The sequence below is a fragment of the Hyposmocoma kahamanoa genome, unplaced genomic scaffold (assembly GCF_003589595.1).
Source record: "Hyposmocoma kahamanoa isolate Upper Pololo Valley unplaced genomic scaffold, ASM358959v1 92, whole genome shotgun sequence".
In the NCBI taxonomy this organism is placed as follows: Eukaryota; Metazoa; Arthropoda; class Insecta; order Lepidoptera; family Cosmopterigidae; genus Hyposmocoma; species Hyposmocoma kahamanoa.
In genome coordinates this window covers 17,413,189-17,485,277 of record NW_020654748.1, presented here as the reverse complement: position 1 = coordinate 17,485,277, position 72,089 = coordinate 17,413,189, and the positions used below count along the sequence as shown (strand labels likewise).

General features: G+C 35.1%; 2 protein-coding genes across 2 annotated transcripts; one reads left to right on the top strand and one right to left on the bottom strand.

Annotated features, from left to right (window-relative positions):
- Positions 1-27,374: 27,374 nt before the first annotated feature.
- LOC113236837 (small proline-rich protein 2H-like) lies at positions 27,375-33,814 on the bottom strand. The gene is made up of 3 exons (XM_026473036.1): positions 33,790-33,814; positions 31,868-32,068; positions 27,375-27,746 (listed from the first exon to the last, which is right to left on the bottom strand). The coding sequence occupies exons 2-3, from the start codon at positions 32,064-32,066 to the stop codon at positions 27,526-27,528; spliced, it is 420 nt and encodes a 139-aa protein (XP_026328821.1). The 5' UTR covers positions 32,067-32,068; positions 33,790-33,814; the 3' UTR covers positions 27,375-27,525.
- Positions 33,815-37,839: 4,025 nt separating this feature from the next.
- LOC113236585 lies at positions 37,840-41,328 on the top strand. Its single transcript, XM_026472724.1, has 5 exons — positions 37,840-37,921; positions 38,042-38,716; positions 38,818-40,011; positions 40,114-40,338; positions 40,575-41,328. The coding sequence occupies exons 1-5, from the start codon at positions 37,870-37,872 to the stop codon at positions 40,622-40,624; spliced, it is 2,196 nt and encodes a 731-aa protein (XP_026328509.1). The 5' UTR covers positions 37,840-37,869; the 3' UTR covers positions 40,625-41,328.
- Positions 41,329-72,089: the final 30,761 nt, after the last annotated feature.

Sequence of the window (72,089 nt, the reverse complement as noted above, 5' to 3'; positions counted from 1 at the left end):
ATTTTATTTTATTCGACAAGCAGTAGTTATACTACTTTATTTTATATTCATTATTATTATTATAATTTTATTACTGACGATCATAGTTATCCCTTGACATTGTATTTCCAATTGCAATATTGTGACATTGATAACATGAAATAAACGATTCTATTCTATTCTATTCTATTGAGAATGTAGCATTAATTTCTAAATCCAAGATGGTTGACAATAATTTTCAAAAATGTATTTTTGGTAAACCATAAGGAAATGGCATGTATATCTGAATACAAGATGGCGGACAAGACTTCTAATTCTTCGCCATCTTGGATTTAGAAATATGTGCTATATTCGGAATGAGCAGCCCCAAATACCTTGAAAACGACACCCAATTTGCCATTATTCGAAAAATCGTGCCCGCCATCTTAGATTTAGAAATTAGTGCCATGTTCTTAATGAGCACCCCCAAATACCTCGAAAATGATACCCATATTGCATTTATTTCAAAAGTCGTGTCCGCCATCTTGGATTTAGAGATAAATGCCATATTCGTGATGAGCACCTCGAATACCTCGAAAACGTTTCCCATTTTGCATTTATTTGAAAAGACGTGTCCGCCATCTTGGATTCAGAAATGAGAAAAGTCGTGTCCGCCTTCGTGTATTCAGATATAAATGCCATTTCCATAAGGATTACCAAAAATAAATTTTTGAATATTCCTGTCACTTGACGTTGTCGATCAACAGTAACGATCGACAAAATCGAGCATATCTGTAGACACCTGATCGACAGTAACGATCGACAAAATCGAGCAAATCTGTAGGCACCTCTAACTAAACGATGAGTTAAGCAACATACAATTTGCCCTACTTTTGAGGGAAATGTTATTCCATGGCATCATTATTTGTATATTTGTGTGCGTGCCGACGAGCGTAAATACAAGTTGCTTACGCCTACATGAATTTGATTTTTGCCTCACTTGTGACAGTTCGTTTTTTATGAAACTATCATTCTATGCGTTATTATTCTAAGGTAAATACACATTGTCTTCAAATAACAGTAAACGAAAAAAAATGATATAAATACTGTCAAGGCAGGTACGTGGGTAGGTAAAATGGGGAAGAACAAATTATCAAATGCCCAAAATGTTAATTAAATTTGTATGTTTTTATGTACAAGGAACAATCTAAAAAACACTGTAACATTAATTATGTAAGCACATGAATTGTCACATCTTCTTTCACTACCGATATTAAATAAAAATCAGTGAATTACGCGGAACTTTGGCGACTCGTCGAATACGCAGCGAGCCGCCTGTTTACTTCGTTTATATAGAATGCCTGTGCAACTTATTTTTTCCATTCTCTAAGGTAACATGGCGGCGCTAACCATCGACAATACGCTCCGTTGACAGCTATCAGACTAGTTCCAACGTGTTGACATAGATGGCGTTCAACGATGCGCTAAGCATAAAAATACTTACTAACATAATTTATGATTATTTGTGAAAAACCGCTGCACTTAACTTTTTCTTTCGATGAAAAAAAAAATAATCACATGTTCAACTACGCGATTTGTCGTACCTACATTACTTATGTAACATAAATCCGTTGGTGTATTACATTCCTATTATTGTTAACATTAAATTGGCTACTATAACTAATTTTATTTTTCTTTCATCTATTTTCGTATACATACAACTTTTCACCTCACTATAGCGATATAGTGAGGTGAAAAGTTATATGTTTCGCTCGGTATCAAAGTTGTTTTGCGTCTCGTGGCTTGAAACCCTCGCTACGCTCAGGATTTTATTTTTCAATCTAAGGTTCCTTCGCTTGCTCAGGGGGTCTACTCTTGATCTCCGTCTGACATCCGTCCGAAACAATTACTGCCAAATAAGCAATACTTGACCAAATGAAAAGACGCGTGATGAGAATGAAGCTTCATTCTTGATACTAGTTTTTTAATTTTGTCGAATATTACTTATTTGACAGTAATTGTTACGGACGGATGTCGGACGGAGATCGAGAGTAGACCCCCAGGTTTCAGTACAAGCACTCTCGAGCCTTGCATAGCAAATAACTATTTCATACCCATACAAATATATCAACATCATATATAAATATATAACATTAATATATAGATGTCTTACTGGTCTATTCTAATTAGACCCCTAGGTCACAGTACAATCAAAATTAGTAAGAGACTTAAAAGATCTTCATTGAGTTCTGCCGTGTTTATTTGTATAACATAATATGACAATAAATTATTTTGCTAATAATATAAATTCCAGTCTCAGGCCTATTAAATAAAATAAATAAATAAATATAAGACAACATCATATTACGTTGCTTTGATCCCAAAGGTAAGTATTTAAAATACTTGTGTTATAGAAATTGGAAATAACGACGGCACCACAAACACCCAGACCCGAGACAATGTACGAGTAGAAAAGTTAGTTGTTCTACACTGACCTGGATCTCGACTCAGAACACATCGATATTTTAACAGAATCGTTCGATTAGATATCGTTCTCGAATCGAAAGGCGCTTTCCGAGCTATTCAGAACATTCCGAGCTAAACGTTCGATTCGGATTCGAATACCATATCGTTATCCAACAGCGTTTACGGAGTTAGTCGGTGAAATAGATTATAAGAAAAATGAAAATTCATTTATATACATTTTTAAGACTTTAAAGGCCTAAAATATAGGAAAGCATTAGTCTTGCATTAAAATAAATTAATAAAGTTGAACAAGATCCAGACTTTATATAAAATAATAAGAGATTTCCATATTGCATTCTTATTTTGTAAACAGTGGAACGTTCGGTAACTTTCATTCGTAACTGTATTCTGAATAACGTTTGTAGCCTTTGCCTGTCGAGAAGTTCGAGTAATCGTGCGGGCGTGACGTCCGTCGGTTCGGTTTCACATACGGCAGTTTGACGTTCGATTCCGGTATTGTGAATAAAAATGAAAAGAAATCGGTCCACAACTGAGTTATCCTAAGGTTCTGATTCGACCCCAGGCCGGGGATCAAACCCGAGACTTCAGAGTTGGCGTCATGAAAACGGGTATGCAAACCATTCGACTACGGAGGCCGGCAAATATACTATCAGAGGACATTTCACTTTGAACTTGGCAAAAATGCAATATAACATTTGAGTGCAATTTAATGAGATTTCAGACTAAACGATTGGGACATAATATTAATTTTACAGTACATTAACTCCTCTGCCAGTGATTGATACTACAATAACATTATTGTTAACAATTGACTAAGCAGCAATTGACGCGAATATTACGCTTTAATATAAATAATTTTCTAGAATTTCCGCCTGTTCAGAACTGCCCTGTGTAGGGTCCACCACTCTACCTAACTGTGCTTACCACAAAGCCACTTGCTGCTCATATAGGAGGGAAGAGAGAGACAACGCAATCACAGTAAAACATTTGCGATATTAAGAAAAGTTTTTAATGAGTTGTAGATACAACTTTGACCACATACTCGCCTGATGTTAAGCGACGATGTGGTCGAAGATTTTACACGTCCCACTACTGCGCACGGATCTTCTCTGAAGAGAGAATTTAGATCTTAATCTGCCATGCTGGATCATTGCCGGTTTGGAACTTTAACGTTTTCCAAGGCTTGTGAACCTTCAGATTTCATCGTGATTTTCTTTGGATGTCGCTTGTGCACTAAGTCCGAATCAAATTCTAGAAAATACGAATATCCCTTGTACACCTAGAGATAAAATGGATCCTGTGATATTTCGGACCATCATTTCTCGGAATAGGACGTAGTTTGCAAACGCTGTTACGTAACTTAGAAATTAATGTCATAGAATATTCCACCACAAGAGTTTAAACTAGGCTACCATCGCTCCATACGTGGTTTTTGTGAAACACTGTTGCCGATGGTGTTTTACTTCCTTAGCATGGCGTATATCCATCAAATGTACCTGATAATTTATCGAATGCCGAGTCTCCTAATAAGCAAATGTAATAAAATGAAAATGTAAAAAATACCTAATCTTTATATTTCTTTTTTGTTTTATTTTATCTTACCGCCTGCTTGGACGAGGCGCCATCTTTCTTTTTGTCCATTTATGGTGCCACTGAAAACCAGCGTAATGAGGCGTTCTTCAACATCTCACTACACAAAGCAGAGTGGTGACCGTTTTGGTACCATATAATGTATGATTGTGTTTGTTTTGTATTATTTATTGTAAAATGTTGCCAAATAAATTATTTTTCTTTCTTTTCTTTCTTTCTTTCTTTCAAATGAACATCAAAATTTTACTGAAAGTAATTTTTAGAAAAGATGCAAATTGATGAGCGTAAAGTCCAAATGGAAAAACTCCATCATCACTAACCTTCATGACTTTTTTATTGCGGATAAAGCAACTGTTTTCATCGTCTATTTTTAGGATATAAAATAACATACCGGAGAATTTTATAAGGCAACTCTCCTTCAGGCTCTCACCTACGTACGAATTCATTAAATGAGAAAAAGCTCAATACCAAACACGTGTATCATAAAATCCACATTTTACGGGGATCAAGTCAAAATGTTTCTGAAAACCTCTTATAAATAGATTAATAAATAAACAAACTAATACAATATTCCAAGAAACCTCACGAAAAGCTCAAGTAAATCAACGTAAGCAGTGATTCAACCCGAACGTGTGTAACAAATAGAACGCGTTTAGGGTAGATGAATTAATAAAACACCGCAGACGCGACGTGATGAATGGAACGATACGGGAAGTGTGCTCGCAGGTATATTGGAGCCATAGAGTAAGCGTTTGTTTTATTAGAAATACGAAATTGACCAGGGCATCATCTCTGTTGTCAAAATATTGCAACTATTGGTGGTCTGATGAGCCAATGGTTTATTGTGTCAGGAGTTGTGCTTATATTGACAAGATTCTTTTTGATAAAATTGGTATTGGTGAAAGTCCAGTCATTGTTGATCTACAGAACCACGACTATACCTGGCAGCATCATACCATATCCAGCAAGATAAAACATATAAATATACAAAACTCTTCCAACTACAGCGGCAGTCAAACAACAAGATGAGAGTAGGAGAAATTCTTCACCATACTCAAAAATTGCCATGCGTAGCGATAAAACGCATTACAGTTTTTTTCACATGCCACATGTAATGGTACTACAAGGTACATCAGTCTTTTATTTTATTGATGCTTACCACAATATATAATAATCTTTGTTACACCCAAGAAACTAATCTTTTTTTTTGTGTGATAGTAGTATAGTTAAGAAACTAAATAGTTGTAAGTGAGCGATAGTGGTAAGTGGGTAAACGGGAGCGTTTACCCCCTTACCTTACCCGTAAAGCGGCGCCTGGGCGCAGACCGCGCCGTTTGATCATCGTTTTTAGTAAGGTGCAATCGTCGTAATGAACGTGGTAATGGAAACGTGAATTGAGCCTTATTATTAATAATACGGAGGCATAGCTCTTAGTTTAAATGCTTTTTATCACAGTTGCTCGTAAAGACTAGTCCCAGATAAAACCCCTCGGGCCTTTTTTCTTTCCATTACAGCCAAGGTTGGTCAGGAGTTTTTTTATTATTATTTGTAGCACGACCAGAAAACAAAAAAGTAACGAAAATTGACACTCTCCGCCCCTCCCGAGCTTAAGATACCGCACCACGCCCCGTACATTGACAGAACGGCAGCAAGTCTGTCGGCGAGCCGTTTTCGAGCTATGATGGCTTTGATATTCGAATACAGTTATCATTTATTCATTACGAAACACCATTGTACGTTACTATTTATAATGGTCGTAAAGTAGGCTGTTTATCATCATCTAAACAGGATCAAGAAAGGATTTTCATTCGTTTTCCGAAAGATAATAATAATAATTGAATATGGAAAAAGCTTATGCCTGAGACTCATTCAATTATTGTTTTCTTAATTTATTTAGTGCAGAGTAATATATAATACAGATTTATTTAATCAATATAATGAGACGCTGTAACTTCATGAGCTACTTGAAAAGGGTTCTCGAATTTTCAATTTGTACTGCCGCTAAATATTACGTAGTGAAAGTATCTAATTATTAAGTAGGTAATGATAAACTTGGACTTGCAATTTTTAATCCCTTGGTTACCTTATTTAACATTTTAAGTGTTTTTAATATATTTTTAAATAAACCTTCAACGAACGAAAATTTAACGAAAAATATAACATTATATCGATATAATTATTGTCTGTATAAAAATATTGCAAGGGTTTTTTACACTTTTTACAACATTTTAATTCGAGTTGTATTATATAAGGAAGAATTAAAAAAACCCTCCATTTGCAAAATACATAATGTTTGTGTTGTGACCCATATTTATATTCTATTTATTTCCCCGCAAATGTGATGACACACAGAAATATAGTATGTATCACAGACGGTAAAGAAATACAAAACTCGAATTATTAAGACATTCAATCTTCGACTTCAGGCTTCTGCTATCAGGAGGGTCTATACCCTCGTTAGTAATTTCTTATTTACCGTCCTTAACACACAATGTACTATTATGGTCATGTAAGTACGTCATGTGAGCATGTATAAACGTACAAAAAGTAGTCGTCCTTCTCGTGGCCACACTACTGACAGCTAGCTGGTTTGTGATGCCGCAGATTTCTGTGTTATTCATTTATTTCATATGTTCCAGTTTACATCATCGCTGCATAGATATTGTTCCCCGTAATGAAACTGTATTTTATAAAATCTTAACAGATTCATAAGGCGCATTAAAGTATGAGTGTGCAACAATAGACATTGAAACGGAATTTCATATTGCAAAAGTAAACGCGAGTAAAAAAACCACTTTATGAGATGAAGTTCATATAACACAAAAAGTTCAAAATTTAAAATTAAAATCTTCTCTACTACACAGAAGAACTAGGTTTATTTTTATCTATCTATATGTACAAACGTTGCTTTGATCCCAAAGTAATTAAAGTCTTGTGTTATGAAAATCGGAAATATCACAAACACCCAGGCCCAAGACAATATAGAAAATTTTGAAGTTACTATTGAATGTCACGATGTTTTCCTACCATGATATTCAATTATTTCTTGTGATATTACTCCACTAGTTTGTTATAATTATTAATAACAAAGAGTGTGAATATAATAATTTTTAAATAATTATTAGTTCTTAGGTCTTTGCAATTGTTACACATAGGAAATGAAACTATTTTTTCCTGATTTAAATCGCGTATATTTGTTTTTTCAAACAAACCAAAGTTTCGGGCCCTTTACAGGTCCCATGGTCATGGTTGACCAAGGTGGTACAGTCATCAACCAGTTATGTCTAATATTAATGCAAACCACCCTATTTTTTCCACTATTGTTACAAAAGTTATTAATTAAATACCTTATGTTTAATGTTACAAAGAAACATTCATGTTCGATCTTTGTTATTAATAATTATAACAATAATTAAAAGTTACTTTTTTACATTGACACGGCGATCGAACCCGGAACCTCAGAGATGACGACACCATGGAAACCGGTGTGCAAGCCACTAAACCACGGAGGCCATCAAGTATATGATTTCGGATTGACTATCCTACATTTTTCTGAGGATATCTTGAAAAAACCATACAGACTATGTATCCTGGAGATGAAGAACAACACTCTCCGGCCATGAATTCTTCACTAGATATAAATGCGTACCGAAATTATATAGGTACATCGCATTTAAATAGCATTCTGCAAAGATACTTAAAACAAAAGACGATCCAAAATGACAAATGCTCAAGAACGCCTCTCGGCATAACACGTGACTTATATAACGAGGAATGAAGTCACGTTTTCTCATTTTGTTCAAAGCCCTATAAAATTTCCCGAGGTGATAATTTACTTAATTCTGTCACATCTAATTAATTCTCGTCCCTTATTTACGAAATCTTTGTGAGCTAACTCGTTTCAAATTTTCCACTCAACAACAAGGGACAGTAACTTCGGTCATGTTTCGGGGCTCCTCGTTGTGTGGATTACAAAGCTCCGTTGGCCACAATTTTGTTGTGAAACAAGACCTGATAATTTAGTTTTATCTGTTTAATTTGATATACTGTATCAACCCTTGGATCTCTTACCCATAGACGTTCTAATAAATAAGGACCAAAATCCAACTCACCGTGTTTATCGTTGCTGCCTAACGGTGCAAGTGCAAAAAATAGACCGATAGTATTGACATCATAAATTTCCGACTCAGTGACAGGTAATTACATAACAGGCAACACTGTCAAAAGGTTGACAGAAAGAGTGCCATAAGACCACACTGATTTACTCGGTTAGCCTGTTAGCGCATTTGACCTCCATCTCACCCGATGGCAACTGACGATGAGGTCGAGGATGTAGCATGCACACCTAAATAATGCCTATTCACTCTCGCCTCGAAAAGATCCAAGTTATTGTATTCGGGGAACTAGTCTGCTGGCAGGGAATTCCACTCCCTAGCCGCACGCCACATGAATGTGGAAGCGAAACGCCTCATGCGAATATCCCGAAAAATCCTGGGGATATCTACAACATAAGGGTGGAACCTCAACACACGTCTAGTCCCCCGATGATGTAAAGGGGTAGGCGGAATCAAATTATGCAATTCCATCGCACACTCTCCATCTTCTATAATTAACTTTTGACGTTATCGAGTATTAATAAGTCAGAGACGTTCTAAAGCGTTACCGATACGATTTCTTATAACAATCGACTTTATTTACAAAGAACCGTGAATGTGTGCGGGTTCACATTCACAATTTAATATTACTGAGGATTCCAGTAACGATTCTATGATCTTGTTCATATGAGGAAGAATCAGGCGATATATAATATTAACAATTTATCTATTTTCATTATAATTTATTAGATAGCAAAACCTATAGGTACAACGAAGAAATCAACTTGAATAATCTTTGTTACATAATCTGTCGGCTCGATGAACATCGGACAACACGTTTCTTCATTATAGTAAAGAAAAAACAGCGTCCATAAAATATTGCATTTTTTTGTCCATAGTTGCCTGTCAGCAATTAAGGAACTTCATTGCTGACTTAATAATAATAAATTATCTTAATAATAATATGACGAAGATTATGAAAAGCGATTTACGAAAATTTCTTTTTAGTATGACTGGTAAATTTAAAGAGAAACAAGTGTAGAGTAGAATCAGTTTTTAAGCAAATTCAAGAATATTCCGATTTCATTAGTTAGTATGAAGTAATAATTTAGACTTTTGCCATTAAACTTGACCAAGAGGCGAAGCGGGGAGCTGCGGTGCGTAAGTAAGCGACGTTACTTTGTGACACCGCATAGTGACGTGCGACTGCGAATGATTTCAATATTCGACTCGTTAGTAATAAAATTACTAATCCTGTCATTCGAATGACAAATTAACCTACGAATTATCGTATTCGAATGATCTGAATGATTATTCAGTACTAATCCGTAGATTCCATAGAACATATCTGCCTATCCCAACTTTTAGTTTCCCCAGCAGCCTACCTTTCAAAACAGAAACGCAGTGGTGCTCACATTACTGCTTGGCGCAGAAATAAGTAAGGTGGCAGTACTACCCTGAACGAATTCTTTCACAAGGAGCCCTACTGCTACAGAAAAGCACGTTTGAGGACAGTCCATACGTCTCGTTTTATGTCTTAAATAAAATCACAAACCATAATTAAAATCGTACAACTTCTACTAAACACGAAAAAAGAATACTCTACATTTTTGTTCTCTAATATTACAATATTGTGTGAAACATTCGCAACGTTAATACTTGGACATGTTCATTTCTTAAACCCATATCAACAAGGAACAGTACAGCGATTTTCAAGGATATGTACAAAGGTCTGTTGGGAAATCACCCATAAACATTGACGCATTGAAGCTAAACGAGAATTTTTTGTAGAAAAAAGTAAAGGCGCTCGGGGAATAGCATTGCATGCCATGTTTCTCTTGATTTTATTTTCAGTTTTAGGTATCGACTAGGATTGGGTAATATATTTGTTCATGTCAAAACAAAGTGGTTCGCCTTTTTGTGAAAATACACTCAGAAGTAAAAATATTTCTTATGCTCATAATACATAATGTAGGTATATCGTACAGGGTCAAGAGCATGTCAAGCTAGTTATATGATGACGGTACTCGAAAATCTAAGATGTAGCAATATGTCGCAATAATTAACATGAATCGTAAAAACTTTGGAATATTGTAAAAATCGCGTCCGTGTAATTATGCACACATTACTCAGAATCATATCATTTTTACGAGTTGTTATCGAAAATCCGAGCCGAGAAAACCAGGTTACAAAGTAACCACCGCCAATATTCCATTGTCCAATTCTTTAGTATATAAGGACAGGAGCTGCGACTCCAGATCATTCGATTGCTGATCGCTCAATTGCTCGACACCTTTCCAGTCTGGTGGACCATTGTCGTATAAGTTCTTTATAACAATATATTCTCGTCTTAATTGGAAAAAGTACTTAAATCCACTGAATCCTTCTCCAAAACGTAACCAAAGTCGTTAATTCAGCTCTACAAACCTTAAACCCTATCATCTCCGCAAGAAGAAGAGGAGAGAACACACCCATATAAAAAATATTACTAGCTCGAAACTTAAGATTTCAATCCAAGTCTATGCCGCTTACGACAAGAACGGTCCAAAGTACAAAGTGCCAAGCTTGACGTGCTCTTGACGTACCATTGGTATAATAAAGCTACATGATTAAACGTCAAAAGTGCTTTTATCATATATTATTTGTAGCGAATTGTGACATTAATTTATTTTTCACTTCACTAGCTTGGAAAGGTTTTCTTTTTCATTAGAAATCTGCGCGCAAAAGCGTTTTTCCGCGCTAGCGTGAATTTGTGCCTTTATTCGTTACAAGGACGGTTTCATTTACTAAATTATTGAAATTCGTCGAAGAATTAAAATGGTTTCAATAATCACACAAAATTATAGGTATGTACAAGCAAGAATAATAATTGGTGAGGTGCAAATTCAGAACGCATCCGAACATAAACTTTTTCTTTTGATTAAAAAAACTGATGTTTTATAGTTCAATTCTTTTTCTTTCATCTACCATTTTTAGTTAGGTGAAAAGTTGTTTTGCTTTTCATGAAACTCTCACGACGTTCAGGATTCAGGAATCTTAGCATCCTTCGCTTGCTCATTTTCCAAATAAAAGCACACGCGTTAAACAATAACTTTGCAGCCTTGAATAACAAAACATTATTTTGTAAAAAAAATTACAAGTAATAATTACTAGATTTATGACGCGAATGTGGATGGAAGGATTTTATAAGAACGACGCAGAGGGCTTACATTGACCGGATCATTGATGTCTTCAAAAATACTGGGATCCGAAGTGACAAGAATAAAAGAGCTCGAGTGTTGTGACAGGATAGAGTAAAGTGTCGTTCCGTGGTCTCTACCCACCCCTCTTGTGGGACAAGGGCGTAAACTTATGATGTGTGTAAAATTTCTTTGTTTAATTAAGAATTATGTTATTGAAATAAGAAATAAAAAAGGATATTAAAACAACGCTGACGGGAGGCCGCCATCGCCATTGCGAAAAACATCTTTGACTAGAAAGGACGTGGCTTTGTTTGGTTTGGATTTAGTGAAAATATATCATAATAATTTATAACAGTTACTGGAGTCTCATTTGTATGTTCACCATGAAGATCTATCTATTACATGACAGTCATAAAAATCGTACGAACTACATGAAACAAATCATGTTTATCGTCGGGTATAGCGCAATAACGCGTACCTAGCAATATTAGCGTCTTGCCAACGAAATTAGCGCGATTTATGGGAATTTATTATTATCATTCTGTAGACAACTATAAATTAATGCTTGTTGTGCAAAATTTCAAGTCGTAGCCATTGAAATAACAAAGTAAAGACGTTTAATCATTCTATTGTAAAATTTGGTTTAATGCAGATACGCACCTTTTACCAACGCTACATAGGTGGATTTGCAATATATAGAGCGCAAACGTTTTTATCGACAAATTTCATTCGTAGCATCTTTAAACATTTAAAATTTATGAAAACTTATTCTTTATAACACTAAGAGTATCATATAATAAGTAATTAATTAATAGGGAATGAAAACCGAATTTCGCCTTCTCTTTAAAATCGTACATGAAACTATAGTTTTGATGAAACTTTTTATAAAATGTGGAGTATAAAATATTCCACCGTAATAGTTATTTGAGTTACCTTTGTCTTAACTTAAGATGCTCGTGTCAGTAAAAGAACATTACATAATATCGTCGTTACTCAAAACTTTTTATTTAATTTTAGGCAACTAAGACAAAAATGGAATGGTCCTTTTAAAACTGCACACCATATTTACGAATATCTTAAATAGCACCCTTGATTCTATTTACCCAATCTTCCATAGAACATGCAAACAAGCAATTTTGTCAACAAAAACAAAATAAAATATGCTTCTTACTTGCATAATAAAATAAAACAGTTCAAATATCGATTACGAAAAACAAAGTGATCGTTAAATTTGCATAAAATGAATGAGCAACATTACAGACCAGTGGCGGCTATTTTAAACAAAATTGTGCAAACACCACCTGTCACAATGTACGTGGAACGTCCAATTTCCTACCTAGCGGTGAGAGGCAAACAAACAAACTGAACAAAAAGCTTTTGACACGGACCAAACGGACGGTCAGCCACAAAAGTCAATCTCGCTAGTTTTCATATAAATTAAAAATAGATATTCAAGAAAAGATGCGATTTGTAACAGCCTCAACATCTCAATCATTTATCAGATTATTGATCGAGCATAGAGCCAATGTATTAATACAACAAAAAATTTGTTTTTTATAACTACCTTGTATACTTATTATAAATCAAATTATTTTTATTTCACCAATTTAGAGATAAAAATAAATTATACAGCCACTTTTATATTGTACCCAATATAACAATTCAGCATTATATCAACAAAGTTTGTATACCAATAATACCGTACCAAAAAAAATAAAATATCGTATTGCGATGCAATTTTAATTGTAGAAACTTGATGCCTTTGTGTAGTCTCCACATAGCTTAAACCTAAAATGTGAATGTTCATACAAATATGAACTTTAATATCATACAGTAAGAATTTACAACGCTATTTCTGTTCAGCATAGTTTGTTTTTCAACCAAGCGGAGTTCAGGATAGTATATCCTTTTCATTCTGCACGTGAATATTAAGTTTCCATATCCGTTAGATTAGTCTGAATACAAGTTTAATTCTATTTTTGTATATCGTTTGGTTTCATCCTTTTTATTAGTTTTGAATATTGTTAAGTAGGTACTTTTATGTTCCGGGCTACGTGTAACGTATAACTTTGTACCTATAACCGCTATTTAAAGGGTTACTTAGAGAAAAACAAAGGACAATTGCGATCCAAAATACGAAAAAATATACGCAGAAAGAACAGGAACATCAGACCGCTTAAACTCTTTTGAACAAAATAACGAGATGGGCTGAAAGCGTGTCAGCCGGCAATGAAAGCTCTCTCGTAAACAAGTTGGGGATCCAAACTTGTCTCAAACTCAGTGTCGAGTACGTACTCATTTCCAACAGTTGTTTCAAAGTCGTAGATTCGCTTACCTTAAGGCCAATTATCTTTCAAAGAAGAACGGAGACAGGCTGTAGCGACCAAAACTATACATACAACATATTAAGATATGAGCTGATTATCTAACAATGTAGTTGTGTTACTATATTCGATTTTCAACAATAGTAACATTGGGGATAGCGGGGTATAAATATACCAACCGTTCTGAACGAGCTCTTTCTTCGGCCGAGTGTCGAGCAATCAACAGCCTCTGAGGATACCTCGTAGAAAGACGAAAAACGTGACGTGTATTTTTGGTGGTAGTGTTTGTGACTGTAGTTGCACTGGTGTTATTTATTTTATTAATTTTATGCGGAGAAAGGGTGGAAAAATTAACCACGGCTATTTTGCACGAGTTAACCTTCACTGGGTTCGCGAAGTCGCAAATTAATTTACTTCCATTTTTATTATTAACAAATGTCTATTTATTGCTTGTAGTTACTGATATACCCACATTCTTTTTCTTGATTCGGTGGCAAATACTTTAAAAAGGCTCATTTATAAATTCTATTTCAATACTTCGATTTAAACTTTCACGATGTTTTACACATTATTTGATTTTTAATTCTATGGCAATATTCAATAATTCATAAATTACGAAATGCTAGTTGGCCAGCTTAGTCCTTACCAAGCGAGGAAGTAACTTGGAAGTAACATAGCAGTTTTAATTGTTTTAGTATTAATAAAATTTTTATTGAATTAATATTCAATTATTTTTTGTGAAATTACTCCACTAGTTTGTTATAATTATTAATTTTATATTATTTTATATTTATATTGTTTTAGTATTTTTGTAATATTCCTTCCTTACCTTTATACTCTTTATTGCATTCCGATTTGAATTATAATTATGTTGTGGACGTTAATGAAATGGTACAACAACCTTAGGTGGATATTAAGTTTGGACAATAGCTCATACCAATAAAAAAACATAAATGTTTTATTTAGAACTTCAATCATTACCTGTATAGGTATAGTTACATAGTTCGTTACTCCCTTTTAAGCATAGACACTAGTGGTAGGATTCACACTCTTTCTTATGCTGCAGTAACTATGTTAGTTTGAGGTTACGCATCAAAAAATATTTATAGTGCAATGCATGCAAAATTTTTTAACCAATTTTAAACAATAGGCGTTTAGTCAAAAATGCAAAACACTCTTGGTTATCGAAAGGCAACTCCGCTTCTTTCCTTTTAAATACATAACGCGTCTAACTCTTGCGACATGGTGACGTTCTTAGAAACTGACTATTCCGTTTTCTTCCTGGAGTGTTTTGAAAAGGTAGCCAGTCTTTTTACAAGTACATTTGTAAATTATTAACTGACAAGACTGACAAATCAGAAAGGTTCCTCTGGTAGTTTTAAGCAATTCTTATACGTAAGTAATAGGAAGAAAGAGACGTTATAAGTTTGAAACATTACTTAATAGTCGTAATGCCAAGTATACTTACAAAATAACAATCGTAGTGTTCTTTCTACGCTCGTTGATTTATTTGAAATATCTTTTTCTGGGAAATTCTTTTTTCGGGAAATTGGCCCACGAAATAAGTTATCATCGGCATCAGCCCATTAATCGTCCCACGAATCTGCGAGTTGGGGGCTGCGTACGTCTTCCTAAGATTGCGAACACTCTCCGACATAGTATAGGTTTCATTACAACGTTTTCTTTCACTGTTAACGAGAGTTACATATTGCTAGTAAATATTCACAACTGTTTTAACTTATAAAGTAAAGCTTAACTCAAAGAGAAACAAAACAAACATTGACGAAATCTCATCGTTGGCTCCAGTATGAGAAGTTAGTAGCAGTAGAGCTCCTTGTGAAAAAGTTCGACCAGGGAATACTGTCACCTTACCTATTTCTACTGCCAAGTAATAATGTCAGTATTACTGTGTTCCGGTTTTGAAGGGAAATCGTGCTGGTCAAATTACAGGTACTTACATAGGACTTGTCAACTTATGTCTCCGGGTGACGGGCGCAGTGGCAGTGCCCCTCAGATCTTAGTGATTTGCTCGTCCCGTCACTTTATTTTATTAAAAAATAAGTCCCAAAACCTGGAAACTTGCAAATGTACAGCGTGTGCCTGAGAGAGGCTGTTGTGCGACTCAACGATTTATTGGAATGACCTCCATTTTCTGTAAGATTATAGCCTGTATTAAATAGCTGACTTCTTGGATAGCTATCGAAGGAGTCAGATATTCATTAAAGCTTCGAGGTCGAAGCTAATGATTTTGTCAACTGTCGATAGTATGGTTTCCGTCTTGTTAGATCTACTGGAGATCATCTTGCGTAAAATTTATGTACGAGGTTAAAACGTAATATAAGCTTCTCAAATATTTACAAGCGTATTATTTTTGTTTTTTAAATGAAATACCAAATACACTCCTTCATTGTTAATTTTTATTTTTTTCTCTTCCTTGTCTCTCATTACTTTATCAGCATTTGTATAATGGTTCACTTTAACGTTCATTCTTATCGCGTGTATAATGGATATTACAATTTGATCCCCGCTTATTTATATCTGTTCTACCAAGAAACGGTAACCTCTGGGATTTGAAGGCTTGCGTTAATACCTTTTTATTACCTTACAACTGTACTAAATTCCTTAAGGGCTTCGGCTTAATACTGTGTAGTAAATTATTTGCGGCTAGCCCCGTTTTATTTTGGAGATCGTAATCGAAACAAAAACAAAAAGAAAGTATCTTCTAATAAATAACTTTGAAATCAGCGATTGTTGTGACCTTTTTTGTGCCAGCTTGCTCGAGGTGTCTGTCCAGATGACGTACTGACGCACGCGGACTGATGGATGGTGGGTTCGAGTTTCGTTTAGCGGATATGTCACTTGTTGTGAACGACTTGACCAGTCTGGTCCAATAAAGAAAGCCTCGTGCTGGATCTACTTTTTTTTTAGCTATCTAACACTTTCGTTAATATACATGTTTAAGCAAACATGATTCACGCCAGAAAACAGGCGACAATGAGAATATTCAATACGATAATCATGCTGGTAAAATTTGTTCAGTGTTATTTATTTATTAACTTTAAAATTAAAATGCCTAAAAATTTACCACAGAGCTTGATAAGAAGGTGAGCGGTAAATAAGTTAACTGAAACAGATCCAATAAATCCCAAAGAGTGGGATATAAATAAAAAAAGTCGAAGCATACGAATTACGTAATAAATAACAAGCAAAAGAGTGCGAAAGGGTTAACTTATCCAATCTCCGTCCCAGGGGTCATAGAGAATTCATTATCCTTTATTTTGCAGACCTTTGACCCTCGAGAGGCATTCCCGAGAGACCCTTATCTCAATAAAGTGTTGAAAAACTAAACACCCACCGGCTGTTCTTTGTCAGATATACGGGCTCTTTACACTCCGTGTTTACTCTTTCTATTTTTATTACGACTGTACTTCTGATTCAATCTTGTCCACCATTGGTTTTAGTTCGTTGACTCATACCTACTATAGTTTGTTAGCAAGACATAAATTTGCACTTCAGTTTGTATCGGGTTCGATTCCCTAGTTTTATTTTCCCTAAGAGGGTGGAAAATTAAAGAAAGAAATCCGAAAATTGAAATAATTATAACACCTAAAAAAAATGGTACATAAATTTATTTTTATACGGGTCGTGGTAACGGGCCTTAAGATTTATGGTTTTCCGCTTCCGAGTAGTACTCCCCTGTATAATTGCCGGCGCAGAAGGAAGGCCACAGGACGAGGAGCAGTTGGTAGCCGTGCAGCGAAGGCGGGAATACTTCGTCCGAATCCGGTAGGTAATTGTGCTCCATCGCAACTCCAAGTGAAGTACAACCCGAAGGTGACTCGTACTAAGTATCCCGAAGGTGACTTAGTCCGAAGGTAGCTCCTGCAATGGACAACCAAACTGGTAGTAACGATCCTTTTCCTTCCGTTCTATTATTATAGAGAATTAGGGGAGCACCTACGTAGTAGCAAATGCCGGCGACGCGATCAGAATGGAGCTGCAGGTTAAAATTTGTCTAAATATAAAAAAAGAGTATAGGTAATAAGGCTGAAGGCCGAAACGTTTACTTGTTGTTGGAAGGAGGGAGTTTGTTAAAAGCAGCGATTTCGAGCACTGTTGGACTTCTAATGGCAAGATATACGTCCGCAAACGAGAAGGATTTTCTAATCGACTTATCAGCTCGGAAGAGGACCTGGCCAACATACGTAGGGAGAAATGACTAGATGCCATTCCCTTAATAATCGTGGTTTAGTTGTTATTTAACGATTTCATTCATTACGTGCGAATATATGCTTAATAATACTAATAATTTGTACTAAAAAATTATTTACACTAACACAATTCATTGCATAATATAAAACAATTATCAACACATACAAATTTTTATTGATGTCTGCTATTTACACTTTCACATTACAACAAAAAAGCTATTAGCTTTCTTTTTCTCTTCTTTTCTCTTGAGTTACATCATTTTTACTTACCCCTGGTGTCTTGTGGTTGAGATAATGAGTAATCAACTTTTATATAAGCAAATAATTGTAACCTATCACAATGTAAATATCAAAACTGAAATAAATATCAATAAAATTTGATGATATTTATCTTGCATTACATAATATTGATTCTGTCTCCGTGTCCGATGCGCTACATATGACCTTGAAAAAACTGTGTTCCTTCTAACTTCATTTCTAACCAATTTCTAAAGGTCAAAACATTAGATGCACCTTTAAAAATATACATGGCTTTTATACTGTACTTGTAAGGTCACGGATTCAATGGAACATAATTACCTTAACAGAGTGCTGACTGCGTGATAATGACAACATCCCGGACCTGGATGCCTATAACAGTTATAAATCCAGTGCTAATATTACACAAAAGGAGGGTGTAGTAGTATCTGTGCATAAGGGTCTTACCGTCTCGGTAGATGAGCCCAATTTCTTACATGCAAATTGTCTCCAGGTACAAATTGAACAAGATACAATTATTTTAGCCATATATCGTCCTCCTGGTTATAAGGATACAACGAATTTTTTAAATTCGTTTCAATACAGTTCTAATGCGTTTATCTCATTTTAACAATATCATAATAAGGGAAGACATTAACATTAATATTAACGATAAATATCGAGACCCAAATAAGGATAACTACCGAAATTTATTGGCATCATTCGGTCTTCTGCCAGCACACACACTTTCTACACGACTAAATTCCTGTCTAGATCATATTATACTGAAAACGATACTGCCGGCTAAAACATTTGTGGCGCACTCTGCCCTTACTGTTCACGAAAAAGTTCTACTATTTCTTTAAAAAAAAATGCCTCAAATAAAATCTCATTAGACTATAATGCGCATAAATCGAGAACAATTCGACCTCGACATAAACAACTAGATTTTAGTCAATACAATTCAAGATCCTCATCATGCTGCAGACCTAATGATAAAACTTATAAGACAGGCAATAGAGTTGAACACTAAAACCTCAAAAGTACCTAACCGCAAAAAGACCATAAAACCATGGTTTACACCAGGCCTTCTAAGATGTATACGTCATAGAAATAGAATGCATAAAAAGCTGAAAATTTCCTATATACGATACAGGACTTTCTGTAACTCCCCTCTAAAAAAATTTAAAAGAGAATATGAAAAGCTAGAGATTAATAAGGCCGGTAAAAACAATAAACAGCTATGGGAAGTTATTAATAATTTAACTAACAGAGCAAAGAAAAAAGTAAACTCATCTGATCTACTAGCTGTGTCTAATACTCCTAAACAATCGGTGAACACAGTTAATGATTTCTTCGGTAACGTGGGCAAGAATCTTGCAGAAAAGATGATAAATGGGTCTGCACAATTAGGAAGTGGTACGACCACTACCCGGAATCCTCAGTCCATGGTTATGTTGCAGACGGATGAAAAAGAAATCGAATGATTGATTTTGTCACTTCGTAACGACTGTGTCATAGGATGAGATAAGACATCCAGTAAGATCCTCAAAGCCCACAGAGATGTAATTGTCCTTCCTTTAACATTTGTCTGCAACTTAGCCCTATCTATGGGCGTTTACCTTCGTGTCTTCAAAAGGTCTATAATTCACCCGATCTTTAAAGCAAAAACTGAAAATGTTCAAATAATTACAGACCTATAACTGTGTTGCCTGCTTTGTCCAATATACTTGAACGACTCTTGAACAACACACTTGTGGCCTTCCTGGAACAGCATAATGTACTCTCTTCGTTACAATACGGGTTTCGCTCCGGAAAGTCCGCGTCTGATGCAGGTCATGAATTAATAAATTACATCGTCAAAAAAATGGATGGTGGACAAAAGGTTTTAAGTATATTTCTGGATCTGGCTAAGGCTTTTAACACGGTATCCATACCTATCCTAATTCAAAAGCTGGAAGCATCTGGAATTAGGGGGACACAACTAAGGCTTTTTGAGGACTATCTTTATGACCGCACCCAGCGTATTAAAATAAACGAGTTTGTTAGTGATGAGCGGGAGATCACGTACGGCGTTCCGCAGGGTGTACTCGGTCCGACCCTTTTTATCATTTATGTTAACGATCTTGATATACTGACAATTCCGAATGGCAAAATTATATCTTTTGCTGATGACACCGCTCTCCTATTCAGCGCAGAGACGTGGCATGGGGTATTCGCTAGTGAACAAGCGGGATTGAATGTGGTAACAAAATGGCTATTAAATAACTTAATGACCTAAAACGTTAATAAAACCCAATGCATTACCTTCTCCACAATTAAAGAAGCATCTACTCGAAGTGAAATTACGTATAGCATCGTGGCCCACTCGTGTTCTGGACTAGACAATAGTGCCTGCCATTGCGGTCGACTTGAAAATGTTGAGAACATAAAATACTTAGGAATAATTGTTGACCCCTACCTTAGATTTCATTCTCATATTCACTCTCTGAACAACAGACTACGGAAACTCATTTATGTCTTAAGCACCTTAAGACATGTGGCGGATGAAAGTCTAATAAAAAAAGTATACTTTGCCTTAGTCCAATCTTTGCTGATGTACTGTATTACCTCCTGGGTCGGTGCAGCCAAATCAAATCTCCTTGAGTTGGAGAGAACCCAGAGAGTAATTCAAATTCATTTATTCCAAAATTTACAAAATGCATTTATGAACAATAATAAAATGTATAACCTAAAGATCAGCACAAGGCTTCGTCAATAGGTAATCTAATACAAAAAAAGTGAGATTCACGTGAAATATACTTAATTTAAAAAGAAATCCCGCCCTGTATCGTGCCCGGGGCAAAAGTTCCCATTATACTGGCAGCATTGCCTCGCTGGACAGCAATGGACACCTGCTGAACCAACCACGACCCAGAGCGGTGATCGCAACCCCTGTCTCTGAGTCGGCGACCCAACTCTTTAAAGAGGTCCCGAGCTTCCGAACCCCAAGGCCCCGCCGTCTCGACCGCGACCGGTACAAAGTCGTACACAGGCTCCAAGGCAGAATATTTCGCGTGTTTTAGTTTCGCGGCACTTTCCGCCGCGGAACCCGCCATCTGCGAAGTTTGTCTTATGTGGGACGCAGCAAAAGTACTTACGCATGTTGCGTCCCACAGAAGACAACGACCTTTCCGCCAAGGAACCAATGTCAAACCGTCCGGCCTTTTACCGTCTATTCGACCCAGAGAGTAATTCTCAAAGTATCCCATTTCCTACCTTATCGGTATCCCACAACTGAACTATATAGGAAAACTAATGTTTTTACTGTGCGCCATCTCTTCATTCTTGACACGTTTCAGAAGCAACATACTTTACTCACCTATTGCCCGTCAGCGAACTTTGATAAACGGCGTTTTAATCCAGTAGAACGATGCTATCGACATTCAAAGAATTTTTCTGGCCGTTTCTTTTGCTTTCTAGGTGGCTACCTTTACAATAATATAAATAGAACTTTGACTATATTCCCTTTAAACAAAAACGTTATGAAGTGGTTGCAGGAGCTAAGTTATGCTGAGACTGAAAAATTACTGACTACTCCTGTTTAGTTTAGTTACATATAGAAATTTAATTTGTAAATAAATCGAACTATAACATCCACACACAGACTTTGACACACACGCACAAACACACACAAACAGAAAACTAACCCTACTAATACTAGATTCTAACACTTTTCTTTTTCCTTTAAAATGAATTAAACTTGATTAAGTGTTTATCTCACTGTTACCGCATTGGAGAGTTCTAGTAATTTAATAAATATTATTGGAAATGTTATCCTCAAGGGGTGGAGACCTCGTGTCCTGAAACACATGCCTTGAGCCTAGCTTGGGCATCAGTCTCTCACAATATCTATAGAATAGTTCATAACTTTTATCTTATTACGTTTATTGCCTTGTATTGTGGAGAGAAATAAATAAAATTATTGTTATTAACTGGCTTAGCGATTTCTGTATCGAATAAATTAAATTAAAAGCATTTAAAAAAAATTAATACACAAAACTGGGTCGCAGACTGAGTAGCGGTAGAGCTCCTTGTGAAAGATGTGTCTAAGGTAGTTCTGCCTTACTATATATATTGCCACCTTACCTATTTCTACCGCCAAGTAGTAATGTGAGCATAACTGCGTTCCGATTTGGAAGGGTAAGGGTGCTGGTGAAACTACAGGCATATGGTATTTGTCACCTTATAAAGATAAAGATAAATTTATATCTAATACAAAACAATAAAACAAATATAAAATAAAGCTATTATAGTATTAAAATAAGCATTAAGAAGGGAACCTAAATTATAGAATATTCATAGTAAAGTTCATTCTTCATTTTAATAATACAACCTAATGTGTAATTGCGATGCCTAAACTAAATAAATGTGTACTTGTATTTTAGGTATCATTTTGGTCAAATTTCCTCATATTACAGCTTAAAAATGATCGTACTTAGATCATTTTTCTTTGACAAAAAATAATTAGTAGTTATATAAACTAATGGTTACCTATATAAAAATAATTATGAAACAGGTGAACGGACACAGTGGCAGTGCCCCAAGACGGACACAATGGCAGTGCCCCAAAGGTTACGATTAAAAGCTCTACGTGGCACTGCAACTACTATGGATTGGCCTCTCGCTTACCACCAGGCGCATTACTTGTTCGTTCCATCACTATGTGTTATAAAAAAAAGAAGTGTTATTCAAAGTTCTTTGAATTTAAGAAAATAAAAATCGTTATTATTCTACCAAAAATACAAGGAAAATGTAATTCATTATACTTTCGTTACATTTGAGTAAATTTGAACAAAAACAAAAGGTAATAATCTCATTGTAACATTATATACGCAATTTAACTTTACACAAAGCAATTGAATAAAGCAATACATTACATTGTTTACTTTACCAGAAAACCTTTGGACTGTTTGTATACATACATACCAACTACTTTAGGTAAACAGTACAGTGTGTTGCTTTGTAAAAGTATTGAACTTCAAGAAGGTCAATCTGTATAAAGAACTATGGTTGTTGTCTGCATTATTCTATACATTTTGGTCGAGAAGACGTGACCAATGATTTCATATAAAACAAATAATTTGCTTAATCGATTTTACCGTTGAAATTAATAAGCAGATTGAACTTCCGTAATTACATATTTTTCTTATATTCAACTATGTCAACAATTAGTATTCACAAAAGCTAGCAAATACACGTCTATCTGTAAGAAATTATTTATAATAATCTCAGTACAGATTATTATAAACAACCAACCTCAAAAGTTCGTGGAATTACATCTATTTTACATATTTTTAAACTGCCTCCGTGGCCGAGCGGTTACCATGCCGGACTGCCACGCAGAGGTCCCAGGTTCGATTCCCGGGCCGGGAGAAATAGTTGTATGGCCTACAATTATTTCTCTCGTGAGTTTGGGTGTAATTTGTGGTTGTCTATGTGTGTGTCCATGGCACCCGCGATACAGGGTTTCCCTAGTGCGGGGCTATGTTGAGTGTGTGCGTTATTTATTTGTCAAGTTTTATTGAAATCGGTTACCGGAAAGTGCGCGGAACCGGATTCATGCCCTAGTTTGCCACAATTTGAGGTGGAATATTTTCTTCAAATTTAAATGAGACCAATACTGAGGTATCCTCTTTCCAACAAAAAAGAATCATCAATATCGGTTCTCAAATTCCGGAGTTTGTTGACATTATTTTGTAAACCGACTTTTATGTAGATTTTGGTGCTGATTAAAAAAAAATACATCATATTTGTCATCGAATTTCGACCTCAGTGGCCATTCTGTGAACGTTGGATGAGGAGGACCCGGGTTCGATCCCCGGCCAGGTCAATGTGGAAAACTAACTTTTCTATGTTGTCTCGGGTCTGGGTGTTTGTGGTACCGCCGTTGTTTCCGATTTCCATAACACAAGTGCTTTAGTACTTTTGGGATCAGAGCAACGTTTGTGATATTGTCTGACATTAATTAATTAATTAATTTATTATTGTAACTTAATTATAATTTATCGAGTTCTTAGGTTTTCGCGATTGTTACACATAGGAAATGAAACTAGTTTTCCGGATTTAAATCGTATGTTTGTTTTTTCAAACAAACCGACGGGCAACCGTGACCATGGGACCTGTAAAGGGCTCGAAACGTCGGTTTGTTTGAAAAAACAAATATACGCGATTTAAATCCGGAAAAATAGTACTTTCATTTCTTAATTATAATAATAATTAAGTTCAAGTACCTCTCTATAGCTATAATTTACTTATCTAATCTAACAAATTTACTAATCTAAAAATTTACTAATCTAACAAAGTCAAAGAACCACACGTATTCCATAGGTAAAAAAAAAATTACACTTGATAATGTCACATTTAAGCTACTGCTCGTTCACTACGCTGATTTCCTTGAGAAGAGCGATTAAGAAACTTTAGGGATTGCTCTTTTCAAATAAACTTAAATGCTATGGAGTACACTTTGAATCAAATTTGTGTGAAATCTAGAGCCGTGTCCTCTTTCCATACATCTTTATCTAACGCTTAGTCTTCAATTTTGTAATATGACTTTCAATCTAAATATTTTTAACGTAGTTTTTAAGCTTAGGAAATAATGATCTTAACATTTGCTCCGGAATCTTATTGTAACAACGTATACAGTTCCCCATGAAAGAGTCGTTTACCTGATCCAATTCCACACATGAAATCTTAATAGTTCATTGAGTAGAAAGATCTGTGATATCCTTAATAATCATAGATCCACCTCTACTTAAGTTCTTTCTTATGAATGAACTGATTATTACATCATATTCTACGTTGTTAATTGTTTCGTAGTCTTTCAACCAGTGTTCTGTAACACAAAACACGTCAACAGAAATATCATGTAAAAAATGACTTATTTCTAATGTTCAGCCAATAAAGTCTTGAATATTTTTTTTTAGATTTTTCTGTTATCGTGTTCTTCAGTTTAAATTGAGGTTAGTAATAAGTATACTGTTGCTACTTAAATTAGGAGCATTGTCGTGGAACTTTGTTATCTTCTATAATAATAATAACGCACACACTCAACATAGCCCCGCACTAGGGAAACCCTGTGTTACCGGTGCCATGGACACACGCATAGACAACCACAAATGACACCCAAACTCACAAGAGAAATAAATGTAGGCCATACAAATATTTCTCCTGACCCGGTAATCGAACCAGAGACCTCTGGGTGGCAGAGCAGCATAGTAACCGTTCGGCCACGGAGGCAGTTTCTATAACAGCAACCTTAATATTAAAAGATAGCAAACTAGCTATGTGTGCTAGATACCTTATGAGTGAATATAAATTATTCTCAAAAAATTTGAAGTTCCTTACGAACTTAATAATGTCATGCCAAATTATGAATATGCGAATTTATGTTATATACATACTTAATATGAGCGGTGCCTAGGTTAGAGCAGTAAGGGAATGCACTTAATATGAATTTACACCCACGCTTCTCATGTATTCTCAAGAACACGGTAATGCTACTATTTATTTCTTTTTTTACTAATATTATTATAATTTTTTTTTTTTTTGCGCACACATTCAACATATCTATATATTAAAATCACCTATTATAAGAATCACAGTTGTATATTTAGTATAAAGTTGTAAACCACTTAACAGTGTAATAATTTGACTTTAAAAGAATGAATGAATGGATTTGAATTTGAAAAATGAATTTTTTAAAAGTAGCTCCATAGAGATAGCTTTAGTTAACTACCTTTTGTTTTAAGTGGTTACTTAGGTGGTGACCTAGTTCTACAACTATTTTATCAGAAAAAACTACAGGTCTTCTGGATGGACTGGTAGGAGTTCTAATAGTCTTGGCTGACTGTTGAGTATGTCGAACTTCAACAGGTTTAGTGGAGTAGATACGTTTTCCGACAACAACGCTGGCATACGATGCACGTGCTAGTTGCGTTTATGATGTAGGTGGTGGGGATGGAGTCATCATCATCAATCATCTCTACTTGTGCATCTGTTTCACTAATCTGAAGAAGGATTTGAGTAAGTTCTATATTATTATTTAATTTTAGGAAGACCAACGGCTATCTTACATAACATAAACTTAAATAAAAACGGAGAGCCAATTATAGGTCCTCACCGGTAGACACACATTAAGTTAATTAAAGAGCTATAAATTATAACTATATAACTAATAATTATACTATATAGGTAGTGACATAATCGCACACACAACAATTAGCTACTCACCAAAAAACAAACCACTAATAAGACGCTTTACCGATGCAACACTAGTGTTAAAAAGGTCAATATCAACCTGCTTGGACAATGCATTGAAACTTTTACTCGCACGCATGAGATATGCATTCCGCCGAAAGTTTGAAGAGGCCAGAGGTACGCACAGAGGTGAATAAAACCTAAGGGTCTTTGCAGGGGCTCCAAGAGAAATCTTGGATACGAGTTCCGGGGAGTCAACGGCACCACAAGCAATTTTTTTCAAAAACACTAGATCAGCAATCTGACGCCGCATCTCCAGTGGCAAAAGATGATGTTTCTTATGATGTTTCTTTCTATATACTCAGTACCCAGCTTTTAAAGCTCATTAGTTGCAGCTGAAAATTGTTCTAGTTGTTTCTGAGTAAAATGAATGTCTTTAGTTCGCGATTGAAGATCTAACTCCAGATCTTTTCACTCGTTATAACAATACTCAACTTTAAACGTAAGTGTAGATAGTAACTTAATAAGCAATCCAATTCAGGGATCACACAATACATAATATTCCGGATGTTGTTGCGGCTGCCGCGATTCTGTAGCGCGTCAGGAATGTTCGCCGATGCTCATGTAGACGGATTTGCCGCCATAATGAGAAAAAGAGCGGCATCCTTGATGCGCAGAGTTCGTGGTAGCGGTAATAGCATTGTGGGTATTGTTGCTGGCAGGGTCCAGGGTTCATTTTTTGAACACTGGACTAAATTACATGTATGTCCTAAACCCAGCACGTATTTATAAATTTGTTTATTTCTAACACTAGTATATAACGAGTTCTTAGGTTTTCGCGATTGTTATACATAGGAATGAAACTATTTTTCCGGATTTAAATCGCGTATATTTGTTTTTTCAAACAAACCGACCAACCGTGACCATGGGACCTGTAAAGGGCCCGAAACGTCGGTTTGTTTGAAAAAACAAATATACGCGATTTAAATCCGGAAAAATAGTTTCATTACTAGTATATAAGTTTTAGTTTGTTATACTAACCAATATGGATGAAATCTGAATTAAAGTATTTGAATTTGAATTTGAATACTCGCATTTGGGTTCATTTGGGTTCCGTTGTAACTTTAACTGAACTCGGGTTCAGACAAATCCCAAGTACTCCAGATACTTTTCTAGAATACCCTAAAATGTTTTTTTTTTCTGTTTAATTGTTTATTTCCGTTAAACAGTATTTGTAAGGAACACAAGTTCCATTTTTTCTCCCAAATCCTGGAACACATCTGCAAGATGGTGAGCAATATCTTAAAATAGTAATCGGAGGTATGTTATTAAAGTCACTGGCCACAACATCTTTGCAATCATCAGTGGGCACGTAAGGTGGACAGCTCTGGTACTTCTCATTTGGTCGAGTGCATGGAAATGGCGCTGAAAATAATAGCAGATTCTAATTATTCACAATTTACATAGTTACTCACAGAACAATAAATACAGTAGAAGTGTTAGTTAGCGTCCGACACGTGCCAACTATAGGTCTCGTAAGACCTACTTAAGCTCAGTCCACCAATTTCGCTTTGTATGGTACGGTTGTGTCATTCTTTCGTGCGAATTCTCTAAAATCCTAGAAAAATGCCTTATTGTACTGTTTTAGAGTGCAAAAATGGTAGCCGCACCAAAATTTTTACCCGTGGTGTTATTTCGTATCATCGGAAAGTATAATTTTTAGAAATATTCAAGTTTCTGTTTATCGAAATAGTTTTTTTGTTACAAGAAACGAAAGCAAAGCCCTGCAATATGGTCACTTCTTTTTTGGAGAACTAAGTTAATAATTCCAATACGGCAGCACATTGATTGAAATCTCAATACAATATCAAAACAGTACCTTACAATAATAGGTATTGATGGTATCGAATCAACGATAGACGGACAGAGTAAAGTTTAAATAATATTAACAATCAGGAATTTGATATTTGTTTTTAAATTTGAAACTACGACCAATCAATATCAAGATTTTGTAGTGTTTCAAATTATGAGTGTGTGTGTTTTGGCAACATAGACTCATGTTAAAAGGCTTTTATCACATGAAAGTCACAAAAATAATACAAACTTTATTTGCGATAACGTAACAATGTTTAATGATTGAATTAATAACATTATTTAATTTTGTTTTTTTAATTGTTTATAATATAGATATAATTCCACGCCAAACTCATAATTATCGGGCTCCAATTTATATTGAAATTCCACATTAACATTTTAATAGAGGTCACGGACTTTTTAATGAATGTATGAAAAATTCTTTATCACACAGTCATTAGGTTAATGCAAATATGAATACAATTAATCTACCTACATTTAAAAAATTATATATAAATATACAGTCGCAGTAGAGCTCCCTGTGAAACAGTTAATCCGGGAAAGTACTGCCACCTTACCTATTTCTACCGCCAAGCGGTAATATGAACATTACAGTGTGTTGTCAACTTATAGTGTCAGAGTGACGCGTGCAATGCAGTGCCCCTCAAATCTTTGCTACCTAAAGCTCTGATTGGCACTAGAACTGCTATGAACAAGCATGTCGCTTGATATCATATCAAATATGACTCTCCTAATTGCGGTCGTAAACCTCTCTCCTAAAGAGTTTTGTATATGTGGCCTTATTACATTAAGGATGCAATATCAACCCTCGATGCTAAGAGGACATTCTCAATTAATCATTTTATGTTTACATGTGAATATGACTCATCGACATAACGAGATTAATGCGTGCTATCGCTCAAGATACTGATTTAAAAATACATTGCCCTGAAAAATTCTAGTGATAATGTTAACGCATTTGGATAGGAGTGGGACAATATAAGTCAGTAAACAATAATTGTAGGTCCTCGTTGTAGGACAGTCATTTTGTAGAAAAAATATCGTCCAAATTAATTTCAGAGTATTAAATTTAGAGCCCTGCATTGGCCTGAGTAAGCCACAACATAATGAGAAAATGTAAGGGTGGTTACACACGGTGACTTTTAGCAGCGTATTTGCAGTGATTCAGTCAGTCATTGATTGTGATTCAGTGAGTCAGTCAGTCTTTTAGCAGCAATAGAGCTTGTGAACGAGTTCGTCCAGAGAAGTACTGCCACCCTACTATTTCTGCCACCAAGCAGTAATGTTAGCATTACTGCATTATGGTTTTGAATGGTAAGGGTGCTGGTAACATAACAGACACATGGGATTTGTCAACTTATGTCTCAGGATGGCGGGTGCAGTGGCAGTGCCCCTCAGATCTTTGCTATTTAAAGCTCTAAGTGGCACTGCAACTGTTATGGACAGGCGTGTAGCTTGCCATCAGCCGTACGACTTGTTCATCCTGTCACTTGATATTATAAAAAATAAATAATAAAGGGACTAATCTGTAAATGCGTGCAACTTAAGCAGCGATACAAATGCGATGCAAACGCGATACAGCCGCGATACCTTTTTATGGTATTGGAGATTCACACGCGTGTTTCCATCGGTTCAAACGTGCATGTAAGCATCGATTCAACAGCGCGTTAGCATCAATAATTTCTTCCGTATACAAAGGAACAGATGGCTATAGCGTGCTCATATTTGTGTATAACTTAAAATCAAATCACACTTTGTTCATCTTCAATTAACAATTAACGCACTTTAATAAATACACCTTTAGTACGAAATTTTACATTCCATTCGCTCAATAATTACGGAGTTGATACAAAAATATTAAACAAAAATTATTTCGTTTTTTTTCTATCTAGAAAATCTGCAACAAGCGTGTTTTCACTTCGATAAAATAGAAGATTGAATTCGAGTTCATATGTGGCTAGACATTAGAAATAAAACTATTTTTTCCGTATGATCCGCGCCGCGACCATATGATCTGTAAAGAGCACGAAACGATGCTTTGGTTGGAAAAACAAGTATACGCGATATAGACACAGAAAGTTTCATTTTCAAAAGATTGAATTATCAACAAACAGTATCAAGATCAGCACATTGAATAAGGAATAATCCGAAAAGTAAAGCGCACACAATAGAGACCCTTAAAAAAAGGCTTACGCAGTCATTTCACCTTTACAGAGGAAATGCTTGTCGATACGAATATAACACAGGTCACACGGAGGCATATTTTTTAATATTCATTGTCGTTAATAGCTTATACGAAACTAGGTTACACACACAGAACAATAAATACAGTAGAAGTGGTTAGCGTCTGACGCATGCCACCATTAGGTCTCGAAAAACCTACTGACTGACGGACTGAGCTCGATGGACGATTTTCACTTTGTATGGTATTGTTGTGTCATTCTTTCGCGCAAATTTTCCAAAATTACAGAAAAATGCCTTATTGTTCTGTTCTGGAGTGCAACAATAATAGCACAGCACCAAAAATATTACCGGTAGCAGTATTTCATATTATCGGTAATTCTTATTTTAATAAATTTTTAATTTTCTGTTTATCGAATTGATGCAAAATCGTTCGTCGTAGTCCAGCTACTAGCCGCAAGATGGCAGCACGTTGAATAAAATTTCAATATAAAATCAAAACGTCGTAACTTGCAATAAAGGTATTGAACTTAGAACGATATAGCAACTGGGTACAGTTTAAATAATATTAACAATACAGAATTTGTCACATCTTTTTAAATTAGAAACTATTACCAATCATTATTAAAAACATATGATTTATAAACTATTATAAATCATATGTTTGTGTTCACTTTGGCGACAGCGGTTCCGAAGTAATCCAGGCTTAAAGCACTTCCATTGTTTTTTTCTTCCGTGTTTACACAGCACTTCTCAAATTCAGCAGTACTTCGTAAGTTTACATTGTCAAGTTGGTAGAGACCTTTTACAATATAAGTCGAAACTCACTGTCCCTAAGGACTCACCACACTTATTAACTGGCAACATCTTTCCGTGTCAATAAGTATCGTGTCTTTCTATAGATAGATAATAGATATTATTAGATAATAGATATTTACTGTCCCTGATGATTAATAATAACGCACACACTCATAGCCCCGCACTAGGGAAACCCTGTATCGTGGGTGATATGGATTCGCACATAGGCAACCACAAATTATACTCAAACTCACGAGAAAAATAAATATAGGCCATACAAATATTAGAGGCAGTAAATCAGTAAATCTGGTATATCTGATAATTATCTATGCTGATACATAGTTTTGTTTCTTTATTTTTTGACTACAATATAAAAAACACAGAAAACAAATTTAATAGACTCGAAAAAATCTTTGGGCAAACAATTTGGTATGAGACCTTTTTTTTAGATTGACATTTGACATATTTGGGTCTGTGATACACAAATACATGCACGACCCTTATTTTTTCATATCTTTGGGCACGACATTGCTAGCGGGGTGGTATTTTGTTGCTCTAATTCATTTCATAAATATGAAGACTGTTATAAAGGTACATTATCGTGATAGGTAAATTATCACTGAAAATTATCACTTTGAACCCTGCTTACTTATACAATTTTTTGTGTGTAAATAGTTCAAAAATTTACTTACGGCATTTATCAATACTAACACAGGTTCCAAATCGATTTCGCCTTTCATTGAACGGACACTTGCACGCCGGTTTTGGGCAGACAGACGGTCTATCCGGTTTCTCACACGGTATGTGATCCGATAGTTCATTTGTTGGGCAAAAGTCGTAGGAACAGAACGATGGACATTGGTCAGGTATCTCGCCCGGAGGACATTCCATAGCTAAATTATAAAAATAACTCATTAAAAATGGCATCATCTTCATTATTTACGAAGACCCGATCGGTATGGAAGCAAAAGTTCAAATACTACGTTCGATTTGTTTCATTACCGGTTCTGCAGACGTAAACAAAGTAACCCATATTTAGAATTTTTTCTAAATAAACCCTATTGTACAACTATAATTAACTTACTGGTACCATAAATACGGCTATTGTAAGATTGATTGAACAGTTAAATACGAGTAATTGTTTTTACATCTACATTCCTTTCCTAATCAAAGCAATTGTACTTGCACATTTTATTAGTTTTTTTTTATCAACAATTTAGAAATAACACAAGCTTGTTAAGATCTTACGTCACGATCGATGCACATCCCTTGTTCGGTTATAGGACAAATTCTGGTTTCGACAGGTTCGTGATTCGGTACATTCACTATACGACAGACAGGTGGATCGTGCATATTAAAATAATTAATGTTTTCTTATAGTGAAATATTAATGTGGTATTACAATTTATATACTACATTTGCGATAATGTAACAATATTTATAAAACTATACACAAAATTACGGTACAAAGAGTGGAGCGGTCTGGTTTGGGCATTTGGAAAAACGACGAAAAACAGATAAGTTGATGTCATGAGTGCTATCACCACGGGGTTAAGGTGGACATGAACAGGACATTTGGCTAGAATGGACCAAAGCAGTCACGGAACGGTGACCAAGGGGTGTGACGATTCAGTCAGATTTGCAGGATAGCGCTGGATGCGAATGGCCTAGGATGGGGATGAAACAGGACTGTGAAAGTCGGCACAATAAAGAGTTTTATTTTTATTTTTATAAAAACTAAGTGACGCGACGGGTGAGCCTAATGGCAAGCGACACGCCTGTCCATAACGGTTGAAATACCACTCAGGGTTTTAAATCTCAAAGATTAGAGAGGCACTGCCACTGCGCCCGATACCCGGACACATTAGTTAACAATCCCTAACTCTTCGAACCCGGAACACAGTAATGTTCTCACTACTGCTTGGCGGCAGAAATAGGTAAGGTGGCAGTACTTCCCTGGACAAACTCTTTCACAAGGAGCTCTACTGCTACTAGTCCTGCCTATACCCAGCAGTGGGTTGACGTGTGCGGAATATGATGGACAGATTAACTAACTCACGTATTAAAGTCGAATTTTTGCTCGATATGTCCTTGTGTCCTTAATCATGGACTCGACGAAAACTGAGTTGTCGTCTAGTCTCCGTCGCCTATCGTCGAGTTACCGCAGTGGTAGCTCATGATTACCACTGACGATTTCGAAACGTATCAAGCAAAAACTCAACTTAAACACATGATTTATCCGCTACTTTAGTTAGCATATATGAGTGTCACGGTAGTTTAGTAGTCGTTTTTAGCAGCAGTAGAGCTCCATGTCAAAGGTTTGTCCTGGGAAGTAGTGCCACCTTACCCTTTTTCTGCCGCCAAGCAGTAATGTTAGCGTTACTGCGTTCCGGTTTAGAAGGGTAAGGGTGCCGGTGAAATTACAGGCACATGGGACTTGTCAACTTATGTCTCTGGGTGACGGACGCAGTGGCAGTGCCCCTCAGATCTTTGCGATTTAAAGCTCTGAGTGGCTCTGCGTGTACAGTGGACAGGCGTGTAGCTCACCATCAGGCGCACAACTTGTTCATCCCGTCACTTGATATTATAAAAAAAAAGTTACCTATATCCTCACCTGTAGAATACCCAATTATCACTAGATTGACAAACACAATGCACGTCATTTCGCCACTGAGCCTTGATCTTGAATGGTTTTTAGTAATCAAGTGTGACTTATTAGCAGGATTTATTAAGCTTCGAGGAACATAGACAGAAAATGGAGACTGCCTTACGACAACATTTTTTAGGTCCTGGACCTGTTCGGGATTCGGGAAATTACTTAAGTGCATTAAAAATTGACGTAATTGGGGACAGGCAGGTACACTATATTTATCTTAACATTGCGACACAGTGGGTCGGATTAGCAATATTGCGGACATTAGATTTTTTTCACGATACCTCACTAAAAAACCTATTGTTTACTACCTAAATTAAATATTGTCATATCACATTTTGCCATAAATCTAATAGTTTAGTAGGAGAAAAATAAAATTCGTATTTTTCTATGGGACCACACTGTTAGTACCCCATCGTTACGAAGTTTTAGTCGATCCAGTTTTGGAATCACTACAGTAATTATCTGAAGTAATAACAAAACATCATGTATGACTTCGAAACAGAAGTTTTAATTTCCTACTGAAACAAATAAACACGAAAAACCAACCAATTTAGTTTTAATTTCCTATATGTAAAGCAAGAGACTTTAATTTAAAACAGTTTTAGTTCGGAACCCTCAAAACTGTAATAAGATTCTTCGATACAATTATTTGTTATCAATGTATTCAAAATCCAATAAATAATTCGTGATTTCTAAAATTCCGGGATGAAAACATTATGATTATCATTCCGGTATTTCAGAGTGCGGTATTATCCACTCTACATGTACTCCTTCTTTGAAGTTTAGGTATATATACTCAATCCATTCCGATATTACTATCTACTATTCTTTATATGTCGCACCCTTTTTTATTTTAAAGAAGGCTGGCAAAATGTGTTAAGCATGCAGGAGTTTTCTGATTATAACATGAAAATTGAAAAAAAATCGTAAAGTCAGAAAGTTAAAACGTATATCTAGAATGCCTAGAACACGAAGAGTCGTTGCGATAGTTTTAGGATTCTGCAGGAATGTCCATAAAACAGAATGTTAGTAATACAAATCTTATTAACTCTAATTAAATGTATTAAGTTATTATTATTATTAAGTAACTGTTTCCAGTTTGGCGGGAAATAGTCTTTTGTAAAATGTATACTTTTAAAAAAAATTAATGAAATTTCTTTTTTTGTAGGAATTTTCCTAAACATTCTGAAAAATTGGTGTTGCAATAACTCGTCCCTAAGTTAAGATATATATATTCTAATCTACCTAACCCAAATAATGTCAATTTTTAATATACTCAAGTGATTTTCCGAATCTCGAAAGAAATCCTGGAACTAAAAAATATTCTCGTAAGGCAGTCCCCTGTTCTGTCTATATTCCTCGAAAAAACCCTAACTATTCCGATCACTGCTAATTAATGTATTGAACCAATAAACGTATTCATGAGCAGTTTTTGCCCATTTTCTGACGCGTATAAGTAGTTTGGGCGCGCGTTTAGTATGCATACCTATAGAAAATAGGTCTAATAATACATCTGTAGTGATTCCAAGACTGGATCGACTAAGACTTTGTAATGATGGGGCGCTAAATGTATGGTCCCATATATACATACACATTTTTATTTTTTCCTACTAAACTATTAGATGTCATATCACATTTTGCCATAAAAAATGTGATATGACAATATTTAATTAGGACAATAAGATTTCTCGATTGGCATTTTTCTATTAAAGAAAAAATCTATGTCTGCAATATCGCAGATCCGATCCACTGGGCGTAGCAAAGGTAAGATAAATATAAAGTACCTACCTGTCCCCAATTACGTCAATTTTTGTTATTCTTAAGTGGTTTCCCGAATCTCGAAAAGGTCTGGACCTAAAAAATATTGTCGTAAGGCAGTCTCCATTTTCTGTCTATGTTCTTCGAAAAAACTCTACCCATTCCGATCCCTGTTTATTAGTCATTTTGTTTTTATATATCTCATGATCAGATCATATGGCCAAAGATCTGCCATGTTTCTAAAAACGACACGTCCAAATGAGTAAAAAAGTCCTCGAGCACTTTAAGCCGGGTACTCATTAGCAAGCTGCAACTGTAACGTGACAGATACAGTAGCGAGGTTATAGTGTGTTCGCGTGAAACAGTCTTCACTTATTAGAATGAGTACCTGGTCATCGTCGGGTCACTGCGAACCGCACATGTTCCGCTCGCGGCGAGCTCGCGAACCACGTACATACTATTGCGTTTACTGCTCGCTAGTGAGCACAAGTCGTAAAACCTAACAATCATAAGTCGTAAAACCTCTTGACCTTTAAATACAAATCTTAATTTGTATCATTCCTCTGACCACAAAGCCAACTTGATACTTCTTAGAAGAACTGTATAATTCAAAATAACATTAAAAAAAGAACATACAGTCGAATTAAGAACCTTCTCCTTTTTATAAGTCGGTTAAAAATCTATTAACAACTCAATGCAATAAACAAAACTGTACTTTTTGTTTATGAAAAAAGAAATACAAATTGCATAGTGACATCTGTTGCATGACTTGTGAACTAACACAGGTAATTTACTACTTCAAAAATCTGCGTAGGGAAGAGAGCAACCCATTCCGTCACGGTAACATCGTAGTTCCAGACACAAAAAATAGATGTCACTTTACGACATCGAGAAAATTTTCACTTTTTGTTCTCACTTTGGGATAGTCGTTGCTCCATGGAAATAATTAAGCAATGATAACGATAAGAATGATAACGATAAATTTTGAATACACACGGCGTATTTACTTTCACGAACGCGCGTTTATGGCGCCTTAATGGCTCAAAAAGCAAATTATTGCGATTGTACCTATTGAAACGCGCGCAAACGTCGCGTTGCAAGCAAGAAACTTTATACTCCAATGGACTTTATACTTAGAATTTCATGTTAAAGACAATTTTTGCTGTGATTTTTTATTCTTTTCACACTCCGTGTCTAGTGCAATGCATACGAAATAAACACCCAAAAACGAATAGTTATAATATAGTACAGTTACTTTTTTTAAATGTTATCTAGCAAGCGATTTCTCTTAAATCTATTTTAGGATATGTTTGAAAAGACACATTATGAGTGCTTTTATATTTATTTGGTTGGTTCACTTAAAAAACTAATTGAAATTAACAAACAAAACTAAATTCAAACTATTTATTATCAGAACGCGTGATACATACGCGCGACTACAGCGTAACTGCCGCGTGTATACGCGCGATTGCAGGCGCCAATGAATTTGTGAACGTCTGCAAAGATTTACTCTCTGCGACTGCATTGCGTTTGAATCACGATAACGTGTGTCGTCGGCGCGTATAAAATACACCATGTTCATAGGCTCTCATCACGTTTAGTAGGCAGAAATTCGCCAACAGACTTTTCATGTTAATCATAAAATATGGATAATACTTTATATTTATACGGTGATTGTGTTTATAAACACAGACACACACATATATATATATATATATATATATATAATAAAGACAGGGAAAATTACCGTAACCAGTACTGAAACTGACCAAACAGTGGAATTCAAGGTGACAACTGTATACCTAGTTCTACTCAAAGAAGTTTTCCAAAAATATTCATCATAATTTTATTCAGGAAAAACAAGTATTTTAAGCATGTCATATAAATATTTGTAGAACGACATAAATTATACGTAAGACAGAATTTGATCGCGTCATCCTAAAACAAATATTTATTCCATGTAATGTAATGGAAATTCTGATGTAATAAACTATATAACGTATATTTAATGATATATAATCAAAAATATTACTTTAGTTTAGACAAAGCGAAGATATTATTTCTTTATAATGCGACGTCATGCCTAACGCATGTGACGCGTGTTTCCAGTCAGCCTGTAAGTCGAATCGTATTGTAACAAATATCGTTTATAACAAAAGAGGTTTTGTATGAACAGGTTTTTTCGACACAACTGTTTACTCGTAGCATAGAGTTTATAATAATAACGGCTTCTCTGAAACATTCAGTATTGTGCGAAACAGTATCAATGTAAACGTAACAATGAGAAGACTAATAACGTTTTGCGTTTTGCTTCTTTTTTCTACTCTCACTGGTAAGTTCCCTTTATTAATTATACACTATTTTATTAATTTACGTATTTTATTAATTGTTACGATTTTATTAAAGATACATACATGGTCAATATTATACAATATTTGTTTTTTCTTTGTAGAGTCAATTCCTTTCCTTCCGGAATATCAGAAAGAGTACCCTAAACAATACCAACCAGCTTTAGCGAACACATATACGAACTTCGCGCAACCTCAACCACAGTATTCTGATTCTAAATATGAAGGAGTGATAACAAGGAAAACTATATCGCAACCACCAAACTACAATTATGCCATTCGTAGCCCATCTATAACCCAAGGTCGAACAGTAGAAGAAATCCAGAAAAAACTACTGGAAAACCGTCCTTTCATCAAAGAAAGGATAGACTATAAAATTCAGCCACCACATACTCCAGTTGAAATTAGAGAAATTAAGTTAAATACTGTACCCGAGCCGTATATTCCGCAAAATTTCCGACATATGGAAAATGTTAAGAATATTGGTAATATTGATCCAATTAGACAATCTCACTATACAGAGCAGTTGCCTTTAAGAAATTTACCACAAAATTTAGCTTCAAGTGGGTATGCAATTCCTATTAAAATAGATGATCAAAGGAAAAGAGCAGCTGAAATCCTAGCAATAAAAGAAGCAGGGATAGCTCGCGCAAGTGCTGGAACGTCTGCTTTAAATGCAAAAGAAGCACAAATAGCTCGCACTATAACTAAACCGAACTTGAAACAAACAAATATTTATACTCCACTAAAACAATATCAAGATGCTAATTCGCCATCAAGTGAGTATATTGTCCTTCAGTACACTTATTGTACTCATAATAATAAGTATAGGACAAAATATGATGAGTATGTATATATATTTAAAATAACTTTATTTCAGATTATCATCAAATTAGACAATTAATACAGTCAAACCCTAAACTTCAGAACGTAATAGCGTCGGTAAAAAACAAAAAGCGCTACTTAGTAGTACATCCAGATGGAAGAGTCGAACATGTAGATAATTTAGAACCCATTATACAGAAACATCCTGAGCATATTTTGGTTAACGCTAGCACATTAATGAACCATGTACCGAAGATAAATCCACATACTTATCCCGTTGGTGCTTCAAAACCCAATCCTCCACATGTTCCAGTACCTATTATTCCCAATGCAGCTCCCACAGTTGCGACCGCTGCGGCTGCAACGGCAACGACAGTTACAGGCGGTCCAATAACCAATCCTGCACGTGTTCCAGTACCTGTTACTCCCAACGCAGCTCCCACAGTTACGACCGCTGCGACTGCAACGGCAACGGCAGTTACAGGCGGTCCAATAATCAATTCCGTACTAAAACCCCGTATTTCACATGAACCAGTAAATAAGGCCCCTGAGACGTCAGCAGTCATTAAAACACCTGTCACTTTGTCACCCACTAAAACTTCAACCCCACCAACAGCAAAATTAGCTGTTCCTGCTGCTCCATCATCATCGTCAGCAGTTGTGGCTTCAGCTACCTCAGTTCCCACTATCCCAAGTACACCAGGTGTTCCGATACCTCCCAAGACCACAACAAAAGACGGAACCATGAATAAACTGCATGCTGCACTCACAACGAAATCAGTTGTCCATCCACCAGTTATTTCTAAGCCTACACCGAGTGCTCGTACCCATGTTAATACTTTGTCTGTCACTGCTCCACATAGAACAACATCAAAGGCATCGGATATACCAACAACAACATCAAAGGCACCGAATAGTTCTGTCTTTTCAAACTCTTCTTCTCCAATTGCAACGCCTTATCAAACAACTCCGATAGTTAATGTTACAAAGTCAATTCCAACTAAATCAGCAACTAGCTCTCATTCAACTGCGACCTCTGACACTGATTCCTCTACAAGTAAAGTCAATTCAGATTCCTCGGTATCTACTTCCTCTAATGTGACCATACCAAAAATCGATACTGATTCAGCTATCACAGATGAGCCGTGTTTAACTGTGGATGAAAGCTCAACACCGGTTGAATCATGTGCTACTGCAGAAATACGCGATGAAGTTTCATCTGACGTCAGTGATGATATTACTGTCTTTGGTAAGATAAATATGTTATTTGAATAGTTTTTTATCGTGGTTAAAATGTTCACTGTGTCTTTCTGCTTTTAATATTTTTTTAATATAATTTCATTATTTGCAGAGTTAGATAGATTAGAGAATCAATCAGTGGGTGAACCAGTAGTCTGGTTCGAAGCAACTGACTCAGATTTTTGGGACCAACTTCTTGAAGATGAATCATATAATGTAATTTACTTTATTAACGTACCACCTCAGCCCATTATAGAGAAAGATACCAAAACCACGGTATTTCCTAATGGAACTATAGTTGAAGAGATTACAGAAACTAAAAGAAACAGAGAATGTGGTAAGTTTTTATCGAGTTCTTAAGGTTTCGAGATCGATTCGATTTCAAGATTGTTATACCTAAGAAATGAAACATTTTGTACAAAAAATACGATTTTTCCTATGGCAAGTTTAATTATGAGGGCTTGGCTTACTACACGTGTTTTTTATGTTTGTTTAAAGTTACGCAATTGCTTCAAAGGCAACCAAAACAACGTAACACATGTATGTAACGTTAATATATTGTTTTCTTTTCAGATGAACCCATAGTAACAAAAACTGTTAGATTAATAGAACCAAAAGAATAATAATTGCCTACAGCAATAAAGCAAAGCTAGGGCTTCCAGTTTTGCAGTACATCTGGTCCCTGGAAAAAACCAAAACTCGGTGCGGTCACGAATATCCTAGAAACAAAACGAGACTAATTCAAAAGAAGGATGCCATATTGTAGGCTAGGCTTTAGGCAATCCGACATAGTATTTTAATCAAGCTCTTTATAAAATGAAATAATTATTTATGAAAGTATTTTTGAATTTTTATATTCAGTACGTAAGAAAGAAAGGTCGTTTATTGTACTCATAGTATCAGTTAGAGAGGATCTGTTTGTGATTTTATTACCATCATTCTTCAATCTCCGCTCTAAGCTCCATATAATAAAATAAAATATCTCTCAAATATATGTAAAATAATTCCGATAAAAGTGGCTATTTAATACTTATTTAAGACTATTTAATTAATTGACTTGAGTCAGAAAGGTCTCGATATTCCAGTAACGAAAACATCAGTCTTGGACACTCGAGCATGATGTTTTCCAATCGTTTCTTTTTCAGACGAAAAACACCAAAATTTCCTCGAGACCCGCGACCATTTTAAAAATTGAGATTCTCGAAATGAAAGCTCTAAAATGTTACATAATTCCTTACATTTAACTGTCACAGTAATATTAATAATCTATTTGTAAAAACTAGCCCATGCTCCGTTTATTTTTGTTTTGTATGTTTGTAATAAAATCTATCAAACTGATTGCTTTGGATTTTTTCATTCCTGGTTACAAAAACCAAAACGTTTTCGATCATTTTCTAGTATAAACAAGTTAACGTAAAATGTGTTTAACATCGTATAGTTAGTTAATAATAAGTTACAACAAAGTAATAATCGCACCGGCCATTACAAAACAAAAAATGAAAGAGCATATAAAAGTGCTTGAAAATCTACTTAAAAACGGAAAGGGAATAAATAGAAAGTGAACTCAGGCTCAGGTTACAAATTGTTTTGTAATCTGAGAGCTCAGGTTTCTAACATTTCTTTTATGTAAAAGTCGTGGCATGTACCAATTAGAGTGCTCTTAAATTTTAGTACTTGTTTCTAGTTTTTGGATTTTCGTAATTGTTACACATTGGAAATGAAACAATTTTCTCGAATGTTTGTTTTTTCAAACAAATCAACGTTTCAGGCCTTTTACAGGTTCCATGGTCACTGCTGACTGAGATGATTACGTCATCAGCCTGTAATTGTGTAATATGTACAAAAGTTATTTATTTAAATAAGTAACTTAATGTTTAATATACCAAAATACATTCTAATTTACGCAAAACATGTTTTGCAAAATGCTTTATTTTTCATTATGAATTTTTATTAAATTAAATTTTTATAAATAAAAATTTAAAATCAAGTGAAATAAAATAAGTTTCACAGTCACAAAATTATATACCTCAAATGGATCACAAGAACTCATTATTGCATCTCGTGGCGTCATTTACTGAACAATTAATCGTAATTGTGACGAAATTGCGTTATATTAAGAAATATGAATCATTTCCAAAACTTTTACCCCATATCAACATAATATCTACTTCAGTCAAGATTCTTACTCAAATTTGCTTCAAATCCCTAAGTACCTACATATGAAATAAGCGTAATAATTGAAATGAACAAAACTTTTTAATTGGTTTTAACTCACTCAATAAAAATACACTTAAAAAAATGTTAAATATGAATTTATAGCTATGGAAGAGCGGTGCCTCCTGACACAGGCTTGACAAGCTTAATAGGAGGTACCATCCACTGTTAATGTAAAGTTAATTATATTACTGAAATAAACATTTATTATTTATTATAATTATTATTATAAATGTCAAGTCTAGTCCATTCATTCTGAAAAGAGAAATTGCGCACCCGACAAGTTAGTTCCTTTTAGCGTCAATAGATGTCATGAACTATAATAAAATTAACACGGTAAGGGCAAGTCAAGCAAACCAGACGTTCAAATGATATATTCTAAAAATTTCAGATGTCGCTAGATATAACATAGCGACTGACGATGATATTTGTAAATGAACAATTTCAATTCATCAAATTGTCAGTTAATAGACAATAAAGTAGTCTTAAATATCTTTGCCATTGAAATGTTAAAGGAGTTTTAATAACAAGGTGACTTACGAGAAAAGAAAAATCCCTATGTGAACCACGGGAAATAATAATTGCCCATGGTCCACTCATGTGCACACAGGTGAACCACGGGAAAAAGTATTGCCCCTTATCCACTCAAATGAACCAGCCTGTAGGTGATCTACTGGCAAGAAGTGATATTTTTCACAATAGATTCACAGGCAAAATCACGGACATATATCTGTCATTTATAATTGTAAAGATGTGAACTAGTGACATTTTGCGCTATAGTCAGCTCTAACTTCTGTATTTCTACTTCCGAGACTACATTACAAAGAACACTTTTCAAATGGTGCCCTAGAAAGCAGTTTTGATCTAGCAAGTGCTAATGCACATATAGCGTCATACTTTATGAACAACCGATCTCCTAGTGCTGATAATACGTAGCAGCCAGGAATAGCGCACTACGTCGAGTCACACATCTAAGTGCCCCAAGGGATATATCAAAGTACCCCACAGGTGGGGCAGAATTAGACAATTTCCATTTTTTCTTAAAGTCAAAATTTATCAATTATTCAATGCTATTTATGAAAGGAAAGATTAAATTAATAATGTTTATTAGTTATATCATCAATTAGGTAGAAAAAATATTCATTATAATTTCATTTAGTTGCCCAAAATTAAAGTTAAAAAAAGTGTACGATTCTGCTCCGCTTTCCCTATTGTCCTTCCAATAAAATGAGCTTATTATACAACATCTATTTGTAATAGAAGATCTTATCGATTAACTTAAACAATGAAAACGCACATCAATATATGAATTGCGAGTGCCTTAATTAATTTTACTAGATGGTTTTCTGTTGATAATTGATCAAATTGATGAATGGCAAGACAAATGAAAATATAACTGCTCACAAAATATGGTAAAATCTTATTAATCAGAAGAGGTTTACTTAATGACGGCCTTGTGTGAAATTTTTGTGATTTGTTTATTATTTCTCGGATTTCTAACTCTGCTACTCTGCATATTTGGATAGCATCTTAAGTGGAATAAACTAGACCACCTTCGTCCTCGAAAGCAACGAACTCATACGTATGACCAACTCCAGATTTTTGTAAAAGACAGCGCACAGTTAATTCTTTGCATTATTTATATTTTTTTGTATTATTCGTACTATATATCCGGCGATCTATATAATAATTTGCTCACTATATTCGGACATTCGAGGCAACGTGCTGCAAAAATTATCGATATTAAAGATACTTACTACTGATTATAGATACTACAAAACTGAAAAAAAAAAACGAAACGTTACTAAACGTTATGAACAAAAGAGTTATAGAATATTTTTATAATATTGCTAAGGTCATAATAATTTTCGTCCCTTTGTTTTCAAAATCGATCAGAATCGAGTTGCCCAACGTATATAGCACTAATTGTTAAATTTGGCCAAAGGTTTCATTATTAATTATTATTAGTATAAGCGGCCATACCACGAAACGGAATGCATTATACAAAAGTGCGTTCGTTCGATATTCATGGCGTATTAACAAATGATCACAAATATATCACACCTAGTAAAAGCCGCAATGTATTACAAACTTGAGGCATACACTCGGTTGCATATTTGTTTTCTCAAAATTCATACGAAACGAAAATAATTATGTATAAATAATTACATAAATTCTTAAAATAAATTATGCATCTTATGATTACAAAATCACTTGCCCATGGAAGGAAACGTTCCTGTTTACCCGTTTACCCACAGTTATGGTGCGTTTGCAGTTTATAATGGCACAATTATGCACTTTTCGCGTTTTTGACTGGTGTTTATCTACGATAACGGTCGAGCGTGTTCTAAAGTGTAGCTGGGCTAGTAAATGAATTTCACTTACTTTGGGCACGCGACGTATGTACACTTGCGGTGTCTCTCTAGATAGATAGATATACATATATCACATATACATATAGACAGACATCTGCGGGCGAAATTGTATCGTGGTTGTGTAATTTTTGAAAATGAAAATTTTGAGGAACTTTGTGATTTTTTTATCGAACGTACTTCAGTCAATCGTGTTTCGCCCCATTATCGATTAGAAAAACAAGTTGAATTCGTACTCGTATTTTTATCCGAACAGAAACGCGTTGCAGGTGAAATTACAGGCTTACGAGAATTTTCTTCCTGACAAAGTAGTAGTTGAAATCGACCTCTTGAAGCGGTGTTCTGTTAACAAATGATTTAGAAACATCGTCTTGTATTTTTTTTAAATATGAACAGCATTTAAACCTTTATTTGTGGTACAAAGATTAAACAATAACAAAGAAACGGACCCAGAATGTAGGTTGTGTTGCAATTATCTATATTTCTGTCGTCCCATAACAACGTAATAATTATTTTAAGTATCTAAGTACCTCATAATTATTCAAATACTGCTTTAAGTAGACCAAACTTCGTATGTGCCATGTATGTACTAAGGCGCTTACTCTAAAGTTACCAACAGTGAGCCAGTGCATTTAATATTTAAGCGCCAGTGCAGCAATATAGAAATTATAATAAAAACGTTACAAATTTTTGTTTCACCTCATTAGCTCGGAAAGGCTTCCTTTCTCGTGAGAAATTTGCGCTCAAAAGCGTTTTTTCCACGCTAACGTGGAAAAGGTTTTTGAAATTCGAACTGGATGTTGGACTGTGATGCACCTAGCTTTTTCTTTCAGTGATTTGTCGTATATTATTTATGTAATATAAATCCTTAGGTATATTTTATTCTTATTATTGTTGACATTAAATTTACTACGATAACTAATTTTGTTTATTAAAACTGATTTCTTATAGTTCAACTGTTTTTCTTTCATCTACCATTGTCTACCATTGAGGTGAAAAGTTGTGTGTTTCGCTCGGCAGCAAGTTGTTTTGCGTCTCGTATCTTGAAAACCGTCGCTACGCTGATGATTCTATTTTTTAACCACTCGCTTAATATCCTTCGCTTGCCCAGGTTTCAATACAAGCACTCGTGTGAAACAACAACTTTGCAGCCTAGCATAACAAATAACTATTTTCTTCTGACAGACGTGAGATTTGATTTTTTTTCTATAATATCAAATTACGAGACGAAGAATCGTGTGCCTGGTGGTAAGCTACCCGCCTGCCTATAACAGTTGCAGTGCCACTCAGAACTTTAACAAAGATCTGAGGGGCACTACTACTAAGTTAATCATTATATTATATTATTATGTTATAATAATTATTCCGACAGCAAGACGTAACTGACATGGCGGACTTAAAAAACATCAGACGTAGCAGTTTCAGATGTCTTGATAATCGGATGTGAGAGATGAAAAAGTCCTGACAGCAAGACTTGACAGACTTTGAGATCTTAACAGGTAATGCATTAATGATAAAAAAACAACGTATCTTCTTACATTAAGAATAATGTGCCTTACAACCACAGCACTAGCCTGATCTCAAACTAGCGAATTCCCTGCCTATGAATAACAGGGCAACGGAATTCACTTCGAGACACAACCCAGAAAACCCAGGTCAGAACCTATTTAGAAAAGTTTTTTTCTCAAAGTGGTCCTACCCAGAATTGAATCCAGGACTTCCTCGTTTCATAATGCAAACCGTTGGGTCACCGAGGTCATCATATAAATAAACATAGGTTTTTCAACTAAGCGGTAACCATCACCAACAATTCCAAGCTAAAAAGTTATTTTATTATTATTTGTTATTTGCATTACGAGGTTTAATTCCGAGGTTTAGTTCCAGTTACTTTTATAATAATTATTATCTGACGTAATGTTGAAAAACATGTGTATTCAGTTTCTGGTAATAAATATGCGACTATATTGCTTATGATTCATTTCAATGAATTAAGTTAGTGACGTGTTCTGTAATTTAGTTAATGTTATGCGCAAATTGTTTGTGTGTTTACAAGCGCAACTTTATAAATACAGGAGCTCATAATATTTACATACGAGAATAAACATGAAGACATTTATCATTAGCTGTAAGATTTTATTTTTCCATTTTGTTTTACATGTATTAAATATAATTGTGTCGGAGTGCATTGCGTTCTGTAGAGTCTCGCAAATATTCACATATCTATATTGGTGTTGTTTTTTTTAATACAGCTTATTAATTTTGGTGTATTTGATTTATTAATTTGCTTTGCCAGAAACAATACCGCTATTTATATAATTGTAGCCTTCAGCGCCAGATGTACCCGCAGATTCATTCACAATAACCGGGTTTATAACACCGAATGCACCACACCATACGGTTTACACCATTATTTAATTTAAATCTTACTGTTTTCACATGTAGCGTCTAAAGCGTAATCAACTTTAAAAATACAATAAGTACTGTTTGGTTAACTTCATTTTTTTATGATATCAAGGGACGGTACGAACAAGTCTTGTACCTGATGGAAAGCGACACGTCTATCCACAGTTGCAGTGCTTTTCAGAGCTTTAAGTCGCAAAGATCTGACGGCCCAATCGCAAAGATGCGCCTATAGTTTCACTAGCACCCACACCCTTCAAAACCAGAACGCAGTAATACTCGCAATGCTGCTTAGCGGCAGGAATAGGTAAGTTTATGTAATTCCCTGGACGAACTCTTTTACAAGGAGCTCGTATAATTTCTAATTAAATTAATAAAAATACAGTTGTCGATTTTCGGTTTTAAATATTTATAGAAAGCTTAAATATACAAAATAACTCACAAAACAAACCATTTCTAAGATGCTCTAGGTTTCTGCAAGCTAATTTCAACTATTTAAAAAGAAAAGAATTTTTCTCGGCTACTTCATAGTCATTCTTTAAAAATAAAAATGGCAATAACAATTTAAAGCCTTTTTCAAAACACTGTTGGAAGCATTTTGTCTATAGCTTTATCTATAGAAAAACTTTAGAATACGAAGTATTATTTTTACTTGCTTTAGTGTAATTGATCTTGTAAAAGAATATTCACTCATATGAAGCTTTTATGGTTGCCTACAAAATGCGATGTTTCTAAGCGATTTTTTGACAGTATTACAAAACCTTGAATGGTGAGCGACCAGTTATTTGTATTATTATATGGAATGTGTTATATATGACTAGAAAGGTGGATAAATTCCCTATCAGATAAGGTATATTTCAATGACATACCTAACTTATGTTGGAAGAAAAAAAAATCATTACGTTATTGAGGTTATTTCTTCACGCCAACCACATTTCACACAAAGATTTCACTGTATTCTGTTGATAGACGGCACAATACACATACACAACATTAAAGTACAGTAGTTTATGCGCTCATTTCAATTGTTTTTATCCCTTCAGAACACGGAATTATGTACTTCACAAGTTTATTTATTTGTCAACAAACAAAAATGCGTCATGGCCGGCTCGCGCGCGAATTAACGACTAATGTATCGAGTAATATAACATAATATCCGAGGTTCACCATATTCACCAGATCTTTTAACATTCTTTACTTTATCCATTTTGCATGAACTCTTACAACGTCCAATACAGTAAAAACCCTAATTATAGTATTTAAAAAAAATAAAATCTACTGAAGACGCGCTATAACGTGTTTGTCAATAAGCATACACTACAGAATGTCTACAAAATGAAATATATCTAGAATAAACATAAGAACACTAGTTTTTAGAGTATTAATAGTCTTTACTGGATGTGTATAGAACAATTTTACTAATAATAATCAGTTGATCTACAGATGAACTTAAAATAAGGACTATAAGAGTAATCTTAAGAGAGATCACACTTAATTAAGTTGTTTGGTATTAAGAAGGTTCTAAACTTTTGACTTGAGTGAAATAAGTCTATAATAATAATAATAATAATAATTTATTTACTTCAGACAACATTTAAGGTCCATTTTAATGTTAGTAGAGCATATCCTAGATTAATACTTAATAACTAACAATGAAATTGGCCTCTGTGCGAGTGTATACATCATCGGGCAATCAGGTCTATCAGCTATCGCTTTCAGGATGCCGTTACAGCTCCCGCGCATTCTGTTCAACAGCGAGGCAGTTTTCTTTCGCCAGACTGCATCAAAGCCGTCCACGCGCGCATCTGCGAACATGCCCGAAGCGCTGCAACAGTGCCCTGAATGCATTCTTAAATTGGACTCGCAGAGCATTGTACGATTTTTGAGTATATTTGAACCACAAACTTGCCGTGTACAGTGAAGTACAAAATGCCTTAAACAATGTTATCTTCACTGTATCCGTACATCTAGCAAACCTTCGAACCAACTTGTTCGCCCGAACTGACAATGCCCTGCGCTCCCTTTCCATATCAGCATCATTCCTAAGATCCTCGGTCACCAAATGCCCAAGATATTGAAATTGAAATACTTATTTAAGAGTAACACCGTTGAGTAACACGGGTGGTACAAAAGTAGGGCACTTGTTTCACGCCTTAAAAACCATGTACACTGTCTAATAAGATCAACTGGTTTTTTCTAAAACCATTCATAGAGAACTATTATCTAAACCTATACCATAATAAGACTGTTTAAAGATATAATAGTTTTGAGGCGTATAAAGTGTGCTCCTTGGGTTTCTATACCAAAATTCATCAAAGTTGGTTCGATGGTTTAGGCATGAAGACGAAACAGACAGAGTGTCACTAGTCTTTATTACATAAATAATAAATAACGTTAAGTATTGTGCACCTAACGCTAACTCTACAATCTCTTTACAAGTTTCAATTTTTTCATTTTCAAATCTTTTGAAAAATTATTGTAGCACATTTTTTTATTCACGTGGAGGTTTTCCAAATTAATATGTACATTTAACTCAACAAATGACAATCATTCATCTCGGTGTCACCTTGCAAAAACAATCAAATAAGATTGATGCCTGCAATTTTTCTGCCCGAAAAACAATGGTAAAATCCGGAAAAGGATTTAAAAAAATTACTGGTCACTGGTGTTTGCTTACCAGTATCAATTAATAAAGGTCTTAATTTTTACATAAAATTAATGGATTATGTATTTTTTTATAAATTAATGGATTAGATTTATTGGACTATAATTTGCATAACCTAGGCTAAAAAATACAGCGTTTTTGTGATTGATGCGATCTCAGGTTTTATTCCTGCTAGGAATTGTTCTTCGTTGCAAATTCTGTTAAAATTACGCATCATAACCCTGAAAGAAAGACGCCTTGTACCCAGGTTCACATAAAATCCTGACATATAAACAACCGTCACTTGAAATTAGACAGACCCATTGCTCTTCTTCCAAATTTCTCGAAAATAGTCGAGAAAGTTATCTACAAAAAAATAGTTAACTTTTACTGATTTTTTCTTTTACGGGCTTTAAATTGATTATGAACTTAACATAAACAATACTTTGAACGGTCTCACTACCTGGTTTAAATTATTAAATTTAAAAATAAATAATTCTAAAACAAAATACATACATTAAATTTTTATTGAATTGATAATCAATTATTTTTTGTGAAATTACTCCACTTGTTTGTTATAATTATTAATACAAAGATCGAACTCTCAAAAAAAAATTGTTCGATCCGGTCGGATTCGAGCCGACGTCTTCTTGCATACCCTGCCAGACGCTATACCAACTAAGCCACGGATTTTTATTGAATATCAATTCAGTAAAAATTTAATTAATACAGTGAATAGCGACATCTCTCGCCAGGACTGGTAGTTGTAAAGGTACTAACTGGGTGATAAATCTGTCATAGATTTCTCATAGATGGCGCTACGACTAAAAAGTCGTTGAATAACCAAATACAAAGACACGACGACGCCAGCACATAGAAAAATTCGTGAGGTCCGTTGGTTCGTTCCGTGGCTTAGTTGGTATAGCGTCTGGCACGGTATGCAAAAAGACGTCGGTTCGAATCCGACCGGATCGAAGGAATTTTTTCTGAGTGTTCGATCTTTGTATTAATAATTATAACAAAATATATACAGTTTGGTAATTATAAAAAAGTAGATCTAGATTTACAAATAACTCTCGAGATTTCTGGAGAAATTCAGTCGATGCTGTTAAAACATTCACAATACAAAAACGGTGCTGACTTTAGCAGGAATATACATTTTATAAGTATGCCTCTTTGTACGTAATCACAGTAACTTTTTTACTAAAATATTCAATGTGCACTCCGTTAACGTAAGGAGCAAGGACCGTCTTGTACTCCCTGTAATAAAAAGCACGATTTTTGACCACAGCACTTATGTAACGGCAATCAGAATTTATAACAGAACCTCGGTTGATATTAAATACTTAAATGGTAATCAATTCAAGGCTCATTTAAAGAAATGGCTAATTGACAATGTTTTCTATAATCTAACTGAATTTTATAAAGTGACATCAAATATTTGACAAATGTACATCATGTTTAATTTTATTTTATTTTATTTTATGGACGTTTAAATATATATTATATCTTAATTGAATTTCATTCACTGTCATTTTAAGACATTGTACACCCGACTTGGATAAGAACTGCAAAACAAATGTATGCATACATATGTAACATCTTAATCTACTAGTTCATACAATAAATGTTTCTGGTTTCTGATTTCTTAGAGATACTACAAAAACACTCCAACAGAGTGGTCCATAACTGAAAGAGGCTACCGGAAGATGTAGTTCCTACTATCTCTCCTATTACATTAAAATCTGGTTAAATAAATATTATGTTGTGTCCGTTATGTTGTGTATACTAACCTATGTATTCTAAGAGAAAATGTTACTAACAAATTGTATGGATCTATGCCTGAAATAAATAATTCTGTTCTATTCTATAAAAAGTCGAAGTCTGCATATATTCGTCTGTGCGTACATTTTTTATTTGATATGAAATAATATAAATCTATATAACCAATTTGAAATATTTATAAAACCATTTATATAATTTTAGTAGCTCGCTATAGACCCTTACCCTTCAAAACCGTAACGCAGTAATACTACTGTTGTACTAAGTCACACTACTGTTTGGCGGTAGAAATATGTAATGTGATGGCAGTTCTTTCCTTCTCGAGCTCTTTCATAAGGAGCTCTGCTGCTAAAATGGTACTAGACTGAATTGCACTTTGAATACAAGAGAATAGATGAAAAATTGTTAAGCATTCTCACAAACTTTCACCCCTAAAGTTTTTTACACACGTCAAGCACCGGATATTAGCGTAATTTCCGTATGCCAGTATCGTAAACCAACAAGGATCGTCACCCAACCGACAACAGCGCATTGAATGTCATAGTCAGGAATTCGCTTGTAAAAAAAAAACATTCACAAAACTTACATCAATCTCATATCTATGTACTATAACAGATGATGGAAGTTGGGGGAAACATTTTTAAGTTTTAAAATATAAACTTTGAAACTTCTGATTTTGAAACCTTTCACAATACGCTTAGGGTTGATATACCGTCTTTGACCTCTCATTTTATAGAATTAGCAGAGCTCCTTGTGAAAGAGTTCGTCCAGAGAAGTACTGCCACCTTACCTCTTTCTTCCGCTAAGTAGTAAAATGAGCATTATCGCGTTACGGTTTTGAAGTGTAAGCGCCCAGTTACACGATGCGAAAGTTTTCTTGCGCCCACCGATCGTGAGCCGTCCAGTTACCACGCTTTCGTGTACATTAATGGCGAATCTGAATTCTATTTACTAGGCAACAACATTTAAATTCCTTGGAATAATACGACCGCGCGGTCGCCGCTCGGCCGCCGCGTAGACCAAAGACCAGAGCGTATTTAGCTATGACAGTTCGGTCTCTAAATCCGTGCACGCGGTTCCCGCGCGGCGTGAGCGCGATTAAAGTTGTGTCGAATAAACGCGCCCTAAAGATGCTAATGACATTACAGGCACATGAGAATTGCCAATTTACGTCTCAGGATGATGTGCGCAGTGGCAGCGTCCCTAAGATCGTTACGATTTCAGGTCTGCTAATTTTAAATCATCACAGTTATGTGTCGATAGCGATGAGAATGGGCAGATTTTGTGCGTATTCTGCTAAAAGTTAAGAGCAGTGGGTAGCCATCGAGCTGCTATTCAACTGCCATTGTTCATTTTTATTACTTTATTAGTGATCGAATGAATGAATACCATCACTGACACTATTACTCGAATATGTAAAGACGACATGGCTCCAGAATCCACACAAATTTTATTCAAAGTGTATTCCATAACATTTAAGTTTATTTGAAAAGAGCAATCCCTAGAGTTTATTGCTCGTTTTTCTCAGGGAAGTCAGCGTAGTGAACGAGTAGTACCTTAAATGTGACGTTTTCAAGTGTAAATTTATTTTACCTATGGAAAAAATGATTCTTTGACTTTGACTATTGCAAAATAAAAACAGCAGTCTCAAAGGAATTACAATGATCAGGGAAGGCTTTAAGAAAATTAACAGAATTGGAGCCCAGATGTGTCGCTTAACACCAGGTGCACAACTAGTTCGTTCCGTCACCAGGTATCATAAAAAAAATTTAAACCTGTGTAAGTAGCACGCGTTTCATTTTATTATTTACAATTATTATTCTTAACATTAAACCAAACACCGACCGTGATTAATTATAATCCGGTTGGTTTTATGAATCCATATTTGAACGTTGTAATTTAAAAACAAAACATTTTTTAATTTTTTTTTAATAAAAAGTATACTTATATTCGTATTCATTTATTTGCATTTCACATGGATGCATTGACTTACAATTAAACATGGACGATAAACTTATACATGTGATACCCTGTAGGGGTGTAGCAATGGAATGGAATGTAGTTACAATGGTATTTAAATACATTGCAAGCTTGATCATAGGTAATTAGGTCAGATAATTAATTATATTATAGATTTTATAATTATTAATAAACATAATTATTACACAATACTTTTAGCTTAAGTAAGTAAATTAAAGTAAGTGCGCATTTGACCCCCATTTCACCTGATGGAAAGTGATGATGAGGTCGACGATACAGCGTGCATACCTAAATACACTCTTGCCTTGAAAAAGTCCAAGTTATAGCGTTCGGGGAACAAGTCCGCAGGTAGGGAATTCCACTCTCTAGCCGCTCGCTATATAAATATATAATCAAAACGCTTCGTGCGAATCCTGGGAATATCCACAATATAGAGGTGGAATACCAGCCCCGATGATGGAAAGGGGAAGGCAGAATCAAATTATTTCAATTCCATCGCACACTCTCCGTGACATATCCTGTTGAATACCGATAAGCAGGCAACTTTACGGCGGTGTTCAAGGCTCTGCAGCTTCACCTCTATTAATTTAGAGTCACCCATAAGCCTCTTGCCAAGCTTGTCGATTGAATCCAAGATGCCAGTTGATACTTAGCAGGGCCGTCCCATCAGTGGCAGCAGTACTCCTTACACGACAGGACTTGTGCTTGATACAGCTGAAGCAACCGTCCCCGTGTGAAGTAACGCCTCGCCTTGGAAAGGATGCCAAGCTTCCTGGCTGTATTTTTGTTCTATATCTAAGTAAACAGATAAAATGTCCTTAATCATTTTGTAGCTGGGAGCAGTAAGACTGGAATCTTCTAGTTACTATCATCAATCATCTTTGCAATCTGTTTTAATATTTACCTTCATATTATAAACACAAGTCATAGAATGTGCAAATAAAATTTGTCAATAGTAGACGTATGCTCACAACATGTGCGCAGAATATTTTTTTATAAACAACATTATATAAGAGTTTTGAATAAAATATTTTTGTATTAAATAAAATAAACATATCGGATTTTAAGGATTTCGTCTTTTTTAACCGACTTTAGAAAATGAGGAAGTTCTTAATTCGACTGTATTTTTTGTGTGTACTCCGACTGTGTACACAGTCGGAGTAAACACTCGGACGTTTGTGAACCGATTGCAATGATTCTTTATTGTTGGAAAGGGGGTACTTCCATAGTGGTCCCAATTAATCACCTTTAAGGGTGGCTGTTCACACATGAAGATTCATTTTTATAAAAAGCGTCTAACTTTAATTAAGGAGCAATTATTTTAATGGTTGATTTTGCTATTTCTCCAAGGCGTTTTTCTCTCAATATACTTTGAGTAGTGAGAACCGATTATTATCATCTCCAGTGTCAAGTCCTGTATAGTGGCGAACTAGGGGATATTTCAATAAAACATATTTGAAGGAAATATTCTACCTCTTCTTCTTAAGATTCCTCTCCTATCGGAGGTTGAACAGCATCATGGCAATCCTGACTTTAGAGGCTGCCGCTCTAAAGAACGAGGTGGTACTACCGCCGAACCATTACCTCAAATTTTTCACCCAGGAGTGCCGCCTTCTCCCAATACTTCGTTTACCAGCGATTATGCCTTGGATGATGAACTTGATTAATTTGTATTTATTGCTCTTCATGTGTGGCCGAAGTACGACATCTTCCTGCGCTTAATGGAGTTCATAAGCTCCCCTCTTTTCTTCAGTTTATTGAGTACTTTAGCATTTATAACCTGGTCACGCCACGAGATTCTCCAAATACGGCGGTAAATCCACATCTCAAAAGCCTCTAGCTTCCTTGTCGTGTTCGGTGTGGTTATCCAAGTTTCTACGCCATATAGTATGACTGAGAACACGTAACAGCGTACAATGCGCAATTTATGCTTAGACGCAGGTTCCTATCACACAGAACTCTATACATTTTGAAGAAGCATAACCTTCAAGGATGGCAAATTTGGGGATAAATCCAGTTTATAGGATTACACCCACTTTCCGTTAACCGGTTTCTTAAATAAAACTTGGCAAATAGATGTAATTCCACAAACTTTTGAGTTCGGTTTTTCTATAAAAAAGTTATGATTACGTAGTTTAATTTCCATTCAAAATTTAAAGCAAGCGTTAGATATCCAACACATTTCACTTTGATCCTGACAATATACAATTCTCTCTACATTTCTACGTTCTCATCGTTCGTTTCCACGTTCGCAGATTTCCGGTCAGCAAAAAAGAAAATTAGGAAGTCTCATCACGTTTATACCACGATGCCTCGTACTTCGCTTTGGAGTTTATACAATGTTTGGGACTCAAAGAAAGAAAAGTAATCAATTGGGTAGGTAGATACATATATTTTAGTAACAAGACGAAGGAGGGTCTAATCTTCGAAATCCACGACGTCATTTCATTACCGACTCTCGCACAAATCGAAGGAAAATTTGTGTAGTGCAAGTTTGATCGATTAGAAATTCGGTACCAAATATATTAAGTGTGTGTTCTTATGTTTTTGCGATTGTTACACATAGGAAACGAAACTATTTTTTTCAGATCTGAATCTAACAAAAATTAATAATAAATTTTATTTGTTAAAAATTCATTCTGTTAAAATTAAATTCAATATTTTGTAAAACGTATGTACCATAAATTAGAGTTTCATAAATTAAAAATAAGTTATTTTGACTAGACTAAATAAAATAAATCAGTCGCTTGAGTACTATGGTTATTTATTGATAAAAACGAGGCACAGAAACTACAACGTAAGTATGTAAATACTTATTATAATCTTAATACAGAGTATTAAAAAAAGCGTCCTTAAATACGTGGAATTACATAATATAATTACCAAGTTTTATTGAAATCGGTTACCGAAAAGTGCGCAAACCCGGATTCATCCCCTATACGCCACTATACGGGACTTGACACAGGAGATAATAAAAATCGGTTCTCACTACTCAAAGTATATTGAGAGAAAAACGGCTTGAATTCGAGAATAGCAAAATAAACAATTAAAATAACTGCTCTTTATAATAAAATTTAGGCGCTATTTATAAAAATGCATCTTAATGCGTGAACAGCCACTCTTAGAGGTGGATGATTTTCTTTAAAATTAAATGCGACCACTATGGAGGTACCCTCTTTCCAACAAAAAAAAAATCCGGAAAATCGGTTCACAAATACCGGAGTTATCGCGCAACATACATACAAAAAAAACATACAGTTGAAGTGAGAATCTCCGCCTTTTTTGAAGCCGGTTAAAAATAGAAACTATTTATTACAGCAGAAAAGACGCGCGCACATGAAAGACTATCTTTATCGAACCAGAATACAATTTTTTGATGCACACAATCATAGTCCCGCACTAGGGAAATCCTGTATGGCGGGTGCCATGTGCACACACATAGATAACCACAAATTACACCCAAACTCACGAGAGAAATAAATATAGGCCATATAAATATTTCGTGGCAGTCCAGGATGGTAACCGTTCGGATACGTAAGCAATTAATGGGGCGCACGAGAGTCGACAATCACGCTTAACAAGGAAGTCGTTTAGATATATATCGTATAGTTATGGTCATGCAAAAGGTCGTAGATTTAAGCTAAAACGCCATCTACATTTGAAAAGACAAATTGATTAGCACTTGAGATGGGTGAACGTCGTGATTACGCTTACAAGTAATCTTCGGGAGCACGAGATGGCGTTAACACGTTGTGTAATTATAACTTTTGTAAGTATAGTGAAAAATATTGTGGTTTTTCGTTAATATTAGACATAACTGGTGACTTTACCATTTCAGTCAGTTGGTTTGTTTGAAAAACAGAAATATATTAAGCAATTTAGATACGAAATAGTATTTTATGCAATCGTTGCACAATGAGGCTTCTTAAAGTCGAGTACCGTGTTTAGGCCACGAAGCTTTGCCGAGTGGCCTAAGTAATAGGTACGAGATTTAAGACATAATTAAGCGATGATTGCATATAATACTTTTTCTACGAGTAAATCAAATAATGAAACAAAATCAATAATTAATGTACATTTTGTTAACGCAAATTTTTTTTAAATAAATTTTAACCCATTTGTAAGGGTTTGCAAAAGTTCCACCATACAGCCTCTTCATATATTTAGACGAAAGCATACAAACACTACAAAACCAAAACCAAAGAGGTACCTAGAATAGAACGGCCTAAGTACCGTATATATTTTAACCAATATTTTTTTGTAAAGACTTTTAGGCCAGTTTAAACAATCACTGCCTCTTTGTAAGTCAATGCTGCCTCTACTACGAGTTTACTGTGACAATGGTCGCTAGCGATCGCGTAAATTACTTCACAATTTTATTGTGTATGGCAAATTATACAGCGCCCCTAGCGGTCACAAGAAGAAACAATATTTTATATACAAAAATTTCACGCAGTCGCTAGCAATAACTGTCACTGTAATCTCATGGTAGAGGCACAGGAGGCAATATAGCGTTTGATTAGTGGCTTAATTGATATTTTAATACGACGTTCTTTTAATGAAACTTATTATAATTCTGTATACAGTACTATAATACCCAATATAGTTCTACGTACAGAACTTTAATGAAAATTTTCAGCTCAGTGGCGCGTACCATAGACAATAGAATTTTAATTCAGAACTAAAAAGAGCGCCTTTATGATATGCTTTATGAAATTATAATTGACACGTTCATATTTATATTCGTTTTATTTCTTTTATTAAAGTACAGGAGTAGAAAAAAATTGTTTCATTTCCTATGAGTATCAAATATTTACTAAGGAAACTAAGTTTAAAGGTAAACATAAATGTATTAAGTTATCAGGTTGTAGAATTAATTACAATAACCTAGAAACTGTAATATCAGTCGAGTTCTTTGTGAAAAAGTTTATTCAGGGAATAAACTACACAATATCAATTTCTGCCGCCAAGGTGTAATGTGAGCATTATTACGTTGCAAGTTTGAAGTTGAAGGTGCTCGTAAATTTTATGTCTCAAGGTGACGGAAGCAGTGGCGGTGTCCCTCATATTTTTGCGATTTAAAGCTTTGAGTGGCACTACAACAGTTATGGAAAGACGCGTCGATTACCACCAGGCGTATGAGTTGATCGTCCCGTCATTATTTTTTTATAAAATATATGTGCACATTTGACCTCCATCTCACCTGATGGAAAGTGACACCTACATAATGCCTATTCACTCTCGCCTTGAAAAGCTCAAGTTATAACGTTCAGGGAACAAGTCTGCAGGCAGGGAATTCCACTCCATAGCCGTTCGCCATATAAACGTGGAAGCGTAACGCTTCGTACGCCTAGTCCCCCGATGATGGAAAGAGGAAGACGGAATCAAATTATGCAATTCCATCAAACACTCTCCGTGACATATATAAAATATTAAGCATATGTTTCCAAAATTAATAATACCGTCACGAAGGATTTGTGTAATATTGATAGAAAGTAACCCTCGGTCCATATCATTTATTGTAAAAGGTATAAGAGTAGGGAAAAGAAAGAAGCAAGAAACAGGCTGTAACAAGAACAATGGTATAAAAACAGGTACAATAATATTAAAACACTCCCTTTAGATTAAACAAACGTAAGTGAACGTACTCCAAACGGGCCTCTATTCGTATGTACGAGTAATATACTCTCGAACATATAATTCGAACCACCTCGTATTTTTGTCATAAAGGGCTAGAATACAAAAATAGTCTTATCATCGAGGAAAAAGTTTTCCCCGGTTTTGCAAATCCAAATTCCCAACAAGGACCTAGGGAAAAGAAGTTTAGTATACTAGTTTCATATTTGTGTAATAGTTTTTGATCAATCAAACCCTAAGCTTAAACAATTTAAGCTTAGGGCGCTACATACTGAAAATGCGTGGTAGCTCGAATTATGTGTCCGGAAGCTTTGCTATTGCTGATTTACAAGGCAGTTTAGATTTACATGAATGAAGGTATTTTCTCCTCGAGAATTTTGATGGGAGTGGCTACGGAACGAAGCAAAAGTAAAAATGATGAAGAAAAAGAGTTAGAGAACGGTTCAAAATTTCAAAAACTTTTTTTATTTCAGAGATAAGAGTCATAAAAGGGTGTGATGACGATGAAAGAGATCGCATTGTCACAATACATTTCAAAGATTTTACATGCATGTACATTATTACATACGTTCAAATATTCACTGAGGGTGCGATAACATACTCGCCATAAATCAAAGCTTTTCAGAAAGCGATTTCCTCGTGGCGCTCTGCTTAATTTAGCCTTTTTTACCAATATATAAACGCGTTTTTGGGGCTCAGTAAGTAAATCCGTTGTGGTTTAATATGCACTTAAATAACATTTAGTATTAATCTTTAATTCATTTATCAAAAAAAGGCACAAACTTAAATTATTTGTCTACTTTGAAAATACAAAGTACTAATTTTATCCTTTAACGTTGATACCTACACGATTAATTTATTAGTGCTTGTGGTGATTTCTCCTCACTGTGGTAAATAAAGCAAGTAGATTGTTATATAAAAGATTATAGTTTATTGTAATTATTAATAGAAAATCAAACACAAAGAAATAGGGCCTATCTACTTTTTTCTAGGGCGATTGAATCAACTAAGCTACATACAGATCGTGATCGACCTGTAGCTCTGTTACAAGAGTCTGAGAGTCGTATTCTAGAACTTTACTCAATACTCAAGTCAGGATTGCAATGGAAACACAAGCACTGGAAATATGACCCTAATGGCAGGGACTTGAGTATGATTTCGAGTGCTTTAAACCATACCTACTCAAATTCTGACTTGAGTATTGAGTAGAGTTCTACAATACGACCCTTAGATTGGAAAAAAAACACAAGTTCGAGTGCTGTTCTTTGTATTAATTATAACAAACTTTTTTTTTATACGCACACATGCAACATAGCCCCGCACTAGGAAAACCCTGTGTGGCGGGAGCCATGGACACACACATAGACAACCACAAATTGCGCCCAAACTCACGAGAGAAATAAATGTAGGCCATACAAATATTTCTCCCGACCCGGAAATCGAACCTGGGACCTTTGTGTGGCAGCATGGTAACCATTCGGCCACTGAGGCATTTACTAGCGTAATAATTTCTTGAAATGAATATCATGATAAAACATCATAATATTCATTAGAATCAATATTACGACTATATGCATTTCTCATTTTATTTTTCATTTCTCCACACGCAAAATAGGCGCCTTGACGTCGAGTTGCGGACACCAGCCCGTTACACCAAGTACCAAGTATACGCATTTCTTACAATAGACTATTTTTGAGATAATTAAATTGTAATTTTAGTAACAGTAAAGCTCCTTGTAAAAGAGTTCGTCCAGGAAAGCACCTACTTCTGCCGCCAAGCAGTAATGTGAGCGTTACTGCGTTCCGGTCTTGAAGAGCTAAGGGTACTGGCATGTGGGAAATTACAGCCATGTGGAACTTGTGACTTATGTCTAAGGGTGACGGGAGCATTGGCAGTGCCCCTCGTATCTATGCTTTAAATCGCTCTGAGTGGCTTTGCTCTTGTTATGGATGGGCGTGTCCCTTACCACCAGGCGCACAACTTATTCGTCCCGTCACTTGATGTCATTAAAAAATTCTCCAGCATCCTTGCCCTTCATAACCGGAACGCAGTAACACCGTAAACGAGTTACGGTAGCCAAGTGAGAGACAATTGTGAGGTCGACGATTCAAATCCGTTAAATGATGATTACTATGACCTATATAATACTTTTTTGATACACCGGTAGTTACAGAACCCTCAAGGCATAACTCAAACGTCCATGCCCAATTTTTTTACAATTTATTCCTCAATAAATTGATCAAGATGGATTTTTCTCTTGAGTATTTCGAGTATTGAAAACGTGATTTACTTTGATGGTTGGTAATTTGAAAAACGACTGAGCAATTTAGTAAAATGAGGCAAAAAGAGCATCAGTATACTTTGAGTACGTTTCTTATGAAATGTGTTTGAATTTAATCACACGGGTTTGAATTTAAATCTTTAGTGTACCTTAGAGTAATACACTGATTTTCTGACTTGTACCTGACGAAGTGTATTGGAATAGAAATCACATTAAAAAGGATACATTGAATTTTTAAATAAATAATAACAATAATAATAACGCACACACTCAACATAGCCCCGCACTAGGGAAACCCTGTGTCGAGGGTGCCATGGACACACACATAGACAACCACAAATTACACCCAAACTCACGAGAGAAATAATTGCAGGCCATACAAATATTTCTCCCGGCCCGGGAATCGAACCTGGGACCTCTGCGTGGCAGTCCGGCATGGTAACCGTTCGGCCACGGAGGCAGTTGAATGAGAAGCCTCAGACGTCAACCTACGTAAAAAGGTCCCGATCTTCACATCCGGTTCAATCGGTCACACGGGCCTCGCGTAGTTAAATAGAAGGCGCAGTCCACATGAAATTTATTGTAATAAGAAAGAGAAGGTACAGAAAGGGAAAATAACAGGTAAAATAGTAAAGGCTGTAACAAAACGTAATGGATTAAAAACAGGTACAATCGTATAAAAACACTCCCTACTTAAATTAAATACAGGTTACGGAAAATGGTACTACAAATATAATACTTTACAATCGGTTAGGTTACATGATTTTTAATGATATAACTGGTTGGAATTTTACGTGAAGTCGAGCACGTGGGGACACGTGAACACGCTTCGGAAATTTTGTAGTAGAGAGTGGCTACGGAAAGAAGGAAAATAAGGGACACATTCGACACGAATTTCATCGCGACCGCGTGCGTCTAACTGTCATGGCAAAATACGCTCTATTTGTTTAGCTATTACGTTTTAACTTAAATGAGCGTCCCGGGCACGTGGGCAAGACTGGCTTGAAGTTGGCCTACGCGACGGCCGCGCTGCGTATTATCCGGAGGAATTTAAAAGTTGTTGCCAAGTAAATAGAATTCAGATTCGCCATTAATGTACACGAAGGCGTGGTAACTGGACGGTCGCCGCGCGGCGGCCGCGCGAAAACTTTCTCCTCGTATAACTGGGCGCTAAGTATGACGAAGCAGAGAAATTAATGTACGATACAAAATTTCAAAAGTATGTGGCCAGGAACCGGAGAAAAGGGTGATAAAAGGTGGGATAACGTTAAAAGAGGTTGCATCGTCACAAATAAATTTATGAATGGACCTTTTTTTAACTGAAAGCCCTGTAATTATCTTTACTCTGAAAATTCGTTATTTTGGACCGTAAACCGAAGATTGTTAATTGTAATATGTTGTGTCTGAAGATGTGACGCCTATATGTAGAAGATGTTTCGATTGCATCGTATGAGATTTAAACAAATAAGAGTAGAAGGCATAAACCCGTGACTGCCTTCTTTTTGAAAAAAAAAACCCTAATAATTAAACAACCATAATGATAAAAATATAATGCTAATTTATATTATTTTTATTGTTTTATTGTCGATAAAGAAAGAATGTTCAGAAACCCGAATAGACCTGTACTTGACAATATTCTTAAAACTGCTAAATACAGGAAAAGGTGTTTAAAAATATGTATTGATATAAAATACCAATCGAGATTAAATAGTTTTTAAAACGAAGAAAATATTTTTTTATGACATAAATATTGAACAAAAAATAAGATGTAAAATTTTATCATAATTTGAATTGATAAATTTAATTTGTACTTGCGACATTCTTATTGTTGTGGTAGTATTTACAATTGGCATTGTATAATTGATATTTGCATGCTATTGAATTGCGAAACATGTTCTGGCAATGTCTTTTGTTACAAATTCTGTTATACCATGTTCTAAGCAAATATATTAATAATAAAATACCGCCCAATTGAGTTTCATTAAAGAATTCAAATTTTACTTCTAAAATGAGTAAAGAGATAGTACCTACTGTAATGAAAGATATATTAAAGTTAAACTATTGGCTGGACATGTCTGCAGGAGGGCTGATGGCCGATGGCGTCCAATTCAACGCAAACGTTGTGAAGGACGCCCTGCGGCAAGACGGACGGACGACCTGAGAAAGGTGGCCCTCAGCGGCTGGATGCGGGCTGCACAGGACTGAGAGAATTGGCATGCTCAGGAGACTTATATCCATAAATCCAGCAGAGGATGCGTGTAAGCTGATGATTGATAAGTTTAAACTGTAGGGACGTGATGCCCTTCCCGTATACCCTCGGTAGGGAGGTCACTATAATGAAAGCTTATGTGGAATAGAGCGAGTATATTAAATGTATAGATTGGTCGAATTTTGTTATCTTACTACGCAACTAAAGCAAGTGTTGGCATCAGATATTTATTTAAGTGTTACGGGTAATTTGATCAATGGTAACAACAGCATGCTCAAACTGATTGTTGAGAAAATGGAGCGAACTCAAATGAGGCACCTCGTAGATTTTAGATACAAGATCTAAGTTACTAATAATGTACTGATATAGTTTATATATCTGTTACTAAACATGTATGGATTTCTGTGGTCTGAAAAATAAATGACATATAAAATTTTTTTTTTTACTCTTACATATATAAAAAAAACTATAACTTTTTTATTAAAAGTTTGTGGAGTTACATCAGTTTGCAAAGTTTTAATAAAATCTATCAACGGAAAGTGGATGAAATCCAATAAACCGCATTTATCTCCTAATTTACCACACTGGAAGGTACAATATTTTCTTCAAATATGAATACGACCACTGTCGAGGTACCCCCTTTACAACAAAAAAAGAATAATCGAAATAGGTTCACAAACATCGGAGTAATCACGCAACATACACACAAAAAAAATACAGTCGAATTGAGAGAACCTCCTCCTCTTTTTTTTGAAGTCGGTTAATAAAAACGATAATGGAATCAGGGTGGTGAACAAAAGTAATTGGCAATTACTCCACTGACAAGAGTCTAGCCTATTAAATAAGGAGAAAAACTTAAAAGAAAGTTAAAGTGAAGAACTTCTTATTTCAAAAGAATACTAAATCATTGACTTACAAATAAATGAACGACGGGTCTAATACAAAAACCACGAAAAAAATATCCCAAGTCAACCTATTTAAGCGTAGTGACATGTAAAGGAATATGAAAAAGCTAAAACGTTGAATTTAAATTGTAATGTCATCGCAATACTGTCTAATTTTGCTTGCTTCGCTGTCAGTCGAACAAACGAAGACTAAAGCGTAAATGACGCTCTGTATACGATTTTAACGCCCTGTAAGTTCGGACACTTTTTAGCGCAGACCCGACGTCCGCGACGTTTAAAATGAAATGGGACCACTACGGAAGTACCCCCTTTCCAACAAAAAAAGAATCATTAAAATCGGTTCACAAATACCAGAGTTATCGCGTAACATACATACAAAAAAACATACAGTCGAATTGAGAACCTCCTCCTTTTCTGAAGTCAGTTAAAAAGAAACCATTTTTCCGGATTTAAATAGCGTATATTTGTTTTTTCAAACAAACTACTACTCACTAACCATTTGTTTTTTATTTGTTTGAAAAAACAAATATACGCGATTTAAATCCGGTTTGGTTTTGGTTCCGATCTGTTTGTTTTTTCAAACAAATAAAAAAACAAATAGTTAGTTAGTAGTAGTTTGTTTGAAAAAACAAATATTTAGTAATTTTCGGCTGTCTATATGTGTGTCCATGGCACCAGCGATACAGGGTTTCCCTAGTGCGGCATAGTCCTCAGTATGTGCGTTCTTTATTTAAAAAGGAAAGCAGCATTTAAAAATTGCAGCAGCAGCAGAGCTCCTTATGAAAGAGTTCGTCCTAGGAAGTACTGCCACCTTACTTATTTCTGCCGCCAAGCAGTAATGTTAGCATTACTGCTTGGCTACTGGGTTCTGGTTCGGAAAGGTAAGGATGCTGGTGAAATTACAGACAGATGGGACTTGTCAACTTATGTTTCAAGGTGACGGGCGCAGTGGCAGTGCTCGTCAGATCTTTTCGATTTAAAGCTCTGAGTGACACTGCAACCGTTATGGACAGGCGTGTAGCTTACCATCACTCGCACGACTTGTTCGTACCGTTACTTGACATTGTATAAAAAAAAGGAAAATAGTTTTACAGGCTGTATGTAGTTCACACGGAAATCAAAACAAAAGAACAATATAGCTCTGAATTAAAATTATTATAAATTATGAATGTAATTTGCTAGCTTCTATAGCGTATTATGAAAATAGTGGTACTGTAATAACAAAATTCTTAAAATATGCAATGCAAAGTAGAGTTCTATTTCTAAGGCAAAATGTTTTATTAAGTCTGATATCCTGAATAGCATTGGACTATACTGAAAACTTTCGAATAAGTTAATAACTTACCAGAACAATTTGCATAAATTAATAAACATCTTTATAAATCAATTATACATCTATAAATATTCTTAAATTTATAGATGTATAATTGTGGTATTGCTATGTTTAAATACATGATAGTACGGCAGATAGAATGCGTAATTGAATATGACGGAAACAAAGTTGAACAAGTCAAAGAGTCTGTAAGGATGTATGTTTTCAAGGGATAAATATGAAACAGACATCGAAAGAATGGTAAAAAAAATACAGGCAGCGTATAATGTAACTAAATATTTATTTTAATGTAATTGCTCAAACTGCTGTTACCGTTAATTTTATTATTATTATTATTATTTTAATGCACACACTCATAGCCCCGCACTAGGGACACCCTGTATTGCGGGTGTCATGGACACACACATAGCAAACCACAAATTACACTCAAACTAACGAGAGAAATAAATGAAAGCCATTCAAATATTTCTGCCGGCCCCGGAATCAAACCTGGGACCTCTGCGTGTTAGTCCAGCATGACAACCGTTAGGTCACAGTGGTAGTTAATATATATATATATTTTAGTTATATTATGTATATTTAAACTCTCTCCAAACCTAAAAAGTTTATCTTATAATTATTTTATCGCGCCCCCAATAAATCAATTATGAATTCTTAACTCTCTTTCCGAGCTTCCGCTTGTGTGGTCATGAATAAAATCTTGTCTATTAAAATTCCCTTCAGCAAAACTTTGATTTGAATATGAAACGAAAAAGCAAGATGAACGATTGAGGTCCCATGAGATATTTATATCGAAAAGTTATGACGTGTTCTGGAAATGACTTGCAAACTTCGGAAATTCTGTAAATAACATTTTTGTCACAATTTACATTCTGTAGCTACATATCGCGCCTGTCTCCCATCGACGTAGTCCTACGTGTCTCCATCTGCTATGTTCACGAATATAAGCCTTTGGCTTCCTCCACTCAAACTAATGGTCTTTTTGAGAACATCCACAATCTTTAGATTCGAATTTGTATATTTTATATATTTCTATAATACCATATACAAAAGTGACAGTGGCGGTAAGCGACACACCTGTCCATAACAGTTGCAGTGCCATTCAGAGCTTAAAATCGCAAAGATCACTGCCACTGCGCCCTTCACACTGAGGCATGAGTTGATGAGTTCTATGTGCATTTCACTATGCAGTGTACAATTAAAAATTGTCACAATAATTGTAACTTTTTCATTGAAAAAACACCGACCTCAAAAGTTTGCTTATCAGCTTTTTTCGATTTCTATGGGATCCCCTTATTAGATTCTGATTTGATGACATTGGGACTACCACGAAAGTGCACCCTTTCAAACAAAAAAAGAATTTTCAAAATCGGTCTACAATTGACGGAGAAATCGGAAAACATACACACAACCGAACGTATAATTTCGTTGAACGTATAATTTCGTCCTATTTTATTAAAGTCGTTTAAAAATGTATATTATCGTCAGCGATTATACGTCGGGGGCTTAGGCCACAGTTCATCACGCTGATCTAATGCATCTAGGGGTTTCACACGTTTTCCTTACCTTAGTGAGAGCTTATAGCATACGCAAATGTACTTTTTTATGGTACCAAGCTATGGGAAGGGAAGCGATATGCCTGTCCATAACAGTTGCAATGCCGAAATCAGCTCTTATCCTTCCACTTTAGCTGACCAAGCAATGTAGAGATGTCAAAATAACAAAACAATGTTTATAGCTGAAATACGGCACTTGTTCGCTCAACTTTAGCTTACTAAAGAATATGGAATTGTCAAAATAATAAAATAATATTCATTTCTGAGCCATAGCTCTTTTCCGCATCGCTTTGTTACATAATGAACCTAATGTATGAGTAGTTGCGGTGTTCTTTTTCAACGTACTCCCAAAAAGTTAAGTTCCACTTCTAAATACGTTTTGCGGGAGTGAGTTAGAGAATTGATAAGGCAAAAACACACAGTACTACCAATCGCGTCGTGAATCATGATTCATGAAGATATATTTTTTTACATCAATCTCGCCCTCTAACTTTGAATGAGAGAACTATTTATCACCCAGTTTTAATCATCCAGTTCAGCTCACAAAATTATTAATTTAAAACCATGAACGGTATAAATCGCAACCATCAACAGTATACATTATAGAGCTGATCTGACAACAGATATTCAAAATGGTATATCTGTCTACCGTACTCGAAAGGGAAAACGACGTGAAGGAATGGACATAGAATTCAGTCGTGGCTATAAATATTTAACATCTAAAACCTACGGGTTAATGGGGATAGATGGATTGGGGTAAATAAGGGCTAATGGTACCTGTATTCGATTCAAAGTCAAACTCAAATACATCTTATGTCATATATTTTAAGAGAAAGAGTTCATCCAGGGAAGTACTGCCACCTTACCTATTTCTGCCGCCAAGTATTAATGTGACATTACTGCGTTCCGGTTTGGAAGGGTAAGGGTACTGGTGAAATTACAGACACTTGGAACTTGTCAACTTATGTCTCAGGGTGACGGGCGCGTTGGCAGTGCCTGTGCAAGATCTTTGCGATTGAAAGCTCTGAATGGCACTGCAACTGTTATGGATAGGCATGTCACTTATCACCAGGCGTATGACATGTCCGTCCTATCACTTGGTATTATAAAATAAAATAAATCTTTATTTCGCAGATAAACAAATTGCACTTGAAATCGTCTCATAAGATTGAAATCTACTACTCGTTCGTAAAGAAGATTCCCCTGAGAAGAATAAATAAAACACTGTAGGGGTTGCTCTTTGTAAATAGAAATTTGGTCACATATAACATTTACAATATTTATTTCAATACCATAGGTCGAAACAACTTTACTTTTTAAATCACCGAAATAAGATTTCATAATATATCAAGCGGAATCTTATTACAGAGGAGTATACATTGCCCCTTAAATGATTTTTTTTACTCAATGATTGACTTGTGCGACTAATTTATTGTCTCAATTCTGCCAGTGTCCGTTACGTGTTAGTTTCTTAAAGATCATGGAGGGAGTGTATATAAAAAAATTGTTCGGTGACGGTGAGGGAGTAACCGCTTAAATGAATTTGTGACTTAGTGAAGACGCCTGTGAGAACAGATAGTCATTCTCACAGTCGTCCTCGTATATACGTGTATATTTATTTTTATATTTTTTGTGTAAATATTCCAGTATTTGTTGTATACAAAGACAGAACAAGCTCAAAGGAAAATTTCTTCGATCCCGCTGGATTTGTACCGAGCGACATTTTATCGCCATATTTTTCGCTTTCCCAACAGACCAACGGAAATATTTTATATGCTTGCTGTAGATCTTTGTTTTTGGTTATAACGCCTTTTTTTGTCGTAGCACCACCTATGTGAGAACTTTGAAACTTCGAAAGGGACCAAGGAATTTTCCTTCAAGTTTATTCAATCTTTTTATCAATACTCCTATTAATATTTTTATCACTTTTAATCACTGTTTATCACTACTTAAAATGAAAAAAAAAAAACTATTCTTCTATACTTAAATTACAAGACAAATGTACTGTGTCTTTAAAGAACAAATGTTAATTTTTTTAAACGCCTTAAGAAAAGAAGGAGGTTCTCAATTCGGCTGTATTTTTTTTGTACGTATGTTACGCGATAATTCACAAATGTCGTGAACTGATTTTGATGATTCTTTTTTGTTCGAAAGAGGGTAGCTCAGCATTGGTCCCGTTAAATATGAAGTTAATATTTCACTTCTGAGGGTGGCAAACTAGGGGATGAATCCGGTTTCGCCCACTTTCTGGCAACCGATTTCAATAAAACTATACTGGCAAATAGATGTAATTCCACGAACTTCGGAGGTTGGTTTTTATCTAAGTGCCGTTATTTCATTAATTCGATTCTAATAGGGAATATACTATTAGAGACTAAGCGATTAATGTGATATTCTGGCGTATTATGATTAAAAACCAAACCATATATCGCTGAGTATTGTAGTATTGTATGTTCTCCATCTCAGTATTTATTGCTTTCCCAAGTTCGAGATGAGGTTGTGAGAAGTTTGTCCTCGACTGATTGCTTAAGTTTGCCAAGAAACCCCAAAAATTGTTTCGTACTTTGTCGGCCTATGGCAATAGTATTGTATCGCGCTTTTACTTAAGTTAGAGGAAATAGCAACTAGCACGGAAAAAATGGAATTAAACTAACCTTACATTATATAATATTTTTTATAAACATAATAAACTGGATATTAATAACATGGACCAGTAATTGAAAAGAATTGCTAATATCCATAGTACAGATCGTAACTCAAAGGTTAAAATCCCGTCTTACTTTCTCAAACTCGTATCGTAAAGCACAATTTACGGAAATTCAAAAGTGGTTTGTGTATACAAATTTTGCAGGCTGAGTTTACATTACATTACCTTCATATTTCAGTAATTTTCAGGTAAGTTTTTTTGTATTCAAGTTTGGTGACAATTTTTGTTATTTAATGACTCGAATATATCATCGTAAAATATTAAGAATATTTCAGGTTACCACACTCGAATAATAAATAATACTTTATGATGATACATATTCTATATATATTTAAATAGAAGGAAATTTTACTGAAATTGATTGAAAATACCCATTTACACACTGACTTTTAACTAGTCGTTTTAGTCATGCGTCCAAAGTAACACCCTTGATAAGAAATTTAAAATAAATAGAAGGTTTTGCCATCTCCTGAATATTCACTCTTTTTAAGATACGAATTTGAGAAAGCAAGTCGTTATGTCTAGATGGATATCAATTAAGTCCTCTAAATACAAGCAGTCAGTTTCTTTCTTATAATAATATTATTGAAATATTAACTATGAGCTGAAAATTATTTTATGAACTTTGATAAATATGCGTGTCAATAGATGGCACTGCGTGTTACAAACCAATTTATAAGTTAACGCTAAAATATGGGTAGACCTTTATCTACATCCTAAACAAAATAAAATATTTAATTAATAAAATAGCCGTCATTGTCCATGAAAATCTGAGCAATAAGCGCCATCTAGTTGATTTGATTGTTATTATTAGAAATTAGAGTAGCTTTGAAAAATTGAAGCCCGTCAACATGGACTTACGTCAATGCCCGTCAATGAACTAATTAATTACAAAAATATCAATTTTATATAGGTACTAAATATTCGACTACGCCATCTTGTATTATGATTAACAGTCCTCTTGGGTTATTGATCCATAATAATAATGAACATGAATTGTTGCGATATTGTACGATGTAGAGTTAACTCACCATGTATCACCATTTTTGTTTCTGTGCTACCAATAACATTTTCTAATTGATTCTAATATAAAAACACGAATAATCTTTATTTCCCTGCAAGAACTTTACTTTTGTGGTCAGAAATTTGCGTATTATTAAGGAAACGTATAAAATTTCTAATTTATCTTTATTTAAAGACAAAAAGGGAACATTATATTTCAAATCTTTACATAATTCAACCAAAATTCTACAAATTGATAATTTATCGTCAATTTCAAATAACATAGAAATGTGTAGATTTGCGAGATTATGTAAATACCACTATGTAAATCGGCAGCTATGCAAATACCACTGTGACAACTACAAAAGCAAAGTTTCAGACTCAAACAATACTGTCAAACCAGAAACAGAACCTTTTTGAAGATATACGTTTGATTTTTTTTGGTACATTATTGCAGAGGCCGAGAAATACGGGATTGCTGGACGTGTATGAGTTACAAGGACGAGTGACGGCGATTCCTTGTTTTAATACGAGTCAAGCAATTCCCGTTCCCGCTGAGGCATGTATAGAATTTTTCTCAAACAGTGTGAGGAAGTAATAAAAAAGTAAAGAGAGTAAGATGTATAATAGAAAAAGTAAAAAAAAATCATACAGAAGTCCAGCAGACTACTATTAATATGGCTACAAAAATAATAATATTTTCTTCTAGTAATTGTCCTAACACGTCAAATATTACTTTTAATAATAATTAATATTTTTTTATTTTTCTATTATACATCTTCCTTTCTTTAGTCTTTTAATACGGGGTAAATAAATAATACGAACGGGGATTGCTTGACTAGTATTAATACTAGGCCTCCCTGGCGCTCGTCCTTGGAACTCATACTCGTCCAGCAATCCCTTACTTCCCAGTCTCTGATAAAAAATAGTGCATTAATGCACTATTTTTTATTAGCATGCATTCGCTTATTCAACTTTTTTATGTAATATTATTGAACAGACTTCACAAATTCGTGGCACATTGTTCACGTCAACGGACGTATCTCATTAAAAAATCCATCAGCC

Excerpts from the sequence above, each read along its gene's own strand:
- LOC113236837 (XM_026473036.1), bottom strand. The coding sequence starts at position 32,066 with ATGGAATGTCCTCCGGGCGAGATACCTGACCAATGTCCATCGTTCTGT. Across the intron at positions 27,747-31,867 it reads TGTTAGTATTGATAAATGCC|CGCCATTTCCATGCACTCGA; the intron begins GTAAGTAAATTT and ends TATTATTTTCAG.
- LOC113236585 (XM_026472724.1), top strand. The coding sequence starts at position 37,870 with ATGAGAAGACTAATAACGTTTTGCGTTTTGCTTCTTTTTTCTACTCTC. Across the intron at positions 40,012-40,113 it reads TGATGATATTACTGTCTTTG|AGTTAGATAGATTAGAGAAT; the intron begins GTAAGATAAATA and ends CATTATTTGCAG. Across the intron at positions 40,339-40,574 it reads TAAAAGAAACAGAGAATGTG|ATGAACCCATAGTAACAAAA; the intron begins GTAAGTTTTTAT and ends TTTTCTTTTCAG.